General features: G+C 37.0%; 1 pseudogene; it reads right to left on the bottom strand.

The window, feature by feature from the left end:
* Nucleotides 1–52,086: 52,086 nt before the first annotated feature.
* LOC138820371 (golgin subfamily A member 7 pseudogene) lies at nucleotides 52,087–52,506 on the bottom strand (annotated as a pseudogene).
* Between the last annotated feature and the right edge of the window lie 19,583 nt (nucleotides 52,507–72,089).

The raw sequence follows: 72,089 nt of genomic DNA, 5'->3' as shown, positions 1-72,089 counted from the left end.
ATGTATATAAATAGTATGTTTTCAAGTGCTGGGGCTGGAATTAGGGCCAAGTGAACAGGCCTGACTTTCTTATCTTCAAGTACGGCAAGATTCCCCTTCATCCACAGTGCTGCAGATTTACCCAGACCCTGAGTTCAAATCCAAAACTGGGCAGAATAAACAGCACAAATTGCAAGCCAGGGAGCTAATTTATTTTTTAATTTTTATTTTGTTTTATGCTCAGCATGGCACTTGAACTCAGGTCGTCCCAACTCTGCCTCTGCTTTGATCACCCAAGGTTGGGGTGAAGCCACTGGACCCACAGCTGCTCCTGGGATCCTAAACCACCAGGCCATGCAGTATAAAAAATGCACAGAAAAAATGAAGTGAGATGACTTTTTATGTTTTGCTGGTTCTGAATGACACTGTTGCAAAGTGTACTTCACCTTGTATTGCTGAAGTCTGGCAGACTATTGGGGAAGCCATAGGCCCACGTGGCAATGTAGACCCTGATTTCAAATCCCTGTCCTGACACAACCAATGGCAGGAGGTACTGAGAGTCTCGTTCCCATCCATAGGAATAACAATGGAATGTTATCAATGTCACGGTCGAATGAGTTGATTGTGAATCATGCTTCTATAAAATTAGAATGATTTCAGGAGGCTGATTGATTTTATTTAATATTTATGAGGCATTAAAGAATACTATTACTTACAGGAATGCAATAATTTCAAGACAGAGATTGATTTCATTAATAGTTTAAGGATGAAAACAATAATATTAATTACATGGAGGCATAAAAAATAGCCAAGAATTGGTACGAATGTAGTCTATAAAACTGAATAATGGATACACATCTCTGGCATGCTATAAATATATATATTTATTAGCATGCTGTCATCTGCGTGTCAATTTGTTCTTATTTTTTCAACCCCTGGGGCTCAATCTCAGGTCCTGGGAACTGCCTGTCAGCTCAATTTGCCCCACAATGGCGTGTTGACACTCACCCATTCGTGAATTTTGCATCGTAGGCCATGAGTTCAGATGCCAGCACTCCCAAGAAATGAATTGTTGAAAAAGAAGCTGATGGTGACACATGTTTTCCTGTTCTGTGGATTTCCTGGGTGTCAGGTATGAAGTGGAATACATATGCAGAACTATATTCTATGTAATCAATGTAATCAATGTGTCATAATAGTCAGTAAAATAAATACATAAATAAACCAAAAAATAAAATGATTAACTCCACTGAATGCAATATGGAGTCAACATATGTATATAAATATAAATCATATATTTAAATTGTACATGAGTAGGATGTATTCTAGTGGTGGGGATCAATTTCAGGCCTAAGGAACAGACTTGAATTTCTTGACTTCAAGGAGGCAAGCTTCCCCTTCCCACACAGTGCAACAGAGTTACCCAGACCATGAGTTCCAATCCCAGTCTTGGCAGAAAAAATGGCACCTTTATAGTATATGAGGTGCAATTCTTAGGTATTTCATTATGCCTCCATTTAATGAATGTGATTGTTTAAATGCTTAATAAAGTATTAATTAAAATCGATCAGTGTCCTATATATAATTGTATATAATTTTATCATAGAATCATTCAACAACTGCTCATTCAGTCATGACATTGATCACATTTCATTGGTAATCATATGGATAAGAATGAGTTTCTTAGGATCTCCTGTCATTTGAAGCTGACAGGACCAGGATTCGAACTGTGGGCTCCACCTCCCTCCACTTAAATCCGAGGATAGGGAACTCACTGGTCTGTCCAAGAACATCAGCAAGACCAATGATGAGGCAAGCATCAGTGGCTCTCAAGAGTCTTCCTTGATATTTACAAGGCTGTGATGGGAGGATCAAATTCACACTAAGCAGGAAAGTCCTTGAAACCCCAGTCCCACTTCAGTGCCAATAAAGCCAGAAGTAGAGCCATGTGGCTCTAGTGTGGAGGGCTAGCCTTGAGCAAAAAGCAGCTCATGGACTGTGCCCAGATCCTGAGTTCACGGTCTGGGACTGGCAACAAACAGACATACACAAGAATCTGTGCAGCTCTCTGGCTAAAGCAGGTCACCCTCTTGTCTCCAACTGAATTGAATATAGTTCCCTGGGAAATGGGCTGGGGGGAGGTGCTGTCATCTTGACTCTGCCCTCGCTGCCTGCATCACAGGATTCTGGCCACACCCCCATTCTTTCATGTTTCTTTCTCACCAATGGGATACAAGAATGGTGGCCACGCTCACATTCCATGCTGCCCTGTAGCACCAGGATTCCCTAGGTTGGCTGACACAACTACCAGCTGTTGAATAAGCTAGAGGAGGCTGAGTGGTGAGCAAGAGACTTGAAGCTACTTTGGAGTAGGAAATTGATGTGCCTGCCTGCCTCCCAGCCTCCTACCCTGCTTCCTCCAAGGTACTGCATTTCAAACCTCAGGCAGTATCAAACTACTGGCAGGTTGCAGCCTCGACCTTGTCCCAGCCCCTGGTCCTCTGTTCTGGACCTGAGTGTCTGCAATGCCTCCTCCATTACTGCTCACCCCACCTGGAGCAGCCACCAACAACTTCTCCCAGCATCACAAGTGTGTGGCTGCCCAGCGGGCCTGCACCCTGCAACACCTGTACCCCACAACAACCCACCCAGGTCCCGGACGGACCTGCACCTCTTTCACACCCCACAGGCCGGGGACTCTGTCACTAATGTGCCCCAGGAGTGGGCACATCCCTAGTGTCCAATTTCCCAGGAAAAGTGCAGATGCAGGGATAAGTGAAGAGGGGACACCACAGAGCCCCTGGTGGGAGCCAGATCCCATGCATCTGCACCTTTTCTCTCCCTGGTGGGAGCTTGGTGGCTTTAGTCAGAGGTGGGGAGCAGCACCTCCACACATGCCTTGTTGGGTCTTTTCTTTTTCTGGGCATGGGGGTTGTTGGATACAGAAGATAGACCACCCCCCTTGCTGTGTAAGCCCTTGTCTTCTATGCTTGGTCACCCTTACACCTGAAAGAGGGTCCCAGAAAAGCCCTGGAGGGAGGTGAAGGGCGCTGGGGGTCAGAGCAGAAGGTGAATATCTGGGAGGAACACCCCCCCACACACACATACACCAGGCCTGTTCCCACACCCCTCAGCTGTCAAAAGTTCTCACAGGGTCATCACCTTTCCCAGCTCTGCCAGCATCTGCTGGTGCTTTTGGTCCATTTGGTCTTCTTTTCCTCCCCAAGAATCCGCTAATTAGCCCAGAAACATGTAGGCTAGAAGTAAAGAGTATATCAATGTATGTAGCATTTAGGACCCCATCCATTTCCCCAACATTGCTCCACCCCTGGTCAGACACCCCTCTGGGGGCATCATGACCCTCTGCTAGTTTCCCCTCCCAGGCTCTGAGAAGCCACCTGTCTCAGGACTCCTTCATCCAGCATCCTGGACTAGGGTTTTGGTGAATGTGGAGTCAAGGCTGGTTGTTCCCAAGAGGAAGGATCTGGCCTTGGAGAAAGGGAGAGGTGAGGTGTGTCATTTGAGTGGAGCTCCCCTTGGGTGGGAGTCTCTTGTTCTCTGGTTCTCTCAAGGGTACCCCCATGCTCCAGCTTGTACATTGTCCCAGATGAGGAACGAACAGAGGCACTGCTCTCAGTCTCGTGTGTGTGTGTGTGTGTGTGTGTGTGTGTGTGTGTGTGTGTGTGTTTGTTTGTGTGTGTGCATTAGAAAGAGGGGGGCAGAGAGAGAGAGAGAGAGAGAGAGAGAGAGAGAGAGAGAGAGAGAGAGAGAGAGAGAGAGAGAGATTATCTTTCTACTTGTACATCCTAACTGTGCTTAGGTGAGTGATCACTGGGCAAATTGCAGGTGCTGCATGAACAAGTCTTCTGTCACCAGTCTGGATTTGTGTGTGTGTTTGTGTGTCTGTGTGTGTGTGTGTGTTTGTGAGTGTATGTGTGTGTAGAAGTGGGTGGCAACAAGGATAGTTGTATCCTTTGGTAACTTATCCTGTTATCATTGGGTGGCTGGTGCATGTGCTTCACAGCTGATGTCTAGGAGCCTGGAAGGGTGAGGTACTTGAAGGGGACTCATCACCATTAAATTACAAGACCAAGGGATCTGTGGGGCCTGGAGCTGTCTACTCCCTTGGGCCTGGTTGGTGACAGTGGAGCATGGGAGAACTTGGGGGATGCGTCCCGCAGGGGGTGGTTTCCCAGGAGAACAGAGTGTGTGGCCAGCACTTAGTAAGGATGTGCATCCTGCGAGTATGGAGTGCACCAGCATAGGTCAGACTCCGGGTCTCCTCACCATGACGTCTGATGGGCTAGGCCAACCATATTTTAAATCTTGACCTGTGATCTTCAGATCTAAGACTCCTGAGTAGCTAGGATTTGGGGCATGAGCTTTGCGCATCTGGCCTCTGATTCTTTTTGGTATATTAGGGTTTGAACTCAAGGCCTCAAGCTTGTCAGTCAGATCTTCAAACATGTGAGCCAAGCCTTTCTGTGTTGGACATTTCCGAGATAGAGAATCAATATATGCTCAGGCTGGGCTGGATCATTGTCCTCCTATCTGTGACAGGCATGCTCCACCAGGCCTGGTCCTCTGTAGTTGGGGTAGTAGACATGTAGCACCGCACTCAGTCATCAGTTTAGATGGATTATCCCAAACTCTTAGTCAATGGCAGCCAATTCTTGACCACAGGTGAAGCCCTAGGTTAGGCCTCAACCATTGGACCTCAGTTTCCCCATGGGACAATTGCGAGGAAACAAGGGACTTATACAGAGGGTTCTTGGCAATTCTGTGAGCAAATGACAGGAAGATACCTGGAAAGAGCTCATGGGGCCTGTTGGTAATTGTGAACAGTTGTGGGTTTATGGAACAAATCATGGCTCTCTTTAATCCTTCCCCTATTCCCATAAGGAAGGGGATCCTTCACTGTGTTCAGTTTTGCATTCTTTGTCTACCTAGTTTCATTAAGTACACATAAATGCAAATATACTGGTAGCTCACGCCTGTAATCCTAGCTACTCAGAAGGATGAGACCAGAGGATGGTGGTTCAAGCAAGCCTGGTCAGGAAAGTCCATGAGACACTTATCTTCAATTAATCACTGGAAACCCGGAAGTGGTCCTGTAGCTAAAGTGGTAGAGTGCTCAACTTGAGCTGAAGAGCTCAAGAACAGCACCCAAGAACAGAGTGCAAGCCACATGACAAACAAAAAAAATGTGCAAATATGACTTTCAGTTTCCCTAGAAGGAATGACAAGGTCAATAATAATCTTCCCAAGCATAAAAAATAATTCCAAAATGATTCAGAGCACCTACTTTTGTTGAGTAATTTAAGCTATGGTTTCTTTGCTGGGCATATTCTCTTCTTTTTAAAATTGTCAAATATTAGCTTTATAATAAACTTCATCTAAGATTCCTTGGTTTAAAAGAGAACTCCATACAGTTGATGTCACTTGGCTTTCTTACTATCTTAGTTCAAATACAACACAGGCAGGAGAGTCTATCAAACTCTTATCTGTAATTAAACACCAAAAAAGCCAGAAGTGGAGTTTTAGCTCAAGCTGTAGAGTCTAACTTTGAGGACAGGTGGGCAGGAAAGACAGCTGTTCAGGGACAGGGTCCAGCCTCTGGGTTCAAGACCCAGAACCAGGACAAACTAAACAAACAGGAAACAAAAACAACCCCCAGATATTTCGTTGGGACTCTCCTTAAAGGAGTACTGGTCTGAGAAGAGGCTGCTTTTGCTGATCATACTCACTGGATCCTGCTTTTTTGGAATCTTTATTGCTATGGAGAACTCAGGACCAGACTAAAGGAATTGATAACAGACTCTTGCCAAAAGAGAATCATCTCAGGGTTGAAATATTCATCCATAAGACACTTTTAAACCTCCATGTGTTTGTTTCTTTGCAGTAGAACAATTTTAAAACAATGTTATTAGGGGCTGGGAATGTGGTTCAGTGGTAGAGTGCTTGCCTTGAATGCATGAGGCCCAGAGTTTAATTTCTCAGTACCACATAAGCAGAAAAAGTCATAAATGGCGCTGTGGTTCAAGTGGTAGAGCACTATCCTTGAGCTTAAGAGCTGACAGAGATCTCCCAGGCCCACAGTTAAGGCCCCACAATTGGCAAAAAAAAAAAAAAAACAACTTTGATTCTTTTTGTTCTATGCTGGCCTTCACATGCCACATTATTTCCTTTTGTAATACTCTCAACTAGAAGTTTACAAACAACTTTTATATGAGTAATAAACACATTGGAAAGAGTCAGGGACAGAGTTTCCCTCAAGCCTTGGGATTCTTTTCTTGTACAGTGAAAGGAAAGCACAAGTTAATTGGATCTTTGTCATTCCTCTATGTTCAATTCCTTTCCTGGGATCACTTTCCACGACTTCCAGTAACCATCATTAGTTCTTCTTGAAGGATAATGTATGTTTTCTGGCTTCATTGAAATAACACAAGGACAATTTTGGACATGAGGCAGCAGGTGTTTCAGAGACAACTTAGTACAGAGAAAATATGAAATTTATATTATCCATGAGTACATTGAGTTCAAACTAATTGCTCTGCAAATTAAGGCGAATTTTAAATGGGAAGAAGGTTCTCAGATCATTTTTTGTGAGTGTATGTGCTGTGCATTATTTCCCTAATGTACAGGAGTTAACAGTAAGAGAAACATTTGCAATATTACGAGAAAGAGAAGTGCTGTGTTTAAGTATAAGGGTTCAATACAGTATAGAAGACTACAAATAAGACAACATTGAAACAAAAAGCCAATTCCAATATGAAGATTTATGGGAGTGATATAGAGAAACCATTACTCCTAAGTGGAGCATGAAGTATGAGGCCACTCCCTTTCTAAATCACACTTGCTAATCACACAAATTTTTAAAAAGTAGAGTGGAAGAATAATTCTGGTTCCAATGCAAGTTAGATATAAGAGCATGGACTTAACTGGAAAAAAATGTGTCTTGAGAGAGCAGGGATTATACTAGCAATGAACTAGTGGCAAAGATCACAATTATTTTTCTTTTTTTTTCTTATATTCTTTTTTGTTGTTGTTGGTCTTGGCACTTGAACTCAAGACCTGGGCGCTATCCCTCCGTTACTCAGATCAAGGCTCTACCACTTGAGTCACAGTACCACTTTCAGTTTTCTGGTAGTTAATTGGAGAAAAGGGTCTCTGGGACTTTCCTACCTGGGCTGGCTTTGAACCCCAGTCCTCAAATATCTCCACCACCTGGCTTAAGATCACATTTCTAATAGAGTACACTCAGCATATGCAATGTGTATGTTCATCTATCTTTGTATGAATTCTTGAGTTAAAAATCTGGGCTACAGCTTAGACTTTACACTCACAAAAATATTTGTAGTTTAAAAGTTGATACTTCTGGAGAAATAAAACCTAAGAATGTAAATGAGTCTGGGAAGTTTAGTTGGCATGCAGCCTGAACAGAACAGTCTTTGCCACACTAACAGCCAAAAGCTAAATTGGAAGAATGGCTTAGGTGATGGAATAACAGTCATGAGCAAAATTGATGAATAAGAGCTTGAGGCTTTTGCATACATACATACAAACATACACATACACACAGAGGCACTTAAATGTGCACACACAATTACACAAATGAAACAACTTAGAATATGTAGAAAAGTTAAAAAACAATAGAAAATATGTCCTGAGTAAGAATCAAGTTATAAATTTTAATATTAGAAAATCCTCAAGTGAACTTTCTTCAAAAAAGTTTGGGACTATTACATAGGTAGGGAACAGAGACAGTAAGAGAGTCCAGTAATTATTATTAAAGGATCAGCTCCATGGAGAAATGAATAAGAGATCCCAGCATGTGCATTTGAAAATGTTCATATCCTGTGTCAAATGATAGAAGATCTTCGAAAATAGTACATAAACACTCTGAGCAGTCAGTCTAGTGGATAATATCATTGGAGAAGTTAAGAATTGCTAGTCTGTATCTAGATTACATAAACCAAGAAACCATGGCAGGGCAATGTGATACAAGCCTGGAATTCTAGCATGCAGACTAAGACAGGAGATTAGAGAGTGGAAATACAAAGTGATACCTTCCCTGGACCAGGTAGTATAATTTTGTTTAATAAAACAAATCAAACAAGAAAGGAATACACAATTGCAAGTCTGGGCTAATTTTGCCATTATGTTTTGAGAAGTCAAGTTTCCTATTGAAATACAACTCGTATATAATCTTCATTTGTGTTTTAAATGCTCTCTTCATTACAGACCATTCCTAAATGCAAAATGGCTCATGATTCCCACCCAAAATTTGAAAAAGTAAATAAGCATCATTCTGTTGGTTTCGAAAGAAATGATGGATTAAAAAAACTTAAGCCTAGAGAAATAATAAAGTTTACCTAATGCAGGAATTTGTAGATCTTGCTAAATTAGAATTTAGAGTTAACATAAATATTTTGGTTTTGTTTGTAATTTCATATTTTATAGGATACTACAAAATTCTTTTTAAGTAGAGGGTTTAATTGAAAAATTCACAAATGATTCTGGCATTCCATTTTCCTAGAATATTCTTTCAAGAGGATTATAATTAGATCTTAGTTGATAGATAATTCCAACAGTTCATGGTTAAAGTGATAATGTGAATAATCTAGACAGAGTTGCCAACAAATGGATATTAATTTATAAATTTAGCAAAAGAGGAATTTTTGAGTGTTTTGTATAACATTGTATGAAAAAAAATAATTGTGTGACATCTTCTTTCTTCTACCTATATGTAACACAGGAAGCCATTTCCTTAATTACGTGCCTCTGTATGCAATGAGAAAAATGTTATATTGGGGTTTGTTTTTGTTTTATTGGTTTGTCCTAGGGTTTGCACTCTGGGTCTGGAAACTGTCTCTGAGCCTCTTTATGTTCAAGGCTCGTGTGCTACCACTTCAATCTCAGTGCCACTTGTGTCTGGCTTTTTCTGAGAAATTTACTGGAGATTTGAACCATAATCTTCCAACCTTAGCATTCTGAATATCTGTGATAATTAAAAAAAGTTTAAATATAAATAACATTTGCAAGTGTTCTGATCTCAAGAATTTCACTGGGGGAAATTTTTGCAACCCATTTTATTGTGGTGTTCTTTCCAGAACAAGGAGGGCGTCACATTAGCAGATGTGTGGTATTTTTTCACAATTTATATAAACTATTCATGAAGTATATTAAGGGAATTTTAAGGTGCTCTTTACGAGTTGGAAACTATTGGACTAGGATGACTTTATGGCATAAATCTTGGGATTGATGGTCATAGAAATAATAGCTTACTTTGATAAATATTTGCTTACTCTTGAAGAATTAATTACAGATGCTTCATAATTTTATCCTCTACCAGAATGTGGCTATTTTTCTGTTGACTTCTCAATCTGTAACACTCCATTGGAAATTGCATCTATTGCAGAATTGCAAACAGGTACTGTTTTGAATCTCTCAGGTATGGAATGTTCAGAAATTTAAAATGAGTAGTTATTAGTCATAGGAATTTTGAAGAACACATATATTCTGTGTTCTTAACAACTTATTTACTTTGAAAAGTTATTGGTTTCCATAGAGTTAAACTGTATTTGGTTTTAGTGTGAGAAAGTACTAAATTTATTCTTTTTTCAAAATATTGGCAAGTTTATTGTGAAAATATTGTCTAGTTGGATAACATTAAACTTGATGACCCTCTGATAAAAAGGAGTAATTGTTTCAAATTAGATGCCAAATAGTATTGATTTTTAATAAATTACAACATAAAATAAAGGATAATATTTACTGTAAAAATAGAGTGAAATTATATTTTATGCAGCTTATTTTAAAATTTATTATCAAATTGATGTACAATGGGGTTACAGTAATTGTAAGGTAGTGAATACATAACTTTTCAAACTTTTTAGCCCTTCCTTCATTTTTCTCACAGTGTTCCTTCACCTCAGTACTCCTCACAAGTTGTAATGTACATTTCCACATATTGCATGAAAGTATTGCTATTGCATTGGTTTTCCTTTTGTCCTTTGTCTCACCATTTTGTTGTTCATCTTCCCTTCCCTAATTAAGGTAAATGTATACACAATACACAGGGCAGCAAAATCAAATACAGCAGGGGAAAACCATAAGGGAAAAAACCCAAAGATAATGGAAATCATATAGTATATTATAAACAACAACTACAAAAAAATCTCTCTTCCATATCTTGAAGTTCATTTTGTTCAGCACCAGCTTATATGGCCATATATACACATAAACCCACTGGAAAAAATAGTTGTAGGGACAGTATATCATGAAAACAACATGTCAACTGATTTGATGGTAAAGGTTGAATTAGGATTAGTGAACATGTGATTCTGATAAAGGAATTTCAAAGGAGTTTGAAAATTATGACAGGTATATTTTGATTGTTCAAACTTTTTAAAAACTTAGTGTATTAAGAAAATTGCGTGGGAAAATAGGCTTTCATGCAAGGAAATCTATGGAGACTTAATTAAGAGGGAGCAATGTGGGTGAAGATAGCTCATTTTCACACTAAACAAACAAACTTAAGAAACCTTGCTGTAAATCCTGTAGGTTCTTTGAGAATTGTCCTTACCCAGGAAATATACTCTCACTGTGTGAAATTCAAAGTTCTTAAAAAATTCAGATATCTAAATTTGTGAATTGACTTGTAACTACCAAAATAATTCTTTGAAAAAGATAATTTTGGTCAAAATATTTAGGGCGAAAGTGCCCTCTACAATGAAAAAAGGTATTGGGTTCACACTTTTCTGTTTGTAACACTTTCCACAATGTCTTTGTACGTGAAACACTGAAACAGAGAAAAAAAATCTGATTGGATACTCCAATGATTACACATTTCTAAGTAGCTCACAAAAAATAATATCCTTATTAACATGAGATAATAAAGATTTCTCTTATTACATAAGCCAAAAACTTTTGGGATCAGAAAAGAATTGAGCAAATTGAAAGGGTAACAAAACAGTGTTCTTAGAAGTCCTAGCTAAGCATATTGGCTTCAGCAGTGGAGGGAGGCCTAAACTTTCATACATGTTGTCTTAATATTTTTGCTACATAAAGTGATTTTATAGAGCTTATTTGGCTGACTATAATGCAGAACAGATTGAATGAAGACATGAAAATAAATTCTGAGTCCAAATGAGGCAACTTAAAAGAGTTTTAAAAGAGAAACCATGAAGATATAGTGGGGCGGGGTGGGGGGGAGACCTTATAGTCCTTCAGCTTCACTGGACTTGAAGCCAAGAAGCTGTGATTAATTGGAAATCAGACAAGAGATAAGAGGAGGACATAGAATTAGACATAGAAGGACTGTCCTTTGTAACAGACACTGTCATCCAAGGAATGGATGATTTAACTCTTCTTTCCCATACATCTTGCTGAACAAATGCAAGACCAAGAGAAGAATAATCTATTGAAATAATTTTTCAAAGAATAACTTCACTGAAACTGATAAGGTATCTAAGGAGAGTCTTAAGAGAGAAGATAAAAGTAGAGTATTCTTTGATTTCCCCTAAGCATCTTGTTATCAAAATATATCTTTGAGGTTAGAAGTGATTGAACCAAAAAGTGGTGGAGTACTTATTTTTGTGGGCACTTTAGACACAAGAAGACTTTCAAGGTAAAAAAAAAAGTATAGCCAAATATTTGTGATCACAGCTTATGGGACTGATTTTTTGGAGACAAAGTTTTACATTAGAGTTTGTCCTCATTAACATAGATGTAGGGTTGTCGTGGCAACCAAATGCAAGGGTGAAGTTTAATGGACTCGGACAAGTAAACAGCATGATACAAAAAAAAGGCAAATAATATTTAGTGAACTAACTTGACCAATTACTTTGCCAGAACAAAGAACGAAAAATAAAATTCAAAATCAGTTGACTTAAAAGTATGAAAAAAGAGTAGTGAAGAGAGATGAGAGAAAACATAGAGTATTGTTTTCTCTCCAGTGGACAGAACCTGTTAGGTTCTTGATCTTGTTTCTTCCATTCTATCTTCAGAATCTATCAAGTGTGGGTCAGGACTGCAGTACCCATTTCCGACAAAGAGAATTCACAGAAGAAAGATAATATTTGCAGCAGATGTAGGTGATTTATAACCTTAGACAATCTATTTAAATCTATTCAAAATTCTCCCCTACCCCGAACTGCCCTCTTTGAAAAGCATTGTTTGCTTTTCCCAAGACTGTCCTTCATTAACTCCTTAAAATTTTGAGAGGTCATATTCACACTCTCTAGAGATTGCTCTTTGGTTGTGATGTTTGTGTGTTTTTGTTTTTTGTTGTGTTTTTTAACTGAATTTCAAAAGGTTGTGCAAGTGTGTTACAATTAAATAGGTTCATCTAATTGTCCAATGCTCCTGGATCAGAGTCACTTTTTCTATCATTCTCAACCAACCCCTTCTTCAAGATTTATTTCAGATTTACCACTTCCTTTATCACATGTGTACATTAAGTATTCTAACTGTACTTGCCACTTGTTCCATTTTTCATTCATTCTATGTCTTTACTATTATTCTACTTTGGTTTTAATTTCCTGGTAGTCATTCTGTTAAACTGTTAATACTTTGAAAGTTTTATATACATTCCATGGAGTTTCAATCCTGCATATGTTTGAACTGATATCAGCTTATATTTCCATAATTCATTCATCTGCAATAATAATTTGCAAGACTGTAGACGTGAAGGACCTAGACATGGTTTTATTCTCATCCATTTGGAAGATTAATCTTTAGTCAAAAAAAGTTTTAAAATGGCTTAGAATGTATTCCTAATTACCAATTTTTATAAATGGCTTTGTACAATGGTTTGTGATTATTTTGTTTTACATGGGATAATATTATCTACTACATATAAGTTTTGGAAAATGAAGAAAACTAAGATTTACTACTATCGAAGAATGTGATAGAAGTAGAAGACAGATTTTATGTTTGTCACATCTCTGATGAATACCCATATTCAAGACTTAAAGTCATATTTCTTACTATGTTAGACAGATAGGGAAAACATAAAACAACATATGATGAGGCAACTATTTGTGAATTTTTCAAATGTACCTTATTTAAGTGATGAAATTTACTTTATTAGCTAACATTTGGGTTTGAAATATAGGAGGCTGATCTATTTAACACATTTCTGGAAGGCACCTACTAACACACAAATGGTGGGCGGAACTATTTCTATACTTTAATGAATAGTTGAACCGGTTTGGCATTGGTGCTGGGTAAATAAATCAACTCTATTGAAACTTGCTCCCTAAACTTGAAAAACTTGTAATGCCACTAAGTATAATCTATTTGCAAATGTTATTTAGGTGATTGTGATTTTTAAAAGTATATTTGAAAAAGAATATACTTTCAGAAGATTAAATGTAGGTTATTATTGTTTTCAGAATGACTACATTTTTATACTACCGAACCAAGTTTTACTGAAGTACCAGTGTTTTGAAGTACTAAGGATCTTCTCAATTAATGTTTTTCTGAATTATATTTGGCATCTAAGTCAAGTTTTCCTGGTCTTGGTAGACCAATTACGGATCTATCCTTCCAGGACCTACTTTTTTGGCCTACTTATGCTGGACTAAAATCATTCAGTAATCATTAGGAGAGTGGTATAAAAATAATCTTGTGACTTTTTTTATCTCATTCAATCATATGGACTGGTCATCTGTAAATTGAAAGTTTGAACTACAGTACATTCTCTCAGATTTTGTGATATCATCTTTTATTTTAAGTTGCATTGCATTTCACAATTGCTTACTGAAAATTCCTGTTTCTCAAAGAATTCGGGCCCTGAAATATTATAGGAAATGAGAAATTGAGATGGGTCTTCAATTACTTTCTGTTGGTATGTTGCATGGGCCTAGGTGAAAAGTCTTGCCTCTGTTATTTGATGATGCAGGTAACTCGGACCTGGGATCCTAGGAACTGTGGGTCCTGCAGAAAAAATATCTTGTAGATAGCATATCAGCAAAATTTGGGTATAATCAGTAGGAATGCTTCAGAAATATGGAGAAAAACTGTTTAGGACCAGCGAGTTAAAATAATAAACAGAGCATCAGAGTAAAATACTTTATAGATTATAGGAAAACAAAATTGTTTTTTTACTATGTGAATTCAGAAGACCAAGAGCACTTTGAAGGTATCACAAGTTTGTACGAAAGACATTGCATTGATACTTTTTATATTCTAATATATATTCTAAACCTAATTATTTATATTTCAATCTATTTATTGGAATAAAAAATATAATTTTTTGTCAAATTATCAATTATTTGTAGTAAGATTCACTGTGTGAAATATAAAATCAGCACATATAAATATAAAATATATAACTATACATAATATAATAAAAAGGGCACATGTTTTGCATTGTTCTGTTGTGGTTAGGGTATAAATGGCAACTCTGTTTTAAAGTATTATTCCATTATCTCTACCTCAGTGTTTGGTAGAGTTAGAACTAAAGCTTTACTATTTGCAGATTTACAACCTGGACACACAAGGAAACACTCTGATTAAAACATTACCAATTTAAGGCCTAATAACGAGAAGAAACATATGGACTTCTCCTGGAGCTATGGGAATATTTGTTGATAGAAAGGCAGTAGTGTAAGTTCCTGCCTGGTTGGATGGTTGACAGGCCAGGATATTAGGTAATCATGCATATGAACAATTTTTTCACCTTCTTGGCTTTAGCTAATTTTGAAATGGTAGGTATATTAAATAATTGTATTTTGATAAAATACCTTCTATTCTGAACAGTTCTGTCTGAATTGTTCTTCTCTCTATGATCCAATTTAACTAATAATAGTTTTGTTTCAGTAAGACAATCTATGCTGTCAGGGTAAGATATTCTAGTTGATCTGTTGCTACATGGAAGAAGAGTAAATGGTCAGGTAGACATTTGTGCCAGTAAGACCTCATTTGGTAAATTTTATGCTGCAGAATTTTATAAGTCGCTCTTAAGCAAGGCTTACTTTGAATCCATTAGCTCCACAAAGCTAACTCAGTTGGATAAATAAGTATTTGTAAAAGCCATCATCTTTGGACCTGGCTATAAATGCTTCAAAGTATGATCAAATTTAAAATGAAAAAAAATTTTCATTGACAAAAAAATGCAAATGTGAGCAATAGACCAAACAATATAATTTTTTTTACTATATATAGAATTTTAGGAAAAGAAGATCAATAGCATTGTTAGGAACAATAAGTTTCCCTTGTTACAAATAGGCAACCAAAGATATATACCTATATAAAGATTGTATCATTAACTGTTTAAATTTAGAAGATACTACATGCTTCAGCAGCACGTATACCAAAATTACAACACAGATATGATATGAAATACAGGATGATATGAAAATTTGTGAAGTAGTCCAATTTTTTTCATTCTTTAGATGCAAGAAATGAAAAAAGTTATTAAAATGTTGATTACAAAAATATGAGTGTAACAATATATGTAATTCATAGAATTGAAAGTAAGTTTGACATCAGTATATTAAGTTTTCACCTTAGAAAGGCCTTTAAATAGCATAAACTTTACAAAACTTTTTAAATTAGATAGCATTGTTATTTTATCCCAAAGAAATAAAATAGTATAAGGACCTAGGAAAAAAAGGAATCTTAAACTGTTTCTATATGGAATGCAATCTTAAAGGACACATTTATTAATGAACCTATATATTATTAAACGATGTAGAATTCAATGTATTATATCTAGGAGAGAATGAAATAGATTATGGAAATTGTACAAACAAGAGAATATAAAATATTTTAAAATATACTTTTTTCAGAAAAGCACTAGAAATATCTTTAGTTTCTGTACTACTCATTTCAACAGATAAGTTAAAATTATTTCTGATTTAAAAAATCACAAACTGCAGAAATTATTATAGATGTATACAAAAACTCTTGAATACATTTTGGCATCAAAGTCAGGCAATTGACTTGGAAGAATACCATGGAATTCATGAATTTTTAACAGTAAGATATTGCTGTTACTTTGTACTGTGAAAATATTTTGTACGGACCAACGAATGGACTGGCACTTTTAAACTTGAGAAGCTTAATAGAAACATTATGACTTAGGAAAAATTTGTACAGCCTTCCACAACTTCAAAGAGGTAGTGATACATACTTATCCTCTTGGCATTATCAAATACAGTTTCTTCCTAGATGTTCTTTAGACCTGGTTTAAATAACGGTTCAACAGAAGGAGATCCAGCGTATCTTTGCTATCTCTATTCCCAGCAGCAAGATGCAAGAGGTCAAAAGGCCTTAAGTTTGGGCATTGGTATCTGCATCATGATGCAGTAAGAAAGAAGAAACTCTGGTATTATTCCACGTATAATCACTGTGCAGGAGTGTCAAGCCATCCACAGTTATTGCATGAGTATCTCCCTCTTGAGCCACCAACTCATGGATAATGTCTAAGTGTCCACAGTAGGCTTCCCGATGAAGAGGGGTATACTCATCTTCATCCCTAGTATTCACATGAGTGGCCTTTTTGAAAAGTAGTCTTGGAACTGTAGTAAGCCGATTATTTTCGGCAGCCCAAAGAAGAAATTGTTTGGATCCTATTCCATTTTCTTTTTTTGCAACTGATATCATTCCTCACTTATTTATCTTGTTCCTCATCTTCATCAGAATTGCCTACCAGTGGGAATGAGATGTCCATATATTTCCCCAATAGTTCACGTTGGTTGAACTGAAGTCAATATTGAATGGTTAAACTGAAATAAAGTGTGGGTCCAAGCTTGAGATGAAATGTACTTTGCTAATTAGAAGGCAGAGATTTAGAAGACTGATATCAAGGCCAGTTCTAAAAAATATAAATTCGTGAGAAACTACGAAAACAAACAAAGCTAGATATAGTGTAATTTCCCTGTTATGTCATGTTTGTGGAAGCCATTGGTAAGCTATCATTCCTCAAGGGAGGCTTAGCCTGAAAAATAATCTAAAGTGATTAGAGCATTAGCAACTTCAAGCACCAGTAGTGTCAAAGGAAAAAAGAAAAGAATAAACCAGAAAAGGAAAGGAAGGGCTAGAAAAGGAAAATATTTGCTCTTCATTCTTGTAGTTTCTTGTCATTGGATACAAGTGTTGAGAATAATTTATTTACTGTTTTAGGATTCAGGCCTCTCTAATATGAAAGCATTTATTTAAGATAATTATTGTATTACTACTCTTTATTAACTTATTATTAGGCCTTCATGGAAATTGAACCTATGGCTTTATATATATTAGTCTAGTCCTACAACTGAGATGTACCCCAGCTCTCTTGTATACTTTTTGAAATAGTTTATGAATTCTTCAATAGTTACCTATTCTACTTTTCATCTTATCTTTTCTCTCCCACCTTTTTCCCTATGTGTTTAAGTTTATGTGCTGAAAGCATTCTTCGTTTTTATCTTCTAAACTTAGAATTTTTGCTTTTGAATTTACAGAGAAGTTGGTTATTTTCATGACATCTATTAAAATTATATACAGATAGATGTATTTCACATGTATGATTGATTCTTAGAGTTCATTGCAATAAGCAACATTTATATGGTCATATGCACATAGGCATTGAGACATTGTGATTCTCTCCTAAGAATAGTTTACCTTGTTCCTGACGTGTGAATGCTTAGATTGCTCTTAGTTAATCATATCCAAGTGTAATTGTATGTCTTTTACTAACTATTGGATTAACTTGTAGATTTATAGACATATCTAGTTATTACAAATGAGGACAACCATGCAGCATATATTTAATTAGATCTGGCTTATTTCACTTAATATCATTGTTTTCCAGTCTTTCCTTTTGTTCAGGAATGGGGTAGTGGCATTCTTTCCAATGGAAGCACAGAATTCCAACAATACAACAGAATTGAAGGTCCAGGAATGAATCCACTCCTATAGGTAAATAATCTTTGACAAGGAAGCCAGACACACAGGATGGAAGAAAAACAAATTGTGCTGGTAGAATTGGCAGTATACAGAAAACCGAATTTAGATCCTCATATATATCCGTGTATCAGAATCGATTCCAAATGGATCGAAGACCACCATGTAATTCCAGCTACCTTGAGAATGTTACAGGTAGAGTTAGGAGAAACATGAGGGCTCCTTGGTAGAGGTCAAAACTTCCAAAGTAAGTCTGGATAAGTGGGATTACATCAAACCAAATCAATCATTTGTCAGACTCAAAAGCCATGAAGAAAAATGAGATCGTGTAGCACAGATTTATTAGGGAGCAAAACCACAGATGAGAGCCTCAGCCAATACTAAACACTCATTTCACTAGGTTATTTATGGTGGGATTTACATGAATATGAGTTTTCTGGTGGGGATTAGTAAGAAAACAACTAATGTAAAGACAGAGATAGCATGTGAAATAAGTTGTAGCTGGAGAAATGGAGGGATTATGGCAGGAGGGGAGTCAAATTCAAAGCCTTGGCCTGGTGCCAGCTCAGTAAGGCATAGGTGCCCAAAGAAAGGGGTGTAAAACAGGAGCGGTTATAAACAAAAGCACTGGTCTGAAGCCTCAAAATAAGGACCCCAGTCTGTGTGGTCCAAACAGTCTCTAACATGAGCTTTCATTTAAATTAACACGCACGAGTTTAGATTTTGAAGACTGGGATGGTGCATAGTTACAGGCAATGTCTCCTATGTCAGGTAATCCAATCTACTCTTTCACATGTTACCCAATAGCCAAGTTTCAACACAAATGCCTACAATGAGATTGTACAAATGAGCCTGCGACCTTTCCTTCTCATGAATCAAATTTCTGTCAAATGATTTCTGTCTTCCAGATGTTTAGACATTTCTCATGATCTTTTCTACTATTTTGTCTTCATTATTGTTGTTCATAATACCTTTGTGTTGTTGTTTTGTGTGTATATGCCATTTTTATGGATTGAACTTGAAGTTAATGGTCTAACTTGTATTTTTTGCTCATGGCTGATGACACTGTATTCCTTGAGCTACATTCTCACCTTCTGCTTCTTGTTGGATAATTGGAGATAAGTTTTCACATTTTGTTGTTTGGACTGACATAGAACTAAAATATTCAAGTCCAAGCCTCCTGCGTTTCTAGGATTCTACACTTGAATCGCTAACACCAATCTTTGCTTTATTGTTATTTTAATTATGTAATAAAGTGGAAGTACATTTGTGTTGTGTGCAATTTTCAAATACAAGTTTCAATCAACTTGTTATAATGTAATTGCTATCAATTTTTACAGTTGAATCAATGTATAGTACACATTCCCAAAGAAATATAACTGAAAACAAAAGGTATAATTGTCTTCTTAAAAAAAGTAATGGAACCATTAATTTCTTTCACTTTACAATTTATGTTTTATATAACTTAATTAGCAGACTTCTATGACTAAAAGTAAATATATTAATTGTATACCACAAGAAGCAAGGTGATTACAGTTAAGAATATATATATTTCATCATAGCCAGAAGATAAGTTTTTGAGCATTCTAACTAAAAAGAAATATTACATGCAGAAAATAATGGATATGATGTAGCTTGATCATTACACAACATATAAATGAATAGGATTACCACTTAATATTTCATAAATATGTAAAAAATAATTATGTAGCTAGGTGCTAGTGGCTCATGCTTGCAACACCAGCAACTAAGGATTCTGAGAGCTCAGAATCATGGTTCAAAGCAAGCTTAGGCAGGAAAGTCCATGAGACTCTTATCCCCAATGAGCCAAAAGAAAACTGGCTGTGGCTCAAGTGGTAGAGGACTAATCTTGAGCTGAAGAGCTGAGGGACAGTGTACAGGTCCAGATTTCAAGCCCCATGGATAAAAATTAAAAATAAACATATGTATGCAGATATATATATATGTTTGTAAAATTATATATATATGTATATAATATATAATGCATACCACGATGAGTGTGTAGCGTTATTTCTACTATAAACTTGTCCTTTCATTAAATTTGAATAACATATTTCAATAAAATATAAGTAAAACAATTACTCCATGAAATCAAGAAATCCTGGTTAAAACATTGTCATATACTATAAACCCTAAATCCCAGAGACCACCTCCTGAAGCAGTTCTGGCACTATCATTTTTTTTTATTCATTCTGCTTAAAATCTTCTCTTTTCAAGAGCATTTAACTGCTACTACTTTGAAATTATGGTTAATACTTATTTGACTGCTATTTATAAAGAATGCACCACCCAATACTGCTTTTCTTTTTCTAACTTTTTTGTCTAAACTATTTCTGAAACAGCTATTTGAATTACATGAATTGGTTATTGAAATTGAATCAGTGTGGAGAGGAAAAGAAGAAAAAAGTATCTCTGTGGGTATGACATGTTAAAAAAGTACCTACAAGGTATTTATTTTTAAATCATCTACTTTTATTATATTTAGATTCTGATAAAATTTTGCCTCTCAACTCACCCAATGATAATGCAGTCCTATTTCATTCCTGGCAAAAGCAAACAACAAATTATGATGTAAATATTTTTATAAAAATATTTAACAATTACTCTTTATTAAAAAAACTATTTTTTTAAAAAAATAGCGAAAGCAAATATTTTATTACATATTTAAAGTCATGTTCGACACTATGGTAGAAGCGAGACAGGAGAAAAAATCATGTTTGTATTCTTCCTCGAGGCACTCGGATTTACTTCACCTATTTCTGAAAAAAATGAAAATCTTTTTTTTGTATTTTTTTTTATTTTTTTGTCTTTTTTTATTTTTTGTGAACATATTGTACAGAGGGGTTACAATTACATGGGCAAGATAATGAGTACATTTTTTATCAAGCATTGCAGGCTCCTCCTTTGTTTACCCTTCACATCCCTTCCCAGCCTCCCACCGCCCCCCCACCCAATCCCCCCTACCCTCCCCCCGCACCAAAGTTGTAAAGTTCCTTTTGATGTGACAACTTGTACTTCTCATAGTTGCATCGGGTCCACCTGTATCATTAACCGACTTGTTTTTCCCATCCCCTCCACAAATTATATTGACATCAAATATAATGAAAGCAGGGGTTGTAGAGTTGGGGAGGGACATACAAAGCAACAAAGAAATAATCTTTTAAATGAGTTAGAAACAAATGCATGAAAGAAAAAAAACATTTAAATACTTATCTAAGGGTTCATTTTCCTAACATTATGTTATCTGACCATTCCTGCTTGACTCATACATATACTAGATATTGCAAAAAAAGGGAAACCATAGGACCTTTGTTTCTTTGGGCGTGGCTTACTTCACTTAATATAATTTTTTCCAAGCGTTTCCATTTCCTAACAAATAGGAAAATGTCATTCTTTCTGAAGGAGGCATAGGATTCCATTGTGTATATAAACCACATTTTCTTGATTCATTCATCTATGGAGGGGCATCTGGGTTGGTTCCAGATCTTAGCTATGGTAAATAATGCTGCAATAAACGTAGTTGTTTTAGTAGCTTTAGTGTGGTCTTGTTGGTAAACATTTGGGTAAATGCCCAAACGTGGGATTGCTGGGTATCATAGGGGAGCTCTATGTGAAGACTTTTGAGGAATCTCCATACTGCTTTCCAAAGTGGTTAACAAGTTTACACTCCCACCAACATTGAAGTAAGGTTCCCTTCTGTCCACATCCCCTCCAGCATCTGTTGTTGTTAGAGTTCTTGATTATAGCCATTCTAGCTGGTGGGAGGTGGTATCTCAATGTTGTTTTGATTTACATTTCTTTTATGGCTAGGGAGGCTGAGCATTTCTTCATGTGTCTGTTGGACATCCTTCTTTCTTCTTCAGAGAAGTTTCTCTTCAAGCCTTTAGCCCACTTATTTATTTTTTTTTAATTGTATTTTATTTTATTTGAGAACATACTGCACAGAGGGGCTACAATTACATGGGCAGGATAATGCATACATTTCTTACCAAGTATTGCAGCCTCCTCCTTTGTTTACCCTTCACTTCCCTTCCCCGCCTCCCACCTCCCCCCACCCAATTTTACCCCCCTCCCTCCACCCAATTATACCCCCCTCCCCCCCCACACTGACATTGTAAAGCTGGTTTTGACATGACATTTTGTACTTCTCATTGTTGCAACAGGTCCACCTGAATCCTTAAACGACTTGTTTGTCCCCATCTCCTCCACATGTTATACTGACATCAAATATAGTGAAAGAGGGGTTACACTCTGGGGGAGGGACATACAAAGCAACAAAGAAATAATCTTATAAATGCGTTAGAAACACATGCATGAAAGAAACGAAAACATTAAAATACATATTTAAGGGTTCATTTTCCTAACATCACATTATCTGACTTTTTCCGCTTGACTCATACCTATACTAGATATTGCAAATAAGGGAAACCATGGGACCTATGCTTCTTTGGGCCTGGCTTACTTCACTTAATATAATTTTTTCCAAACCTTTCCATTTCCTAACAAATGGGGAAATGTCATTCTTTCTGATGGAGGCATAGAATTCCATTGTGTATATATACCACATTTTCTTGATCCATTCATCTACTGAGGGGCATCTGGGTTGGTTCCATGTCTTAGCTATGGTAAATAATGCTGCAATAAACATAGTTGTGCTGGTAGCTTTAGTGTGGTCTTGTTTGTAAACATTTGGGTAAATGCCCAAAAGTGGGATTGCTGGATCATACGGGAGATCTATGTGAAGTCTTTTGAGGAACCTCCATACTGCTTTCCAAACTGGTTGAACAAGTTTACATTCCCACCAACAATGAAGTACGGTTCCTTTCTGTCCACATCCCCTCCAGCATCTGTTGTTGTTAGAGTTCTTGATTTTTGCTGTTCTAACTGGAGTGAGGTGATATCTCAATGTTGTTTTGATTTGCATTTCTTTTATGGCTAGGGATGTTGAACATTTCTTCATGTGTCTATTGGTCATCCTTCTTTCTTCTTCAGAGAAGCTTCTCTTTAAGTCTTTCGCCCACTTATTTATTGGGTAGTTGTTTCTTTGAGGATTTGTTGTTGGGTGGTTTAATTTTTTGAGTTCCAAGTATATTTTAGATATGAGACCCTTGTCCGTTGTATGGCTAGTAAAGATCTTCTCCCAATCGGTGGGCTTTCTATTGATCTTGCCAGCTATGTCATTTGCCCTGCAGAAGCTCTGCAATCTTATGCAATCCCATTTGTCCAACCTTTCTTTGATTTGTTGTGCTTCCGGGTCTCTATTCAGAAAATTTCGACCTGAGCCAAGGAGACCTAGGGTTTCTCCTATTCCATCCTGTAATGTTTTCAGAGTGTCTGCTTTGAGTTCAAGGTCTTTGATCCATTTGGAGTTGATTCTGGTGCAGGGTGATATATAAGGATCTAGCTTTAGTTTTCTACATGTAGTTAACCAATTTTGCCAGCACCATTTACTGAAGAGGCTGTCTTTCTTCCATTCTATTGTTTTAGCTTCCTTATCGAAGATTAGATGGCTATAGGTCTGTAGGTTCATTTCTGGGTTTTCAATTCTATTCCATTGGTCCTGAGGTCTGTTCTTATGCCAATACCAAGCTGTATTGATTACTATGGCTTTATAGTATAGTTTGAAATTTGGTGTTGATATTCCTCCAGCAGTGTTCTTTCCGTTGAGGAGCGTTTTTGCTATTCGGGGTCTTTTATTGTTCCATATGAATTTTTGGATTGCCTCCTCTATTTCCTTGAAGAATGAGGGTGGAATTTTGATAGGTATCGCGTTGAATTTGTAGATAGCCTTGGGAAGTATTGCCATTTTCACGATGTTAATCTTGCCAATCCAGGAGCATGGGAGGTTTTGCCATTTTTTAAGTTCTGTGTTGATTTCCTTTTTCAAGATTTTAAAGTTTTCATCATAGAGGTCCTTCACTTCTTTGGTTAAGTTAATTCCTAGGTATTTTATTTTTTGTGGGGCTATTACAAATGGAGTTGCTTTCCAAATTTCAGCCACACTTTTCTCATTGTTGGCATATAGAAAAGCCATTGAATTTTGGGGGTTAATTTTATAACCTGCTACTTTGCCAAAGTTTTGAATCAGCTTGAGAAATTTGGGAGTGGAGTCTATGGGATTCTTTAAATACAAGATCATGTCATCTGCAAAGAGGGAGAGTTTTATTTCTTCTTTCCCTATTTGGATCCCCTTTATGTCTGCATCTTGTCTTATTGCTGTAGCTAGGCATTCTAATACTAGATTGAAGAGAAGTGGAGAGAGTGGGCATCCTTGTCTTGTTCCTGAGTCAAGAGGAAATGGCTTTAGTTTTTCACCATTGAGTATAATGCTGGCTGTAGGTTTGTCATATACAGCCTTTATTGTATTGAGGAATGTTCCATGGATTCCTAATTTTTCCAGAACCTTCATCATAAAGGGGTGTTGGATCTTGTCAAATGCTTTTTCTGCATCTATTGAGATAACCATGTGGTTCTTATTCTTGTCCTGTTGATGTGATGAATAATATTAATTGATTTGCGTATATTGAACCAGCTTTGCATCCCTGAAATGAATCCTGTTTGATCATGGTGTATGATTTTTTGGATGAATTGTTGAAGTCGTTTGGCCAAAATTTTGTTGAGAAGTTTTGTATCAATGTTCATCAAAGAAATGGGTCTATAGTTCTCTTTCTTTGATGAGTCCCTGCCTGGTTTTGGGATGAGGGTTATGATGGCTTCATAGAATATGTTCGGTAGTGAGCTTTCTCTTTCAATTTCATTGAAGAGTTGGAGGAGTATTGGTGTGAGCTCTGCTCTGAAGGCCTTGTAAATTTCCGCTGTAAAACCATCTGGTCCTGGACTTTTCTTAGCTTAGAGGTCCCTTATTGCTGTTTCTATTTAATACTTGATATGGGCCTGTTAAGCTGGTTTAACTCATCTTGGTTTAGTTTTGGCATGTCAATATTTGCTAGGAAAAGGTCCATTTCTGTCAAGTTCTCAAACTTATTAGCATAAAGTTTTGAGAAGTATTCCCTTATAATGTTCTGAATCTTGGTTGTTTCCGTGGTGATGTTTCCATTCTCATCTCTGAGTTTATTAATTTGGGTGTGTTCTCTCCTTTTTCTGATAAGGTTTGCTAAGGGTCTGTCAATTTTGTTAATTTTTTCGAAGAACCAACTCTTTTTTTTGTTGATTCTTTCCATAGTTTTTTTGGATTCTAATTCATTTAATTCTGATTTAATTTTGATTATTTCTTTCCGTCTACTGGATTGGGGTTTATCTTGCTGCTCGTTTTCAAAGAGGTTTAGATGTGTCATTAAATTGCTAGTTTCCGATCTCTCCAATTTGTTGATGTAGGAGCTCAGAGCTATAAACTTGCCTCTGAGTACTGCCTTTGCTGTGTCCCAGAGGAGCTGGTAATTTGTGTGTTCATTTTTGTTGAATAGCATGAACATTTGAATTTCCTTTCTAATCTCTTCCATGACCCACTCATGGTTCAGCAGTGTGTTGTTCAGCCTCCATGTGATACCGGACTTTCTTTGGTGGCTTTTGGTGTTGAGTTCTAATTTTATTCCCTTGTGCTCAGAGAGAATGCAAGGTATAACTTCAATGTTTCTGAATTTAGACAAGTTTAGTTTGTGGCCTAAAATGTGATCTATTTTAGAAAACGTTCCATGTGCTCCTGAGAAGAACGTGTATTCTGATGCTGCTGGGTGAAATGTTCGGTATATGTCTGTTAAGTCTAGTTGATCTATGCAGCTGTTTAGATCTGAGGTTTCTCTGTTGAGTTTTTGCCGAGTTGATCTATCTAGTGGGGAGAGTGGTGTGTTAAAATCCCCAACAATTAATGTCTTTGGATGCATATGGGATTTGAGGGAAAGTAGTGTTTCTTGGATAAATTTGGGTGCTCCATGGTTTGGCGAATAGATATTTAGAATTGTAATATCCTCCTGAAGGAGAGATCCTTTAATTAGTATGTAGCGACCTTCTTTATCTCTTCTCACGAATTTTAATTTGAAGTCTATTTTATCTGATATTAGGATTGCAACTCCCGCCTGTTTATGAGGGCCGTTTGCTTGGTAGATATTGTTCCAGCCTTTAACCTTGAAAATATGTTTGTTTTTACGGGCAAGATGTGACTCCTGCAGGCAGCAGATAGAAGGGTCTTGTTTTTTAATCCAATTAGGCAGTCTATGTCGCTTAATTGGAGAGTTCAGTCCGTTAACGTTAAGAGATAGAACTGAGAGGTATTTGGGAGTTACTGCCATGTTATCCACCTTCTTGGGGGCTGTGAAAACTGGGTTCTTCCTAAGGTTCTTGGATTCTCAGTTTGGGTGCAGTTTCTTGGCCTTTGTTGCGTTCTTGTTGGTTTTCTATGTGTAGGACATCTTTAAGAATCTTTTGTAGGGCTGGTTTGGTGGAGATGTATTGTTTCAATTTTTCTTTGCTATGGAAGGTTTTTATTTGGCCTTCAGTTATGAAGGAGAGTTTAGCTGGGTACAGTATTCTTGGTTGATAGTTGTTTGTTTTTAGGGCATGGCATATGTCATTCCAGGCTCTTCTTGCTTTGATTGTCTCTACTGAGAAATCTGAGGTAATTCTAATTGGTTTCCCTTTATAGGTGATTAACCTTTTCTCCTTGACAGCTTTAAGGATATTTTCCTTGGTCTGGGTTGATCCTGTGTGGATTATAATGTGACAGTGGGATGTCCTATTCTGGTCTGATCTGTTTGGGGTTCTAAAAGCTTCTTGTATCTGAAAAGGCCTATCTTTTTGTATGTTTGGGGAGTTCTCTGCTAGGAGCCTGTTAAACAAATTTCCTAGACCATTAACTTCTGTTTCTAGGTGCTCCTCTACACCCATTATCCTTAGATTGGTCCTTCTGATGGTGTCTTCCAGGTGTTGGATAGACCTATCATATTTCTTGGACTTGTCTTGGATGGTTGAATGTTCTTTCTCTATAATATCTAGGCTGTCTTCAATCCCTGAGATTCGATCTTCTGCATGGTCTAACCTGCTGTCAAGACTCTCTACTTTGTTTTTTATCCCTTTTCCTTCTAATTGGTCAGCTTTGATGGATTCAAGTTCTTTGTTGAAGCTCTGTTTTAGGTCTTGTATGAATTTCTTTACTTCCTTAATTTGGTGTTCAGTGTTTGTTCTCAAATCACTTAGTTGATTGGTTATGGTTTCTTTGGACTCCCATTCCTTCTGTTGGGTTCCATTCAGCATTCCCTTTGTGGTCTCCCTGACTTCCTTCAGCTCTTTGTTAATGGATTCCATCAATGCCTTTAGTGATCTTTGTGTATTCTCTACCTGGTCTCTTAATTCGTGAATTACTCTTTGATTAGTTTCCTCCCTTCTGTGGGATTCCTGCAGTTCTCTTTGAGTGTTCTCTGCCTGCTCACTCCATTCCTCCCTTTCTCTTTGAGTATTCTCAAGTTGTTCACGCAAATCCTGTATCAGTTTTTGAGAAGCTTCCTCACTCTTATGATATTCCTGTATAAACTTCTGGGATGCCTCCTCTCTCTCCCTATCACGCTCATACAGAGTCCTTTGTACATTGTCAAACTTCTCATTTATCATGTTTGCTATTAGTGTTGGTAGAGCTATTTGGGAACTCTCCTCTGGATTATTCTTTATCTGTTCTAATCCCTGATTATCAAGGTTGGGAATTGAGATACCCGAATTTGCCATTTTTCTTGTGTTTTTCCGGCTTACTAGGCCCATTTGAGATAAAGATTGCACCAGTTTTGTGCTAGAACACTATCTTAAGGCAACCATCAACCAAAGTTTGCATTTGTACCGTCAATAGTCTACATATACAATCTAGTTCAACAGATACATCTATTCAACATCAAACGACTATATTAAAGGACTTCGAACCGCAGAAAAGAATTTGGAAAACCAGAAATTATTAGGATTAGGGAGAGATGTGGGTAAAAAATGGGAATAGATTGGTGTGGGGAGGCACAGTGAGAGTTAACTATGTCCTAATCACAGTGCAGGAAATGGGTTGGGTAGGATGCAAGTAGAGAGAGAGAGAAAAAGAAGAGACGGAAAGGGGAATAAAGAGAGACCAGAAAAAGAATAGAAATGTAAAAATTAATGTTATTATAGAGGTTAAAAGACCGTCTATTTAGAGAGGAATGTGAATATGTTCAGAGAAGGGGAGGGACATAGAGGAGATGTGAAAATCTTTAAGGATGGGAAAGGGAGAAGAAAAGATCAGAAGTTCAGTAGAGCTGGATAAAAAACAAAAAGATAATTAAGAAAGAAAGAAAAAGAGAAAGAAGACAAGAAAAGAAAGGAAAACTCTCATTCACGTATTCCTAAAATAAAAATTATAAGATGAGAAAAAAAAAGTTACTGGAAAACAATTATTTTTTCAGAAGAGGCAAAAATGAAAGATTAATAAAAGTTTTAGAAGGGAAAAATTATATATATATATATATATATATATATATATATATATATATATATATGGTAACAAAAAACAAAAAACAAGCAAAAAAAAGAAAAGAAGAAGAAGAAGAAGAAGAAAGAAAAAAAAGAAAAAAAAAAGAAAAAAAAGTCTTTTGATTTTTTTTTTTTGGGGGGAGGAGTGGGAAGAATCCTGTATCTCCCTTTTGTCTGCAACCAGTCTCTTGTTGGAGTCTCTGGTCAGCTTGAGGTCCTGTGGCTTGATTGGTTTCTTAAGTCGGTTGGTTGGAAGAGGCAGAAAAATGCTCTACTTTACCCAAGATTTTGAGATCCCCCTCCCAGGTTAGTTTTCTGGGAGGGTGGTCTGCTTTGAGAGTCACAAAAGAGGAGGATGTGGTGATGAGGCTAGGTTCTGGGTACAGTTGAGGCCTTTCAACAAACAGTAGCTTTTCCCTGGGGCTATTTTGTGATAAAGCTCACAGCGCCCAGCCTGGAGCCATTCTCAGGGTTTCTGTTTTTCAATTGATTGTGGTGGCTGCTAGAGGGAGGGGCTGCCTCTGGGTCTGGTTACCCAGTGAGGCAAGGCACTCCGATGGCTGGCGCCTGAGCTGGGTGACTTTTCCCTGGATGGAGCTGAGTCTGGCAGGTCACTTCGCCGTTAAGTTCTTGTGACCTGCTAAATGACTCATTTTATTCCAAGGCCTGAGCTGGAGCTAGCAGCTCCTCCGAGCTTTGTCGGTATCCAAGATGGAGATCACCGGTGCTGGGGGGGGGAGGGGTGGCCTTCCCTCCTCTGCTCCCTGAGGAGTGAGGATGTCGGGCTTGTACTCACGCCGACTCTTGGATCCTGAGTCGTCTCTGGTCTGCAAACAGCAGGATGAAGATGTTCGCTCCTTGTCGGTTCTTGTTGGTGTTGAGTAGAATCCGCTCGTCCGCTGCGTCTGGCTCCTTCGTCCCCGACTCTCTGTGTCTCAGGTATGACTCCGCGGCGGTGGTCGCTGCCGCGACCCCGCCGCCGGAGCGGCAGCTGATGGCTTCCCCTCTCTTGTCTAACTCTCCTTGGCTTCCCCTCTCTTGTCTAACTCTCTGTCCTGTGATGGCACACTTGGTGTGATTCTCTGGCTTAGGACTCTTCACTGGAATTCTAAAACTACTTTCTATGCGAGTGCTTGTTCAGATTCCAGCTTCTCCTCCGCCATCTTCCCGGAACTCAAAAAAAAAAATTTTTAATGAAAGAGCCCACCTGTAATCCTAGCTACTCAGAAAGCTGAGATCTGAGGATCACAGTTCAAAACCAGGCAGGGCAATAAAGTCCTAGCCCACTTATTTATTGGGCAGTTGTTTCTTTGAGGATTTGTTGTTGAGGGGTTTAATTTTTTGAGCTCCAAGTATATTTTAGACATGAGACCCTTGTCCGTTGTATGACTAGTGAGGATCTTTTCCCAATCTGTGGGCTTTCTATCGATCTTGCTAGCTATGTCCTTTGCCATGTAGAAGCTCTGCAACTTCATGCAATCCCATTTGTCCAACCTTTCTTTGCTTTGTTGGGTTTCTGGGTCTCTATTAAGAAAATTTCGGCCTGAGCCGACGAAGCCTAGGGTTTCTCCTATTCCTTCCTGTAATGTTTTCAGAGTGTCTGCTTTGACTCTGAGGTCTTTGATCCATTTGGAGTTGATTCTGGTGCAGGGTGAAATATAAGGATCTAGCTTTAGTTTTCTACAAGTAGTTAACCAAATTTGAAAGCACCATTTACTGAAAAGGCTGTCTTTCTTCCATTCTATTATTTTAGATCCCATATCGAAGATTATTTGGCTATATGCCTGTAGGTTCATTTCTGGGTTTTCAATTCAATTCCATTGGTCCTGAGGTTTGTTCTTATGCCAGTACCAAGCGGATTTGATTACAATGGCTTTATACTAGAGTTTGAAATTTGGTATTAATATTCCTCCAGCAGTGTTCTCTCCGTTGAGGAGCATTTTTGCTATTCGGGGTCTTTTATTGTTCCATATGAATTTTTGGATTGCATCTTCTATTTCAGTGAAGAATGAGGTTGGTATTTTGATAGGTATTGCATTGAATTTGTAGATGGACTTAGGAAGTATTGCCATTTTCACGATGTTAATGTTTCCAATCCAGGAGCATTGGCAGGTTTTGCCATTTTCTAAGTTCTGTGCTGATTTCCTGTTTCAAGATTTTAAAGTTTTCATTATAGAGGTCTTTCAATTCTTTGGTTAATTCCTAGGTATTTAATTTTTTGTGCGGCTATTACAAATGGAGTTGCTTTCCTAATTTCAGCGACACTTTTCTCATTGTTGGCATAGAGAAAAGCCATTGATTTTTGAGGGGTAGTATTATACCCTGCTACTTTGCCAAATTTTTGAATCAGCTTGAGTAATTTGGGAGTGGAGTCTATGGGATTCTTTAAATACAGGATCATGTCATCTGCAAAGAGGGAGAGTTTTATTTCTTCTTTCCCTATTAGGATCCCTTTTATGTTTGCATCTTGTCTTATTGCTGTAGCAAGGCATTCTAATACTAGACTGAAGAGAAGTGGAGTGAGTGGACATCCTTGTCTTGTACCTGAGGTAAGGTGAAATGGCTTTAGTTTTTCAACATTAAGTATAATGCTGGCTGTAGGTTTGTCATATACAGCCTTTATTGAATTGAGGAATGTTCCATGGATTCCTAATTTTTCCAAAACCTTAATCATAAAGGGATGTTGGATTTTGTCAAATGCTTTTTCTGCATCTATTGAGATCATCATCATGTGTTTCTTATTCTTGCTCCTGTTGATGTGATGAACAATATTAATTGATTTGCGTATATTGAACCAGATTCGCATCACTGAAATGAATCTTGTTTGATCATGGTGTATGATTTTTTGGATGAATTGTTGAAGTCGTTTGGCCAAAATTTTGTTGAGAAGTTTTGCATCAATGTTCATTAAAGAGATGGGTCTATAGTTCTCTTTCTTTGATGAATCCCTGGCTGGTTTTGGGATGAAGATTATGATGGCTTCATAGAATATGTTCGGTAGTGAACTTTCTCTTTCAATTTCATTGAAAAGTTAGAGGAATATTGGTGTGATTTCTGTTTAGAAGGCCTTGTAGAATTCTGCTGTAAAAGCATCTGGTCCTGGACTTTTCTTAGCTTAGAGGTCTCTTACTGCTGTTTCTATTTCAATGCATGATATAGGCCTGTTATGCTGGTTTAACTCATCTTGGTTTAGTTTTGGCATGTCAATATTTGCTAGGAAAAGGTCCATTTCTGTCAAGTTCTCAAACTTTTAAGCATAAAGTTTTGAGAAGTATTCCCTTGTAATGTTCTGAATCTTGGTTGTTTGCGTGGTGATGATTCCATTCTCATCTCTGAGTTTATTAATTTGTGTGTATTCTCTTCTTTTTCTGATAAGGTTTGCTAAGGGTCTGTCAATTTTGTTAATTTTTTCGAAGAACCAACACTTTGTTTTGTTGATTCTTTCTATAGTTTTTTTGGAATCTAATTCATTTAATTCTGATTTAATTTTAATTATTTCTTTCCATCTACTGGATTGGGGTTTATCTTGCTGCTCTTTTTCAAAGAGGTTCAGATGTCACATTAATTTGTTGGTTTCAGATCTCTCCAATTTGTTGATGTAGGATCTCAGAGGTATAAACTTGCCTCTGAGTACTGCCTTTGCTCTGTCCCAGAGGAGCTGGTAATTTGTGTGCTCATTTTTGTTGAATAGCATGAACATTTGAATTTTCTTTCTAATCTCTTCCATGACCCACTGGTGATTCAGCAGTGTGTTGTTCAGCCTCCATGTGTTACTTTACTTTCTTTGGAGGCTTTTGGTGTTGAGTTCTAATTTTATTCCCTCGTGGTCAGAGAGAATGCAAGGTATAACTTCAATGTTGCTGAATTTGGACAAGTTTGCTTTGTGGCCTAAAATGTGGTCTATTTTAGAAAATGTTCCATGTGCTGCTGTGAAGAACGTGTACTTTGATGCTGCTGGGTGAAATATTCGGTAGATGTCTGTTAAAGCTAGTTGATCTATGCAGCTGTTTTGATCTGCAGTTTCTCTGTTGAGTTTTTGCTGAGTTGATCTATCTATTGGGGAGAGTGGTGTGTTAAAATCCCCAACAATTAATGTCTTGGGATCTATGTGGGATGTGAGGGAAATATTGTTTCTTGGATAAATTTGGGTGTTCCATTGTTTGGCGAATAGATATTTAGAATTTTAATATCCTCCTGAAGGAGAGATCCCTTAATTAGTATGTAGCGACCTTCTTTATCTCTTCTCACGAATTTTAACTTGAAGTATATTTTATCTGATATTAGTATTGCAACTCCTGCCTGTTTATGGAGGCCGTTTGCTTGGTAGATTTTGTTCCATCCTTTAACATTGAAAATGTGCATGTTTTTACAGGCAAGATGTGACTCCTGAACCAGCAGATAGAAGGATCTTGTTTTTTAATCCAACTAGATAGTCTATGTCGCTTAATTGGAGAGTTAAGTTTGTTTATGTTAAGAGATAGGTCTGAGAGGTATTTGGGAGTTCCTACCATGTTATCTGCCTTCTTGAGGGTTGTGAACACTGGGTCCTTCCTATGGTTCTTGGATTCTCAGTTAGGTGCAGTTTCTTGGCCTTTATTGTGATCTTGTTGGTTTTCTATGTGTAGGACATCTTGGGCTATTTTGGTGGAGATGTATTGTTTCAATTTCTCTTTGCTATGGAAGGTTTTTATTTGGCCTTCAGTTATGAAGGAGAGTTTAGATGGGTACAGTATTCTTTGTTGATAGTAGTTTTTTTGTTTTTTTTTGTTTTGTTTTTTCTTTTTTTTTTTTTTAGGGCTTAGCATACATCATTCCAGGCTCTTCTTGCTTTGATTGTCTCTGCTGAGAAATCTGAGGTGATTATAATTGGTTTCCCTTTATAGGTGATTAATCTTTCCTCCTTGACAGCTTTAAGGATCTTTTCCTTGGTCTGAGTTGATCCTGTGTGGATTATAATGTGATGGTGGGATGTCCTATTCGGATCTGGTCTATTTGGAGTTCTAAAAACTTCTTGTATCTGAATAGGTCTATCTTTTTTCATGTTTGGGAAGTTCTCTGCTAGGATCCTGTTAAACAAATTTCCTAGACCATTAACTTCTGTTTCTAGGTGCTCCTGTACACCCATTATCCTTAGATTAGGCCTTCTAATGGTGTCTTCCAAGTGTTGGATAGATCTATCATATTTCTTGGACTTGTCTTGGATGGTTGTATATTATTTCTCTGTAATCTTGTATGGATCTTGTATGGACTTCTTTACTTCCTTAATTTGGTGTTCAATGTTTATTCTCAAATCACTTAGTTTATTGGTTATGATTTCATTGGACTCCCGTTCCTTCTTTTGGGTTCCATTCAGGATTCCTTTGTGGTTTCCCTGACTTCCTTCAGCTCTTTTTTAATGGATGCCATGAATGCCTTTAGTGATCTTTGTGTATTCTCATCATGCTCTCTCAGTTCCTGTATTGCTCTTTGCTTAGCTTCCCTAGTTCTCTTTGAGTGTTCTCAGCCTGTTCATGCCATTCCTGCCTTTCTCTTTCAGTATTCTCAAGGTGCTCAAGCAAATCCTGTATCAGTTATTGAGTAGCTTCCTCACGCTCATGATATTCCTGTATAAACCTTTTGATTGCCTCCTCTCTCTCCCTATCACGCTCATACAGAGTTCTTTGTATATTTTCAATATTTTCATTTATCATGTTTGTCAGCAGTGTTTGTAGACCTATTTTAGAACTCTCCTCTGGATTATTCATTATGTGTTCTGTCCCCTGATAATCATGAGTCGGATTGGAGTTACCCTGACTTGCCATTTTTCTTGTGATTTTCCGGCTTACTCTCCCCATTTGGGATGAAAGTAACACCAGTTTTGTGCTAGAACACTAACTTAAGGCAAGCATCAACCCAAGTCTGAATTTGCACAGTCAATAGTCTGCAGATACAAACTAGTTCAATAGATACCTCTATTCAACATCAAACAACTATATATTAGTGGGCTACGAACCACAAAGAAGAATTTGGTAAACCAGAAATTATTAGAGTTAGGGAGAAATGTTGGTAAAAAATAGGAATAAAGTGATGTGGGCAGGTACCGGGAGAGATAACTTAACTTAGTCCTAGTCTCAAAGCAGGAAATAGGTTAGATAGGATGAAAGTAGAGAGAGAGAAAACAAGAAGAAAGAGAAAGCGAAAAAAAGACACCAGAAAAAATAGAAAAATAAAAATAAATCATATGCAGATTCAAGAAAAATCTATTCAAAGAACGTGAATATAATGAGAGAAGGAGAGGGATATAAAGGAGATGTGAAAAACTTAAAAATAAAAATACTTAAAATAATATATAGGTATAAAGAGGTAATACTGCTATTAAGGAATTTAAGTCTCAGAAGTTTTGAATTGAGTAATAATTTGTGGATTAAGTGTGTACACAATGGGGGATAGGGTCTAATAATCAACTATGGGTTTATCTGAGAATGTGCAGAACAACAATTAAGTCCCATAAAGAAGCAGAAAAGAGAGGAAAAGGTGAGAACGATAACAAAGAAAGAAAAAAAAGATCAGAATTCAGTCGAGCTAAGCAAAAAACAAAAAGAAAAATTTTTTTAAAAGAGAAAAAAAAAAGAAAAATGCACACAAGCATGTATCCCTAAAATAAATATTATAAGGGGTAAAAAAGTTACTAGAAAACAATTTTTTTCAAAAAAAAGGTAAAAATTAAAAATTTAAAAAATTTTTAGAAAAGAAAGTTTTTTTTTTTGTAAAAGGAATAAAAAAATAAGAAGAGGAAATAAAGAGTGTTTTGATTTTTTGGGGACGGTTGGGAAAAATCCTGCATCTCCCTTGTGTCTGTAATCAGCCTCTGGTTGAAGTCTCTGGTCTGCTTGTGGTCCTGTGGCTTGGTTGGTATCTTAAGTCAGTTTGTTTGGACAGGCAGAAAAATGCTCTGCTTTACCCAGGATTTTTCGATCCTCCTCCCAAGATAGTTCAATGGGAAGCGGGTGTGCTTTGAGTATCACAAAAGAGGGAGATGGCTTTTTCCTCAAGTTTGGAGATGCTGTGATGAGGCTAGGTTCTGGGTAGATTTGAGGCCTTTCAGCAAACAGTAGCTTTTCCCGGGGGCTAGTTTGTAAGAAACTCACAGTGCCCAGCCTGGAGCCACTCTCAGGGTTTCTGTTTACTGAATTTCAGTTGATTGTTGAGGCTGCTAAAGGGAGGGGCAGCCTCTGCCTCTGATTACCTGATGAAGAAAGTCACTCCTAGTGCTGACACCCGAACTGGGTGACTTTTCCCTGGGTGGAGCTGAGTCTCGCAGGTCAAGCCATTAAGTTCTTGTAACTTGCTAAATGACCCTAGTTTTATTCCAAGGCCTGAGTTTGAGCTAGCAGCTCCACCGAGCTTTGTTCGTATCCAAGCTGGAGATCTCTGGTACTGGGGGAGGGAGGGGTGGCCGTCCCTTCTCTGCTCCCTGAGAAGGAGTGAGGACGTCAGGCTTCTACTCAAGCCGAGTCTTGGTTCTTGGGTCATCTCTGGTCTGCGAACTGTAGTATGAAGATGTCCGCTCCTTGTTGGTTCTTGCTGGTGTTGAGTAGAATCTGCTTGACCGCCGCATCTGGCTCTTTCGTCCCGGACTCTCTCTGTTTGAGGTATATCAGTACAGCCGCTGCCGCTCAGGTCTGTCTCCTTGCCTGGATTTTCCCTCTCTGGCCTATCTCTCTGTTCTGTGATTGCACACTTGGTGTGATTCTCTGGCTTAGGACTGTTCACTGGAACTCTAAAACTGCTTTCTATGCAAGAGCTTGTTTTGCCTCCAGCTTCTCCTCCGCCATTTTCCCGGAATTCTCCCAAGAATGAAATTCTTGATTTGAAGCCTTTTGCTTGGTATCCACAATGTGGCATTCTTCCTTTATTAATAGGAGAATTTGGAGAAAGTATGAGAATTCACACTAGAAAAAGAAAAGAGGAAAAGAGAAGGAAAAATCCAGGAAGTATTTGATGTCAGTATAACTTGTGGAGGAGATGGGGAAAAACAAGTCGTTTAAGGATACAGGTGGACCTGTTGCAACAATGAGAAGTACAAGTTGTCATGTCCAAAACGAGCTTTACAACGTTGATGCGGGGGTGGGGGGGTGGGGTGGGAGAAAGATTGGGACTGGGGGGGAGGAGGGAGGCTGGGAAGGGATGTGAAGGGTAAACAAAGGAGGAGGCTGCAATGCTTGGTAAGAAATGTACGCATTATCCTGCCCATGTAATTGTAACCCCTCTGTACAGTATGTTCACAAATAAAATAAATAAATAAATAAAAGGAAATCTAGATAGTTTGTTCTTCCTCATCTCAATCACAAGGTATGGATAATGATTGTGGATATTAGATACAGTGCTCTAGAGTGATTAAACCCACATATAAAAAAGATAACCCCATAAGTGATCTCATGTAGAATGCTTCTTTATAAAAAATGTAGTATCATCAAACAGGAAAAGTTTCTATTTGTTTAGTTTTCGTTTAGTATTTGTTAAATTCTGGTGTGATACAGTCAACTATCATAAAGGCATACAAGGATGGTAAGAAACTAACATCTTAGTATCACATTCTAATATTAGCTTAATTCTTGTTGTGTTATATGTATGTGGCTATTTTTGAATTTTGCCTCAATTTCACATGCCATGTTCTTCCAGTATATAAGTTGGAAGCAGATTCCCTCTGGAAATATGCTATTTTTATAGCTAAGAGAAAACAAGTCAGCTGTCAGCTGTTAGACAGGGAGAATTGCATAGAAATCTGTCGCCACTTCTCGTTCATTTTTGTAAACTAATGTAAGTCACATGACCAATCGACATTGCAGAGTAGAGTTAAATCTCACTTACAGGGAGCTGATGCAGGATATAGAGTAATATACCAAAATATGCAACACTTGAGATAAAGAGGGAAAAATGAGAACTATAATACAGTCAATCATACTTTCTATCACATGTCTCTGCAAGAAGGAGGCTATTATCTACCTTTGTTTCTAAAACTACTCAGATGTTCAAATCATTCTTTAATGCTTGGATGTTACAGGAATTAGAGAACATTTTGATACTGAGACAGCATAAAATCTCATAGATAGCTGGAGTAAACATTTCAATACTACATTTTGTTCTGCTAAGAAAAGAAACCATTTTATAGTCAATAATTTATACTTTCTTACCTAGTACTTTTTTTTTTTTAGAAATGGATTTTGTTAATATATGTGACTATCCACCAGAATAAATGCATTCATTTATCTGCATCTTGTGCAGTTAGTATAGTCAATTAGATGTAAATGGGCGTTCATCAGTAGCACTTTTTAAAAATCCAAAAAATGTGGGCAGGAAGCCAATATACATATTTTCCCACCATCTCCTTCCACACCCTCATTCTTCCTTCCTAGGAGAAACAATCAATAAAATGGCTTAGATATTTGGCTCTTGACCTTGAAAGTGGAAGCAGAATGTTACGGATGTTGGAGATGACTATTAATGGTGTTTTACATAATAATGTCACATGTAACCGCCCTATGAGTCCTGCAGGTCTTAACACTGTACTTGCTTAGTGATGTGACAGGAATGTCAGCCTTATTGGACTTAGTAATGTTTTCCACTTCCTTTTCTACCACCTGGATTAAATTATAATACATAGTAACGGAATGAAAAATTAATGCTATCTTAAGAAAGTCATTAAGTCTCTGGGAATGTGGCTTCATGGTACAGTTATTGCCTAGCATGCATGAATCTCTGGAATCAATTCCTCAGTACCAAATAAACAGAAAAAGAAACACTGGAAGTAGTGTTGTGCCTCACGTGGTAGAGTGCTAGCCTTGAGCAAAACAAAACAAAACAAAAAACTCCTCAGGAACAGTTTCCTGGCCCTCAGTTCAAGTGCCAGGACTTGCAAAAAAGACAGTTAGTAAATGCAAAATAAAGAAGCCGTACTTGGAAAATATAATTGCTCCTTTCATACTGATACCTGACAATAGTCCTTAATTCATGTAATTTACCCATATTAGAATACAGTGTTGAAAAAAATGTTTTGTCAATAGGTCATGGCAATTAATGCAAGGAATGTGCTTAGATATCAAGTGAAGATTAATACTGGAAATTGAAGGCTTCCAGGCATTTCAGTGGTCAGTGCTAATCACAATGAGACAGGTAGTGTAAGTAAGATTTGAAATCTTTTTGCTCCATCATGGCACCAAAAATTCAGAGGCTAATTAACAGTTGTGACTGAAGAGAAGGAATAACTCCCTGGTCCAGAAAGTTCATGAGACTCTTATCTTCTGTTAATCACCAGAAACCTGGAAGTGGTGCTGTACCTAAAGTGGTAGAGTGCTCAGCTGGAGCTGAAGAGTTGAGGGACAGGGCCCAGGATCAGAGTTCAAGCCCCATGGCGAACAAAAAAAATGTAAATATGACTTTAAGTTTCCCCAAAAAGAACTACGAAGTCAATAGTTATCTTCCCAAGAAGAAAAAATAATTCCAAAATGATTTGGTGTACCTACTTTTGCTGAGTTATTGAAGTTATGGTTTCTTTGCTGGACATATTTTCTTCTTTTAAAAATTGTCAATTATTAGCTTTATAATAAACTTCTTCTAGTATTTTTTGGGTCAAACAGAAATCTTATGTCACTTGGCTTTTTTACTTTCTCATTTCAAAGTAAACCCAGGCAGGAGAGTCTCTCAAATTCTTATCTGTAATTAAACACAAAAAAAGCCAAAAGTGGAGTTTTGGCTCAAGCAATGGAGTACTAGCTTTGGGGAAATTTGGACAAGGAAGACAATTGTTCAGGGACATGGTCCAGCATCTAAGTTCAAACCCCAGAAGAAGCACAAACTAAACAAACAAACAAACAAATAAACAAGCAAAAAAACGCACATATTTCTTTGGGACCATCCTTAAAGCATTGGTTTGAGAAGAGACTTATTTTGCTGATCATACTCACTGGATCCTGCCTTTTTGGAATCCTTATTGGGATGGAGAACTCAGGCCCAGACTAGAGGAATGGTTAACTGACTCCTGCAACAGGAAAATCATCTCAGGAAGGAAATATCCATGCATAAGTCACTTTAAAACGTCCATGTCTTTATTTCTTTACAGCTGAACACTTTTTTTTTTTTGGTCCGGTTGTGGGGCCTGAACTCTGGGCCTGGACACTGTCCCTCAACTCTTCAGCTCAAGGCTAGTGCTCTACCACTTGAGCCACAGCGCCACTTCCGTTTTTTTTTTCTTTTTTTGCTTATGTGGTGCTGAGGAATCCAACCCAGGGCCTCAGGCATGCAAGGCAAGCGTTCTACCACTGAGCCACCTTCCCAGCAGAAAACTTTTTAAACTAAGTTATTTCCTTTTTTCCTATGCTGGCCTTCAAATGGCACATTGTTTTTTGTTAAACTCTCAACTATAATTTTACAGACTTGTTTTATATGAGTAAATAACACAATCGAACAAGTCAGGGACAGTTTCCTTCAAGACATGGATTCTTTCCTTGTTCAGTAAAAAGGAACACATAAATTAACTTGAATTTTGTCATTTCTCCATGTTCAATTCCTCTCTTGGGATCAGTTTCCACTTGCAGTAACAGTTCCTTCCACTTATTTCCAGTAACAATCTATGGCGCTGCTCGAGTTAAAATGAATGTTTTTTGGCTTCATTGAAATAGCACAAAGTCATCTTTGGACATGAGGTGACACGTGTTTCAGCGACAACTTAGCAAAGACAAAATAGGGAATTTAAATGACTTATAAAAACATTATCCATGTACATATGGCCATATAAGATGATGTTAAGTGAAATGAACCCCAAGATATGGACACAAATTACTGTATTTTACTTGTTCTAGTTTTTAATGTATCTAAAATGTACTATGTGATTTTTGGTTTGTCTTCTATGTTCTTCCCCCATGGTATAACCCCTGTTTTCATCTTGCATCTTGTATATACATTTTTCTAATGTGGGGAGGGGAAGGGAAATAACAAAATGATGAAAGAAAGATACAGGATGGCCTATTGTAACAATGAGATGAACAAGACACTTTGTAGAAGATGAACTTTACAACTTGGGGAGGGGAGGGGGGATTTGGGTAGATGGGGATGGAAGGGATGCCACAGGAAAAACAAAAGAGAATGTAACAATGCTCAAAAGGAAATGTACTCATTACCTTACTCTAAGCCCTCTACACTATTTTTACAATAAAAACATGAAAGAAACCATTATCCAAGAGTACATTAAGTTCAAATTTCATAAGTTCTCTGTAACTTAAATTTAACCGGGAAGAAGATTCTCAGAATTTTTTTTTGTGAGTGTGTGTGTTGTGCATTATTTCCCAAGTGTACATAAGTTAACAGTAGAAGAAACAATAGGAATAATAGGAGAAAGAAAAGTTCTGTGTTTAAGTATATTGGTTCAATATACTACAGAAAACTCTGCAAATAAGACAACTTTGAAACAATAAAGCCAATGCCAATATGTAGATCTATGGGAGTGACATACAGAAAGCATTAATACTAAGTGAAACATGAAGGATGAGGCCACTCTCTTCCATCTTCTAACTCTAAATCATGGTTGCTAATCACGCAAATTTGTAAAATTTAGAATGGAAGAATAGTTCTGGTTCAAAGCAAGTTAGATATAAGAGCATGTACTTATCTAGAAAAAAAAGTCCATGTTGAGAGTGAGGGAATTATACTAGCAATGAACTAATGGCTAAGATCTCATTTCTCTTTCCTTCTTTCTTTCTTTCTTTCTTTCTTTCTTTCTTTCTTTCTTTCTTTCTTTCTTTCTTTCCTTCTTTCTTTCTTTCTTTCTTTCTTTCTTTCTTTCTTTCTTTCTTTCTTTCTTTCTTTCTTTCTTTCTTTTTGATGGTCGTGGCAGGGCTTGAACTGTGGGCATGGGCAATGTCTCTCTGCTCTTCAGCTCAAGGCTAGTGCTCTACCACTTGACCCACAGCGCCACTTCCAGTTTTCTGGTGGTTAATTGGCGATAAGTGCCTCTGAACCTTTCTTTCCTACTCATTCTAGATTTGAATTGCAATCCTCAGATCTCAACCTCCTGAGTAGCTAGAATTATAGGCGTGAGCTCAAGTGATAGAATACTAGTCATGAGCAAGATTGCTGAATAAGGTTGTTGAGGCTTTTGCATATATACTTACAAACATACACATACACACAGAGGCACTTATATATGCAAACAAACCTACACAAATAAAACAACTCTCGGAATGTGTAGAAAAGTTAAAAAATATAAAATATATCCTGAGTAAAACTAGATCAATGATAATTGTTAATATTAAAAAGTCCTCAAATGAAATTTCTTCAAAAAGCTTGAGAATATTACATAGGTAGGAACCAGAGATAGTAAGAAGGTCAAGTAATCATTATTAAAGGGATTGGATCCATGAAAGAATGAATCAGAGATCCCTGCATGTGCATCTGAACATGTTCATATCCTGTGTTAAATGTTAGCACATCTTTGAAAATAGTACATAAACAGTTTGAGCAGTCAGAGAAGTTCAGAATTGCTAGTCTGTAAATTAAATAAACCAACAAACTATGACAAAGCAATGTGATACAATCCTGGAATTCTAGCACTCAGACTAAGACACGAGATTAGAGATTATAATTACATAGCGATACCTTCCCTGAGCCAGATAGTATAATTTTATCTCCATGAAACACCAAACAAAAAGAAAGGGATACACAGTTGGAAGTTTGGGCTAATTTTTGTCAGTATGTTTTGAGAAGTCATTTCCTATTGAAACGCAAGTCCTTTATAATCCTCAGTTGTGTTCTTAATGCTCTCTTCATTACAGAACATTCCTAGATGCAAAATGGCTCATGATTCACAATGAAAACTTTGAAAAAGTAAACATGCTTCTGTTGGATTCCAAACAAATGATGAAGGATTACAAAATTTAAGCCTAGAGAAATAGCAAAGTTCATCTAATGTAGTACTTTGTAGACCTTGCTAAATTAGAATTTAGATTTAAAATAAATATTTTGTCTTTGTTTGTAATTTTGTATTCTATAGGATACTACAAAATTATTTTTAAGTAGAGGGTTTAATTGACAAATTCCCAAATGATTCTGGCATTCTATTTGCTTAAAATATTCTTTCAAGCGAGGTATAATTAGAACTTAGTTAATAGATAATGCATGTATAAAATGATACTGTGAATAATCTAGACAGAGTTGGCAACAAATGCATGAAATTAATTTATAAATTTAGAAAAAGCAATTTTTTGAGGCTTTGGTGTAACAAGGTATGAGGAGAGTAATTTTGTGAAGTCTTGGTTCATCTCTGTGTTTGTAATACAGGAAGAAATTTCCTTAATTACGTGCCTCTGTATACAATGAGAAAAATGCCAGTGTTGCGGTTTGTTTTTATTTTGTTTTTGTTTTTTGGTTTGTCCACAGTCTCGAACACTGGAGCTGGCCTCTCTCTCTGAGCCAGTTTTTGCTGAAGGTTTGCGCCCTACCACTCAACCTCAGTGCCACTTTTGTCTGGATTTTTCTGAGCAGTTTATTGGAGATAAGAATCTAATGAGCCTTCCTCCCTGGGTGGGCTTTGAACCATAATCTTCTGGTCTTAGCCTCCTGAATATCTATGATAGATAAAAATATAAATATTATTTGCAAGTGTTCGGATTTCACAAATACCACTGGGGGGAAAATGTTGCAGCAAAGTTTAGTGTAGTGTTCTTTCCACATTAAGAAGGGCATCACATTAGCAGAAGTGTAGTATTTTTTTGCAATAGTGATAAGCTGTTCATGATGAGAATTACGGGAATTTTAAGGTGCACCTTACAAGTTGGAAATTGTTGGGCTAGGATGACTTTATGGCATAAAAGCTTGGGATTGATTTTCATAGAAATAATAGCTTATTCTTGAGGAATTAATTATTACACATCGTAGTTTTATCCTCTACCAGAATGTGGCTATATTTTCTGTTGATTTCTCAAACCTCCATTGAAACTGCAGCTACTGCAGAATTAAATAACATGCAAATAAGTACTGTTTTGAATGTCTCTGTATGTCTGTGAACCAGAGACATTCAAAATTTGAATGTCAAAATTCTGGTTCAGAATTTGAAAATGAGTAGTTAGTGTTTGTAATAATTTTGAAGAACACATATATTCTGTCCTCTTAACAATTATTCAGTTTTAAAAGTTAGGAGTTTCCAGAGAATTAAACTGTTTTCGGTTTTACTATGTGACAATACTAAAATTTTGGGGTTTTTTCCCCAAAATAATGGCAAATATATTGTGAAAATATTGTGTAGTTGATAACTTTTAAGTTAATGACCCTCTGATGAAGAAGGGGGTATTTAATTCAAATTAGATGGCAAATAGTGTTCATTTTTTTAAAAAAGGTAATACACATAGAATAATATTTACTATAGCAATACAGTGAAATTATATATTTTTATTTAAACTTGGTTGCTTTACTTTGTATTTTTTTTAATTCACAAAAATCTTTACAATATCTACTTTCCCTGTTGGTCATGAAGGCTTTATGGTAAGACAATAAAAGTTTTGTCACATCATTTGGGCCTTAATCAAAAACAACAATTTAAAACTAAGAGCATTTTGCAAAATATACTGTAGAACACACCTGAATATATCTATCCTAAAATTAGACTTTAAAACGCATCAAAAAGCAAAAACCAAATAAGCTGTTAAACACTGACAAGCTTATCAGAATGCTGCCAATGGCAAGCTATAACAGCTTTAAATGCTTGTGCCTGTACTGAAATATATGTTAGTAAACATCAAATAATTTCAATAAAGTGAATAACTCCTCTGCCTATGGTATTGTCTCAAATGTTACTTGTAAAAAATTCTTGATTAAAGGAACTGAATTCTGGGAACAGAATATTTAAGGGAAAGAAAACACTGAGAGGATAAAATAAAATCAACATCAATGACGTCTTGATCATTCTAAAGTGAGCAACACATCAATATTCACACTGAAGAATAGCAGATAATATATGGAACTTTTATTGGGCTTATAGTTTATAAATGTTGGAAAAGTTAAGAACTTAGATTTCAAAGAGAGGAAAATTAAGGTGGTCACAGAAAAGTGGCTTTCATCAAAACTTGTAAAATGATATAACACATATTTTGAAACATGCATCATAAGCTTCATTAAATTATTTATATTGCTATTTCCAGTTTCAATGTAAATTTTAGGTACTTTTAGATGAAGGAAACAATAAAGGGCATAGAAATAGGCCAGAATTGAAGTGAGAACATGGTAGAAATGGAAAACGAATGGGAGTATAATGCAATTGGGCAGTAATAACAAACATGATTGTTAAAATTTCCATATTAACTAATGCTACAAAGCCAGGCCAAAAGAAACATAGGTCCCATGGTTTCCCTTATTTGCAATATCTAGTATATGTATGAGTCAAGCGGAAAAGGTCAGATAATGTGATGTCAGGAAAATGAACCCTTAGATATGCATTTTAATGTTTTTTTCTTTCATGCATGTGTTTCTAACGCATTTATAAGATTATCTCTTTGTTCCTTTGTATGTCCCTCCCCCACAGTATAACCCCTGCTTTCACTATATTTGATGTCAGTATAACTTGTGGAGGAGATGGGGGAAAACCACTTGTTTAAGGATACAGGTGGACCTGTTGCAACAATGAGAAGTACCAGTTGTCATGTCCAAAACGAGCTTTACAACGTCGGTGCGGGCGCGGGCAGGGGGAAGGGGGGGAAGGAGAAGGATTGGGATTGGGGGGGAGGGGGGAGGCTGGGAAGGGTGTGAAGGGTAAACAAAGGAGGAGGCTGCAATGCTTGGTAAGAAATGTATGCATTATCCTGCCCATGTAATTGTAACTCCTCTGTACAGTATGTTCCCAAATAAAATTAAAAAAAAATTATTTTGGTTCAATGCACAGGACTGCTGAAAATGGCCAGTAAATAAATGGAATATTCTAATGGTGCCTGTTAAATTCTTAACTAACTCATGATTTGGTTGGCTCACTCATGAAGGACTGTACACACAGAGATTGCTTGCTAACTTACTAATTCTCCTTTGTTTCTTTCAAGAACATTTTTGAAGACTAAGACATTTAAAAGTCAGCAGAACAGGGGCTGGGAAGGTGGCTCAGTGGTAGAGCGGTTGCCTTGCATGTTAGAGGCCCTATGTTTGATTCCTCAGCACCACATAAGCAAAAAGAAAAAAGCCAGAATTGGCGTTTTCGCTCAAGTGGTAGAGCATTAGCCTTGAGCTGAAGAGCTGAGGGACAGCGTCCACTCCCAGAGTTCAGGCCCCACAACCGGACCCCACCCTCCCAAAAAAAGTCAGCGGAACAAAACACTCACATTATAGAGACTAATATAAGAAAAGTTGAAAAAATGGTTTAAACCAGTATGGGTCTATGAAAATGTTAAACTCCAATCTCCTATATTTGCTGAGTTTTTTCCGCAGAAAGTTATTGCAGCAATTACATTTTTAAAATACTCATCTTCCACCTCAAATTGCTTTCTTTTATTCTTACTATATGATATTTAAGATTTGATCAGCTACAGTACTCCAAACATTCATGAATATTTTAAGAGAAAACACTGTTATTTATTTTGAGAAAAAATTTGAAGTTATGATTTAGAAATTTGAAAGTTGTTTTGTTGCTGAATGAAAACTGTTCTGAAAGCAAATATGCACTAAGATACCAGGGTTCTGTTTATTAGGATGATATCCTCAACTTGCTAAAGGACTAACAAAAGAGTCAGCACAAACAAAAATTCACAACTCAAAATGGTAGCAGTTTTCACATGGCAATCTCTGCTCCAAGAATGCAAAAACTATCATTTTAAGTGGAAAGATCTCTGCCTATAAGTTACACTCAAATGACCAAACAAATCAGCATATGTTATAGGAGACAGTAGAATAGAGCAAGTTCAAAGAGCTAGTCTCCAGGATTGCTTTACCAAGGCTTAGCAAATTAACCATCATTTGAGGGGGAGAGACGGGGAGTTGCTGGGGGAATATGGATTAAGTGACTTTATGTTTAGAAAAAATTATAGCTAAAGTATCTTTCAAAGACTATTTTAGACCTTTGACTGAATTGGAAATATGGCCAAATAAAATATTGCTCTTCATCTCAAAAGTCCCGTACATTAAAGATTTACACAGTTCCACAGGTGGAGGAGGGAGGGTGGTTATATCTAGAAACATTTCTTTTAATGTTTATTATACCTAAACACTAATTCTTCTAAAAATGCTCTCCAAAATCTTGAGCAGAATTATCATACTCTGCAATTTAATGCTTCAATTCTTCAACAAAACGCTCACCTATTCCATGTAAATTCTGTCTCAGTGCCAACTGTATTGACTGTTATAATGAAGGATCTTTTTCAATCAACATTTTCACAACCATCCCGAAAGTTTCCCAGTGTTGCTGATAAGCCTTTGATGAAGGAACTGCTGAATAGCTTGAAGGTGAAGTTTCTCGTGATGTTTTCAGAGACTGAGTAGAGGGCTGGGGAGGTAGCTCAGTGGCAGAGCGCTTGCCTTGCATGCATGAGGCCCTGTGTTCGATTCCTTAGCACCATACAAACAAAAAGTAAAAAATCTGGAAGTGGTGCTGTGGCTCAAGTGGTTGAACGCTAGCCTTTAGCTGAAGAGCTGAAGGACAGCTCCCAGGCCCAGAGTTCAGGCACCACAACTATGCTGAGACTTGTGGAATGAATATGCTCTGCTCCATCCTGGAGAGTAGCCCCTGCTGCTGAAACTGGAGCCAGATCTGTTGTATGGAGAGTCCTTTCGACCTCCAGGTGGAGGTCCCTTTTATCGGGAGAATGTTTCCTTGAAAAATGGGAAGAGTAGAACCTTTTCCTTCTAAAACCATCTCTTCTGTCCATCATGGTGGCTAGAGAGTAGACAAGAAAGAGTGAAATTATATTTTATGTAGCTTATTTCCCCTTCTTTTTCATTCTTTTCATTTTTTCTCTTTCTGTTTTGCATGCCTTAATTGCTGTTTTGCGCAGCCGCAGATATATCACCTTCATTGATTATTATATGTTATCCCCAATTGGGTACACACATAATCCAGAAATGTATTACTCTATTCACAAACTCTTAAGCTTAAATTCTTTAATAGCAGATTATCTCTTTATACCTATATAATTTTCAAGTAACTAATTTTAAGGATTTTTATTTTTTATTTTTTCATATTTCCTTTCTGTTCCTCCCCTCCTCTCATCTTACCCTTTTCTTCTCTCAATATTTCTTTACATTTACATGATTTTGAGTTTCACTTTTTAAATTTCAATTGTTCTTTTTCCATTTTTTCTTGTTTTTTTTTTAATCTCTCTCCTAACATTCTGTCCAATCCTTTTCCCTCCCTGAAATTAGGAGTTTATTAAATTCACTCTCCTTTTACCTTTCCACATACATCTCAGCCTATTTCTCCCACATATTTCCCTAAACCTAATAATTTCTGGATTGCCAAATTCTTCTCTGCTGTTCAAAGCCTATTAATCCATACTTTTTTGAATTGATTGTATCTGTTGAACTACAATTTATCTGCAGCTATTTTGACTGTGCAAATACAGGACTGCGGTTGATGTTTGCCTTAAAATACTATTCTAGCACACAATGTTACTTTCATACCAAACGGACAGAACAAGACAGAAAAACACAAGAAAAATGGCAAATCAGGGTATCTCAACTCCCATTCGTGATAATCAATTGACAGAAGAGTTAAAGAATAATCCAGAGGAGAGTTCCCAAAAAGCTCTACAAATACTACTGCTAAACATGGTGAACGAAATGATTGAAAACTTGTAAAAGTCTCAGGATGAGCATGATAGGAAGAGAGAGGAGACAAACCAAAGATCAATACAGGAATCTCATGAGCATGAGGAACTACTCAAAGAGTGATACAAGAATTGCGTGAGCAGGTTGAGAACAGTCAATGAGAAATAAAGGAATTGTGTGAGCAAGCTGAGAACAGTCAAAAAAATACAGGAATTGTGTGAACGTGAGGAAGCTAATCAAAGAGTTATACAGGAATTGTGAGAGGGGATGAGAATACACAAATATTTTCATGGAATCTATAAACAGACAGCTGAAAGAATTCAGGTAAATCACAAAGGGAATGCAGAATGGAGCCCAACAGAAGGAATGGGAGTTCAAGGAAACAATAACCAATCAACTAAGTGATTTTAGAATAAACACTGAGCACAAAATGAAGGAAGTAAAGAAATTCATACAAGATTGAAAACAAAGCTCCAACGAAGAATTTGAAGCCATTAACGCCAACCAATTAGAAGGAAAAGAAAGAAAAAAAAAAAACGAAGTAGAAAATCTTGACAGTAGGTTAGACCATGCAGAACATTGAATCTGAGGGAGTGAGGACAGCCAGGTTATTATAAAGAACATACAACTATCCAAGACAAATCCAAATAATATGATACATCTATTACCATTTGGAAGACACCATCTGAAGGCCTAATCTGAGAATAATGGGTGTGGAGGATCACATAGAGACAGAACTTAATGGTCTAGGAAAATTGGTTAATAGGATCCTAGAAGAGAATTTCCCAAACATGCAAAAAGATAGGCCTATTCAGATACAAGAAGCTTTTAGAACCCCAAATAGACCAGACAAGGTTAGGATATCCCACCATGACATTATAATCTGCACGGGATCAGTTCAGACAAAGGAAAAGTTCCTCAACGCTGTCAAGGAGTAAAAGTCAACCACTTATAAAGGAAAACCAATTAGAATCACCTCATATATTGCAGCAAGGCAATTAAAGCAAGAAGAGCCTGCAATGATTGAGGCCATACTCTAAAGACAACTATCAATCAAGAACAGTGTAACCAACTAAACTCTCCTTCATAACCGAAGGTGAAATAAAAACCTTCCATAGCAAAGAAAAACTGAAACAATATATCTCCACCAAGCCAACTCTATAAAAGATACTTAAAGATGCTTACACATAGAAAATCAACAAGACCACAATAAAGTCCAAGAAACTGCACCCAAACTGAGAATCCAACAACCATAGGAAGAATCCAGTCACTGAAGCTCCCAAGAATGTGGATAACTTTGCAGGAACTCTCAAACACCTCTCATTCCTAACTCTGGACTTAACTCTCCAATTAAGTGACATAGACTGTCTAGTTGGGTTAAAAAGGAAGATCCTTCTATCTGCTGCATTCAGAAGTCAGAACTGTCCATAAAAAAACACATTTTGAAAGCGAAACGCTGGAACAAAATCTACCAGGCAAATGGCTCCCATAAACTGGTGGGAATTGCAATCCTAATATCACATGAAATAGACTTCAAATTAAAATTAGTGAGAATAGATAAAAAATGTCGCTACATACTAATTAAGGGATAGCTCCTTCAGGAGAATATTACAATTCTACATCTCTATTCACCAAACCACGGAGCACCCAAATTTAACCAAGAAACACTACATTCCCTCAATTTTCACATAGATCCAAAGACATTAATTGTTGGGAACTTTATCCCACCCCTATCCTCACTTCATAGATCAAACTGACAAAAACTCAACAAAGAAACCACAAATCTAAACAACTAGATTTAACAGACATCTACCTAATATTTCTCCCAGAAGTATCAGAATACAGGTTTTTCTCAGCACCACACAGAACATTTTCCAAATAGACCACATTTTAGGTCCAAAGCAAACCTGTCCAATTTGAGAAATATTGAAGTTATACCTTGCATTACTAAGAACACAAGGGAATAAATTTAGAACTCAACACCAAAAGCCACCAAAGAAAGTCCTGTAACATTTGGATGGTGAACAACACACTATTGAATCACCAATTGGTCACGGAATAGATTAGAAAGAAATTCAAATGTTCATGATATTCAACAAAAATGAACACAAAAATTACCAGCTCCTCTGGGACAAAGCAAAGGCAGTACTCAGAGGCAATTTTATAGCTCTGAGTTCCTACATCAACAAATTGGAGAGGGCTGAAATCAAAAATTTAGACAGATCTGAACCTCCTTGAAAAAGAGCAGCAAGATAAACCCCAATCCAGTAGTCGGAAAGAAATCATTAAATTAAATCAGAATTAAACGAATTAGAATCTAAAAAACAATACAAAGAATCAACACAACAAAGAGTTGATTCTTCAATTAAATTAACAAAATAGACAGACCTTTAGCAAAACTTAGAAAAAGAATAGAGCACAGCTAAATAAATAAATTCAAAGATGAGAATGGAAACTTCACCACAGAAAGTACCAAGATTCAGAACACTATAAGGGAATACTTCTCAAAACTTTATGCTTATAAGGTTGAGAACTTGGCAGAAATGGACCATTTCCTAGCAAATATTGACATGCTGAAACTAAACCAAGATCAGTTGAACCATCTTAAAAGGTCAATATAAAGCATTGAAATAGAAACAGCAATAAGAGACCTCCCATCCAAGAAAAGCCCAGAATCAGATGGATTTACAGTGGAATTCTACAAGGCCTTCAAAGCAGAGCTCACACCAATACTCCTTCAAATCTTCAATGAAATTGAAAGAGAAATTTCACTACCAAACTCATTCTATGAAGCCATCATAACCCTCATCCCAAAACTGGGCAGGGACTCATCAATTAAAGAGAAGTATAGACCCATTTCTTTGATGAACATTGAAGCAAAAGATCTCAACAAAATTTTGCATTGATCATGGTCTATGGTGGTCTATTAGGGGGCATCCAAAATATGGGCACTTCTTCTGGGGGCTCATCCGTGATGCCCCCCATAAACTCACCCAGACCCCAAAGCATGGAGTCGTGAAAAACCCGACAAGTAAGTTGAGTCATTACCGTTCTCTGTTTTTGGTCGCCTGCAGATTCTGTATCTGTAATTCTGGTTTCCCGCGGGATCTGTATTCTGGTTGGCAAAGAGTCTTGTAGGACACGCTATAGGGCTGCCACGGGGTCTGTGGGAGAATTCCCGAGTCCCCATCTGAGTGAATTGCTGTTTAGTTCAACCTTTATGTGGTTAACAAATTAGCATCCACTTCATTGTGCTTATTTGTGTAAATGAACAAGCAACACAAACCACATCTTCCCACATCCAAAGGTAATGCAAATAAACCTAAGTCTCCCAAGAAAAGAATGACCATTGCATTAAATATTGATTTTATGAGCGATAATTGCTGTAATAAAACAAACAACATTATACTTCTTTTTTCATTGAGCTTCGGCTTGAGAAACTGAACAGCAGAAATAAATCTTAAGATATGAAACATGGCAGAAATGATAGTTCTCTGAAATCTGGGAGATGCATTGGCAAAACCACTGACATAATACACCCCTCACCTAGAGAAAAGCTTTTTATTAATCTGAATTTTGGCTAATATTTGACTTCTTGCAGTATAAAGCTACCAGGGAAACTGGCTCAAGGAATGAAGAGAACCAATGGCAATTTTTTACCTGGTGGCAGGTAAGAAACAAACTTTGTATTAGGCCCTCTAACTGCATACGTTATTAAATGACTGAATTTAAAAAAGTGAAATGCTTCATTGTATTTTCTCAGAAGCTAATCAAAGATGACAAGTCCTATACAATTTGGAGACACAAAGTGGATGCTGAGTGACTAGAAATCAAATCAGGTGTGGAATTTTAGAAAGTTAGTAAATGGCACCATGGCTCTGGAAGCCGATACAAAGGAATGATGCTCTGGAGAGGAGGTAGGGACACTCTGTGATCGGCCCATGGACAGATGAGGGTTCCAGCTGGAGGTGGGATCTTTAATTCTATGGCTTATCTTCCAGTGCTCAAAACTCTGTCTTCATAAATGGTAATTTCAATAACTCGAAGTCCTCTCTCAATGGGGTCAGTCAGGAGGAGGCCTTGGGGAGCATATATCTTCTCATTCTGTTCTTGAATATATTTGGAGACTTTCTTCATTATGAGAACATTCTCATAATGGGTTTCCATACACAAGAAGATGGTATATGCTGTCAAACAAGCCAAAAAGCCTTCAAGATATGACTGGCCCCCAAGCTTCTCTGCTTCTGCATAAAGATTATTTAGAGTTTGAACTGTTTCTTCAACTTGCTGCCTATCAATCCTGTTCTCCCACTCTGCAGGAAACTTGGTCCGGAACTGACAGCGTGTGCCACTGCTGTAGTCGCACTGAATGAATACCTTCCTGGACACGGGCGCCTGCTGCAGCCTCATGGTGAGGACAGGACCCACCTCCCCACCTCCTAGGCCCTCCAACTGGGCCCCATCAATCCCTTTTTAAGATCAAGAGTCCAGAGTAAGTTTTGGAAAAACGAGGCAAAATAGATAAAATAATTATTTTAAAAAAATAAGCATAAAGAATAGTGTTAACAGGTGTGCAAGTGTTCAGACTGCATCTGTTGGAGATGGTTACAAGATTAAGCCTTTTGTGTTTGTTTACAAAAATATATGGTTAGTAAAAAAAATGTCATTTTGGTAAATTATCCTGGGCTATTGGCTAAACAGTCTTAATATCCAACAGGGCCAAAGCCTCCCAAGTCTATGCAATGTATCCTTAACCAGTCTGTGTAGGAATTTGCAGTCCAGCATGAGCTGTGACAGTACCTTGGAGCCACTGAGAGACCTGCTGCTGCAGCTGCACACCCTAATGGGTAAAGTTTGAAGACCAGCTGACAGTCACCTGGAAGAAATCTATATCATCACTCAGACCACCTCCACCATGGAAAAGTAGTCTGAACTCCTTCCGGGTTCAATCACTTGAGACTCAACCCGGTTAAAAGCTGCTAAGACTAAGATCTTGTGGGACATTATTTTGGGTGATATCCAAAAACCCTCTCTATTCCCACAGTAGATATTGGGAGAAAGGATATCACTGGCTTGCTTGCCATAGGCACTTCAGTGCATAGTCACTGGAAATCTACTCTATACTCACAGCCTAGTTTGGCTCGGGTATGGTAATAATCTGAGTGTGTTATCAATGCAGGTAGTAAAAGGATAAGACACAGCTCTGCTCTTAGCTTTAAAATCTAGCAAAATTCTCCATTGCAGTGGTGTTTTGAGGCTGTTCTGAGATAACTTGGTTCCACAAGCAAGAGGAAAAAATGGGCAGTTTTACACTCTAGCCACAAAGAAGCTCGAGGAATTGTAAAGAAGAGCAGGGTAGTAAAGGAAACCTTGGGGGAAAAATTGGGAAAAAAATTGGTATCCTTTGGATAAAAAATAAATAAAAAAGGACGTCTTAAAATGTTTAAAAAATATAAGGACCTTTGGTACTGTTATTTTTTTACTCACAATTGGACCTTGTAAAAAAAGAGATCAGTGCAGTCCATCTCTTAGTTCTGAGATCCCAATACCAAACTGTAAATATAAAAGACTGTGCCAATTAGGGGACCATGATTGGTTCCCGATGCTCTAGAAGAGGATGGACTGAAGATCTACAGAAACTGCATTTTAAGATTAAGTCAACAACCTGTAGCTGTGCTGCCCTGAGAATACCCTCAAAAGAGGAACAGTTCTCAAAAAACCGCAGGCTGCCACCAACCCTGCCCACCCTTAAGGAACAGACCAGTTGCCTAATTGTTCCATCAGAAAAATGGTAGTGCCATCAGGGTGGACTTAAAACCCCTGAAAATGTGAACTTGCTTGTTTGGAAACCCCCTGAACTTGTGAACTCGCTTGTGTGAAACTCCCTAAACTTGATTGTTTGATACTATAAAAGCTGTGCTAAGTTTTAATTTTGTACTCAGGAACTCTTAGCGTCACTGGTTACCGAGTGTGCAGAGAACCAAGCTCTAGCTTGCAATAAACGACTCTTTGCTGTTTGCATTGATCGTGGTCTCTGGTAGTCTGTGAGGGGGCATCTGAGATCTGGGCACTTCACCTAGGAATTAACTTAACCACAGAAGTGAAGGATCACCATGATAAAAAATTTAAAAACCTGAAAAAGGAAATCAAAACAGAACTTAGGAAGTGGAAAAACCTCCCATGATCCTGGATTAGAAGGATCAACATTGTGAAAATGGCAATACTTTCCAAAGCTATCTACAAATTCAATATGATACCTATGAATATTCCAGCCTTATTATTCAAGGAAATAGAAGAGTCAATCCAAAAATTCATATGGAACAATTAAAGACCCCGAATAGCAAAACTGATGCTTAACAAAAAGAACTGTGTTGGAGGAATATCAATACCAAATTGCAAACTCTACTACAAAGCCATATTAAACAAAAGAGCTTAGTAGTGGCACAAGAACAGACTTCAGAACAAATGGAAGAGAATTGAAAACCCAGAAATGGACCCACAGCTCTATAGCCATCTAATCTTCCATAATGGAGGTAAAAATTAGGATGGAAGAAAGACAGCCTCTTCAGTAAATGGTGCTGGCAAAATTGGTTAACAACTTGTAGAAAATAAAACCTATATCCTTCGATATCACCCTTCACCAGAATCAACTCCCAATGGATAAAAATCCTCAGAGTCAAAGGAGACACTCTGCATTAATGTTCATCAACGAGATGGGTCTATAGTTCTCCTTCTTTGATGAGTCCCTGCTTGGTTTTGGGATGAGGGTTATGATGGATTCATAGAATGTGTTTGGTAGTGAACATTCTCTTTCAATTTCATTGAAGAGTTGGAGGAGTATTGGTGTGAGCTCTGCTTTGAAGGCCTTGTAGAATTCCGCTGTAAACCCATCTGGTCATGGACTTTTCTTAGCTTAGAGGTCTCTTATTCCTGTTACTATTTCAATGCTTGATATGGGCCTGTTAAGCTGGTTTAACTCAACTTGGTTTAGTTTTGTCTTGTCAATATTTACTAGGAAAAGATCCATTTCGGTCAAGTTCTCAAACTTATGAGCATAAAGTTTTGAGAAGTATTCCCTTATAATGTTCTGAATTTTGATTGTTTCCGTAGTGATGTTTCCATTCTCATCTCTGAGTTTATTAATTTGGATGTGTTCTCTTCTTTTTCTGATAAGATTTGCTAAGGGTCTGTCAATTTTGTTAATTTTTTCGAAGAACCAACTCTTTTTTTTGTTGATTCTTTCTATAGTTTTTTGGATTCTATTTCATTTAATTCTGATTTAATTTTAATTATTTCTTTCTGTCTACTGCATTGGGGTTTATCTTGCTGCTCTTTTTCAAGGAGGTTCAGATGTCTCATTAAATTGTTGGTTTCAGATCTCTCCAATTTGTTGATGTAGGAGCTCAGAGCTATAAACTTGCCTCTGAGTACTGCCTTTGCTCTGTCCGAGAGGAGCTGGTAATTTGTGTGCTATTTTTTGTTGAATAGGATGAATATTTGAATTTCCTTTCTAATCTCTTCCATGACCCACTTGTGATTCAGCAGTGTGTTGTTCAGCCTCCATGTGTTACTGGACTTTCTTTGGAGGCTTTTGGTGTTGAGTTCTAATTTTATTCCCTTGTGGTCAGAGAGAATGCAAGGTATAACTTCAATGTTTCTGAATTTCGACATGTTTGCTTTGTGGCCTAAAATGTGGTCTGATTTAGAAAATGTTCCATGTGCTGCTCAGAAGAACGTGTATTCTGATGCTGCTGGGTGAAATATTTGGTAGATATCTGTTAACTCTAGTTGATCTATGCAGTTGTTTAGATATGCAGTTTCTCTGTTGAGTTTTTGCCGAGTTGATCTATCTAGTGGGGAGAGTGGTGTGTTAAAATCCCCAACAATTAATGTCTTTGGATCTATATGGGATTTGAGGGAAAGTAGTGTTTCTTGGATAAATTTGGGTGCTCCATTGTTTGGCGAATAGATATTTAGAATTCTAATATCCTCCTGAAGGAAAGATTCCTTAATTAGTATGTAGCAACCTTCTTTGTCTTTTCTCACGAATTTTAGTTTGAAGTCTATTTTATCTGATATTAGGATTGCAACACCCCCCTGTGTATGGGGGCCATTTGCTTGATAGATTTTGCTGCAGCCTTTAACATTGAAAATGTGTTTGTTTTTACGGGCAAGATGTGACTCCTGAAGCATCTGCATGGCAAAGGACATAGCTAGCAAGATCAATAGAAAACCCACGGATTGGGAGAAGATCTTCACTAGCCATACAATGGTCAACCGTCTCATATCTAAAATATACCTGGACCTCAAAAAATTAAATCCCACAACAACAAATCCGCAAAGGAACAACTTCCCAATTAATACGTGGGCTAAAGGATTAAAGAGACACTTCTCTGAAGAAGCAAGAAGGATGCCCTATAGACACATGAAGAAATGCTCACTTTCCCAAGCCATAAAGGAAGTGCAAATCAAAACAACATGGAGATACCACCTCACTCCAGTTAGAATGGCTAAAATCAAGAACTGTAATAACAACAGATGCTGGAGGGGATGTGGGCTGAAGGGATCTTTACTGCATTGTTTGTGGGAGTGTAAATTTGTTCAACCACTTTGGAAAGTAGTATGGAGTTTCTTCAAAAGACTCCACACAGAGCTCCCCTATGACCCAGCAATCCCATATTTGGGCATTTACCCAAATGATCACAAACAAGACCACACTAAATCTAGGAGCAAAACTGTGTTTATTGCAACATTATTTACCATATCTAAGATACGGAACCAACCCAGAAGCCCCTCAGTAGATGAATGGTCAAGAAAATGTGGTATATATACACAATGAAATTCTATGCCTCCATCAGAAAGAATGGCATGGCCTCATTTTTTTGGAAATGGAAAGACTTGGAAAAAATTATATTGAGTGAAGTAATCTAGGCCCAAAGAAACATAGTTCTCATGGTTCCCCTTATTTGCAATATCTAGTATATGTCTGAGAGAAGCAGAAAAGTTCAGATAAATAAATTTTAGGCTAAATAAACCCCAAGATAAGGATTCAAATGGTTTTTCTTCCTTGCGATTATTTTTAACATATATATAAGATGATTTTTTTTGTTGCTTTGTTCAGCCCTACTGCACGGTATAACCCCTGTTCTCCCTGTATTTGATGTTGGTATACTTTGTGGATGGGAAGTGAAAAGGAAAATTGTTTAAATAGGGATACAGGGGGACCAATTGAAACAATGAGATGTACAAGACATTAAGTCAAAAAATGAACCTAACAACTTTGACTGAGGGGCAGGGGGTGGGCGAGGGTGGTGGGGATGGGCGTGGAGGTGTGTCGTGGGGGAGGGGGTGATGGCAAGGGATGGGAAGGGGAAACAATGGAGGAGGCAACAATGCTTGATAAGAAAAGTACTCCTGGGCTGGAAAGTTTGCTCAGTGGTAGAGTGCTTGCCTTGCATGCATGAGACCCTCGGTTAGATTCCTCAGCACCATATAAGCAAAAAGAAAAAAAAGCGGGAAGTGGCACTGTGGCTCAATTCGTAGAGCATTAGCCTTGAGATGAAGGGTTGAGGGACAGCACCCAGGCCCATAGTTCAGGCCCCATTCCTGGACACCCCCCCCAAAAAAAAATGAATGCATTTATTACCTTGTCCATGTAATTGTATACCCTCTCTGCACTATTTCCACAATTTAAAAAAGCCATAATCTTTAACTTCCAAGTTAAAAAGAGACCAATAGCATACCCCCACTTAATTTAGGTTCTTGAAAAAATATTTACTTGGCTTTTTCCCACTTTAATGCTCCAAAATCAATGAAAATTTTAAGAAAATTAATATGATTGTCATTACTTCAATCAGAACACTAACTGTGATGTGCCCTCTTTTTCTCACTTTGCTCTTGGAAAATACTCCTTAAATTGATGATATGTGGTTGATTTGAGAGTCAGAGTTAGAGGCTTCTACTTGTATGATTATCCCAGAATGGTTTAAAGTAGTTTTTTTTTCCCCTATGTTATCGAACTACATTGCCTGGCTGTACTTTGAACACACCCTCACACCTGAGCACATTATTTGAAATTGCACTTCAGCATTTCCTTGGCACATTCTTCTTTATTCCTTTTTCTTCTTTTCCACTTTCGTTCTGAGTTCACAGTTGCTCTATTTCCATTTCATCTGTACAAACTGCTAAGAACATTTTTCACGTACCACTTCTTGTTTGCACATGTCCAGTCTATGTAAGAAGGTACTTTCTCCATGTTAAGCAATAGGGTCATACTCACTATCTGAAGGGGAAAGTTCAACAGTGTAACCTTATGCCCACATTAGCGGGTGTACAATTTAAAGCATTTGGAGGCAAACAGACATATTATAATTGAAAGGCTCCTTAGGGACATTTTCTTGGAGCACATTAGATTACCCACGAGAACTATAAATATCCACAAACTTTGGAGCTAATTAGTAAGTATCCAAATTAAAACTAGATCCTGAATGCTGTGTTAATACAAGTCACCATTGTATTATTGTTGCATTAGAATCCTTCCCTACTTGCCAATGTATATGAAAAAAAGAAAGAAAGGCATTAGAGCAAAATGCCTTATCTTTTTAGGCATTTAATCCTAGTAGTGAGGGTACTGTCTGAACTCTTCCATTCAATAAAAGTTTGAAATTTATAAGTGCACTTCCTACATATAAGATTTTGTGGGAAGTAGTGCTGTGGCTCAAGTGGTAGAGCGCTCGCCTTGTGCTGCAGAACACAGGGACAGCGCCCAGGCCCAGAGTTCAAGACCTACGATCGACAAAAAAAAAAAAAAAAGAATTTGTGGAAAGTTGATTGGCAGGGTTATTTCAGAATGGAAATATCCCTGAAAAGAACTAGATTGAAATACAGTATTTGGCAATTATGATGACTCAGTGGCTAAAGAAGAATCAATTTGAGGTGTCTTGAGTAACATTAGTATATTTTCAACCTAATATTTGGTGTTACTTGTCCTACATTTTTAATGGATAGTCTGATAAGATATCTAAACATATATACAGATATTTCAATGAAATCCCAAATTGATGTGGATACATGGGTAACTCATTGGAACTGTAGGACAAATGAGTCCTGTCTGTGTTTTAGTTCAATCTATAATCTCCTGGCTAAAAAAGGCTTCAAAACTATTAACAGAATACATCTAATTAAAGTTCATGTCAGTTACATCAGTATAATTCTTCTAAGGATAGGATAAAAGCATTTGTTCCCAACATTTAAAATCAACAGGATCTCTTGAATTCCTGGATCCAGAATTTTATGGCTTCAAATTCATATCTCAAAATTTCATCAATATGACATATCTCTACCATTTTACCAAAACTCTGTTCTCATTGAACTTGTCTCTGCCCTTTTAATTTTCAAATCCAAATAGCATATTTCCTTCAATACCTCTGTAAGAGTTTTGACCTTTTCTTCTGGCAAATTCTTTCCTTTCTTTACTTGTATAAATCTGTGTTTATTACTTTCTTGTTTCCTTCTTTATCTCTTTGTTCCAATCTTGTCCACACTGGTGCTCATATTGCTCGCACTTGTGTCAGAACTTTCCTTTTCCTCTTCCCTTTAATAATGCCCCCGATTTTATTATTCTTTTTCATATTCATGGTCATGAATATTTTGATGGTGTCTAAACAGACCTATCTTTGCAACAGTTTAATATAAACTCAGAACTCTCAGTGAGTTTTTTCCCCTAAATCCATCACTTCCTTCTGTAATCTTTATCACCAAGAATATCACTAACACAGTTGCCAGGCCATGGCTGTAGAACACTTTAGATTTATTCTTACCCATCTACTCCCTCCCATTAGATTAGATGAATGATCAAGATTTTCTCAGTTTCTGTCACTAATATGATTTCTATGTACTCTTTTTTATACCCCTGACACCAGCCTGTTTCATGTAATCATCACTGGTCACCTAATATTAAACAACCTTTAACAAGTATGTTTTTGCCCCATAGTTTTTTTCATACTGGTCCTCTCCACCACCAAATTACTACTCCTTATAAGCACACAGAGTGAAGAGCTCAGACACAAATTCTAGTATCATTATTTATTCATTACATTGACTGTTGGCCTTACATTTCTTATCTGTAAATGGATGTAATCTACCAGAAATATTGAAGAATGTATTTATTGACTTCTAGAGCAAGAAAAAAGAAAGTGAAGAGTCCTTACATTTTCCACCTTAGCTTACAAATAAGAAAAGAGTCAAATCCAGTTTTTTGGTATAAAATCTCAAATTTTTTCATGCAGAAATAAAAATAAATTTTACCTCCTGGCTCTAAGGCCTGTGTTCTTTTAAGGCAACTACAGATATGTAAGTGTTATTATGTAAATTGTGTCATGTGTTTACAGATGTATTGAAGAACATACTGTTAATATGTCTAAGGCGTTGGGGTCCCGGGTAAGGGTCACAAAATCACCAGGACACAGGGGATGCAGAGTGCAAACGGCAATTGCCACTGAATGCTGTGCTTTATTGTTAGTGGGTATTTAAAGACAAGCAAGCATTATCTTTGCCAAGATTTAGTCAGGAGACATTCACAAAAAATTCCAACAGGTACATTTTACTTAACCTATGAGACAATGACTTGGTATATTATTATCTAAACTATTTTAGAGAAAGCTGAAACCACTTCCCCAATCTCAGGAAAATGCTTGACCAGCTGATCATCTATGTTTAAGCAAGCAGAAGAGCTACTTCCTTAGCTCCCAGGAGTCTGTGACATGTGTTTTGAGATAGGGAGATAGAACATGTTCCCTCTCAAGCCCGGCATGCCAAGAGCTTTCCATATACACAAACATAGTCCTCAGATAATCCTGAGGCTGGAGCCTGCATCATTCTGCCCTTTTAACATAGACCCTAAGTCTTCATAGAAAACATTGATATTGAATAGTATCTATATGGGAATGTTATTTGAACTAATCACACTTAGTCCATCTAAATTTCTCTTTTGTTTTATTTGTTGTCAAGTGTACTTCATAAATTTATGCACAGATTTTCTTCAGTGGACTGGAGAGAAACTAAAACTGACCACGGATTTCTGTCTAATGAGTGAACATGCTTGAGGCATTTGTTGTTACCTTCTAGGGATATACAACTAAGCCAATGGCTGTTTGGGTAATGAAAGGCTTTCTCCTAAGTTCTCAAGGTTAGAACAAACAAGATCAGTTGATAACAGAAAGCACTCAACATATTATGTTTTATCTACGTGGAATAATCAACATTTGTAAATAAATGATTTTATTTATAAAAAATCAATACCACGATGAAAAGTGAATATACATTAGACAGACTGCAAGAATGACATTAGGGTTTTTACTCTCTCACCAGTTTATGTGATTGTGTTTCTTGATATTGAAACTCTCCTCTTGTTATTGTATGTAATCCAATGCTGTTTATAACTATGTATTCAATGTGGGAAAGCTAGCTGCAAAGATGGCTAATAATTTTTCCTTTTCAATCACAACATTGTCATTATCAGGCTACATTGTGGTCATTATTTTTATTATTATTACCATCATAAGTGCTAATTATTGAAAGTCTGATATGTGTCTTTGATTTTGCAATTATTTGTATTTTGATTAATAATTTTAATGTTACCACTGTGCATGCAATCACGTTAAATATTTGAATAAAGAAACCCTCAAAGAAACAACTGCCCAATAAATAAGTGGGAGAAAGACTTAAAGAGAAACTTCTCAGAAGAAGAAAGAAGGATGGCCAATAGACACATGAAGAAATGTTCAACATCCCTAGCCATAAAAGAAATGCAAATCAAAACAACATTAAGATATCACCTCACTCCAGTTAGAATGGCAAAAATCAAGAACTCTAACAACAACAGATGCTGGAGGGGATGTGGACAGAAAGGAACCTTACTTCATTGTTGGTGGGAATGTAAACTTGTTCAACCACTTTGGAAAGCAGTATGGAGGTTCCTCAAAAGACTTAACATAGAACTCCCCTATGACCCAGCAATCCCATTTTTGGGCATTTACCCAAATGTTTACAAACAAGACCACACTAAAGCTACCAGCACAACTATGTTTATTGCAGCATTATTTACCATAGCTAAGATATGGAACCAACCCAGATGCCCCTCAGTAGATGAATGGATCAAGAAAATGTGATATATATACACAATGGAATTCTATGCCTCCATCAGAAAGAACTATATCGCCCCATTTCTTAGGAAATGGAAAAACTTGGAAAAAATTATATTAAGTGAAGTAAGCCAGGCCCAAAGAATCATAGGTCCCATGGTTTCGGTTATTTGTAATATCTAGTTAGTATATATATGAGTCAAGCGGAAAAGGTCAGATAATGTGATGTCAGGAAAATGAACCCTTAGATGTGTATTTTAATGTTTTTTTTCTTTCATGCATGTGTTTCTAACGCATTTATAAGATTATCTCTTTGTTCCTTTGTATGTCCCTCCCCCACAGTATAACCCCTGCTTTCACTATATTTGATGTCAGTATAACTTGTGGAGATGGGGAAAAACCACTTGTTTAAGGATACAGGTGGACCTGTTGCAACAATGAGAAGTACAAGTTGTAATGTCCAAAACGAGCTTTACAACGTTGGTGGGGGGTGGGGAAGGGGGGGGAAGGAGAAGGATTGGGATTGGGGTGGAGGGGGGAGGCTGGGAAGGGATGTGAAGGGTAAACAAAGGAGGAGGCTGCAATGCTTTGTAAGAAATGTACGCATTATCCTGCCCATGTATTTGTAACTCCTCTGTACAGTATGTTCACAAATAAAATTAAATTAAATTAAAAGAAAGAAAAATAAAAAAAAGGAAACAAAAAACTAAGCCATACCAGGTAGCTTGACAATGTGCTTATAACAAATTATTGAATAGATTTTTTGAAGCATTGCAAATTCCTAACCAGTATGAATTAACTTCCTCTCTCCCTGTGATTACACACAAATATTTAAGAGTTTAAACAGAATTTTTCAAAGAATATACTTATAAACATTACTAAAATATCTTGTGTATATCTAAAATTTCATTGAAAGAAAAAACTCTAATTTCTATTGAATTATTAGTTATTTTACTACAGGAAACTTGGGAAAATAGCCTGTATATCTTTGAAATGAAAAAGGTAAAAAATAGTAGAATAAAATTTTCAGAGGATGTCTGTCTTCAGAAATATATATATATATATATATATATATATATATGTGTGTACATATATGTATATATATATATATTTCTGTGTAGAAAGACATACATTTTTAGAGAGAATTTGTCATCAGAAATATATACATATATATAAATTTATGTGTAGAACAATGTACATTATCGTGAAGCAAAAATCTTAAAACATTATTAAAATTAAAAAAAAATCAAACCAAGTGCCAGTAACTCATGCCTATATCTACTCTGGAGGCTGAGATCTTAGAACTGTTTTCAAAACTAGCCCAAACAGAAAAATACTTGTTAGATTCTTATCTCCAATTAACCACTCAAAAACCGGAATTAGCTCTGTTCTCCAAGATGTAGATTGCTGGCCTTGAACATAAAAATGCCTAGGGACAATGCCCAGGCCTTGTAAACAATAACAACAAAAACAACAACAAAATGTATCACATTAATTTCACCAAAGCATCTTTTAAATGCTGTGAATATTTCTTAGAAAAATGAATGCATGCTCCTGGAAAATGTTAAGTAAAAAGTATCGAATATTTACGTCTATGTTAAAATATGACTATTTAAATTGTTTAAGGTATTTAGGTAATGATTAAGAATTAAGCATAATGATTCGTAGGTAATATATTGGGGCCGGCCTTTTATTCTATTTTACGATAATAGTAAGATGACATTTGTAATGATTATATAAAATTATTCTTGCTTGTTATTTGAATTATAATAAGTGATAAACATTTTTAAATGATTTCCTAAGGAAAGGTTCATTTGCTTAATGCTATCAATTCTTTTGTAATTTCAAAACAATTAAGAAAATTATTTCAAGGCTGGTTTGCTCTAAGACTATATTTGTTTTCTTCTTCTAGTTTTCATATGTTGGTAGAAATTAAAATTCCAAAAAAATCAATGGAGGTTGGCATTCAGGAACATCTTCATAAACACTAATACTGAAGTCCCTTAAGTGAAATTGTTTTATTTCATTTTTTATTTTCATAAATAAATCATGATGATTGTGATTTTTTTCTTTTCACTGCTATTGGCTCTTATCTTGAGAATACGTTTTTCCTAGAAAAGTAGAGAAAAGCAATTGGATTGAGCAAGTAAGACATGGTTTTCATAAAAAGCAGATGCATAGATTTGTGTCTTCTCTCATTTGCTAAATGTTTCTTCCAGAAAAGATTATAAATTACTTATAAAAGATACATAATTCGTATGTATTCCAGTTATCACATGCACTTTTTGAGTGAGTTATCTCTGTATACACTCAAAATAAACAGAAATCACATCTTTGTTTTAAAAACTAGTTTACAAAGTGTTTTTAACCAACACCAAAACATCTTTCTAGGTAATCTGCGTTTTGTGTGAAGTATTTTTTACAATAGGTTTTTTGCTGACATGTAATTCACATGCAATATATTATCCCCTTTCATTGTATACATTTTATTACTTTGGAAGTGAATTGTACAATCAGAGGTTTTCCAAGTGTAATTTTCACAAACTTGCATTTCTTCAAATAGAAATTCTGTAAACTTTAGAACAGACATTAAAATAGATATAAAATTCACTTACAGGAACTTGTCCATCATACATTCTCTATAGTGTGTCTTTTCAAAATTTGTTTTGGGGGATTATTTCCAAGGTCTCCCATATACTGTTCCAGTGCACTGTCAATGAACTACATTCCCTGTCCAAACAAGTTTTTTACTTCTCTTTAATACATACATAGAAGTGTAATGGCTGGATCGTATACAATTCACTTTGACCTTTTGAAGACTTGAAATCTTGCTTGCTAAAATGATTGCAGTATTACACAAATTGATCTGATGTGTGGAGTAAATCAATTTCTCCACAAATGCATTAGTAAATTTTTTTCGTCTTTTAATATAATTGTCACATTAGTGACTTTTCTTTTTATTTTTTCTTAGATACTAAAGAGGAGCTTACTTCATATACACCTCCTATTGACTATTAATTTACATATGTTCTTTAAAGAAATATCCTATTCAGAAATAATTTGTATACAATTAGAAGATATAAAAATACTTAAGACTCAGGATCATTGTAGCCTTACATTGTAGCATTAGCAAGTATGTGTCCTTTATCTATTGCATATGTTTTCACTTCTTGTGATACTGTCCTTTGAATTATGAAAGGTTTTCAGTTGATATTATCTAGTTTATTCTTGCTTTTTTTTAGCCACTAATGAGCCCCATGAGCATCTAGGACTACAAGCATGACCTATTGGTGCATGTTTCTCTTTCAATATTTTCAGTGTTTTCTCTTTCTTTTGAATTTATATATTCTACTTTCTGTAATTCTGCACATTCTCAGATGGTTGTTCTCTAGCAGTCAAGATGATAAGCATCTGTTTGATCGGTAATTTTCCTTTTTATCATGTTTGACATATTTTTCATTGTTTCTATTGATTTTTGAGTTATCCTTCCTAATTATTGCATATGATGAGTAGAATATTTAATATATAGACTTCAGCTTTGCCTCTAAGGAGATGGTAGGAATCATGTCCAAAGAACGTTTTATAAGATTCTTATAGAGACAGAATTTTTAACTTTATACATATAAACGACAAAAATTATTTAGTTGGTCTTTGTTCACATGAATAAATTTTAAATATAGTATTTAAATTATATGCTAATATATTTTTAAATGCCAGCTGAACAAAAAAATAAAATATGACAATCAGCAAAGTGTTCCCTAGATGACTGTCCTATTTATCTCCCGCTGACACACACACATTTCCCTGTTTTGGAGCCTAGAAAGGAAAGGGAAAATTAGTGTTGCTTATTAAACATTGTGAAATTCTCAAACTGTCTTTTTAGAAGGTCTAAAGGATTGGGATGTAGAATTGTGTTTGACACCAAGGCTAGCATGTGCAAGGCCTTGCGCTGGATCTTCAGCAATGAGAAAAGAGGATGAAGAATAAGAATAAGAGGGGCAGGGAAGGTGGCTCAGTGGTAAAGTGCTTGCCTTGCTTGCCTGAGGCCCTGGGTTCGATTCCTCAGCACCACATAAGCAAAAAGAAAAAAGCCAGAAGTGGTGATGTGGCTTAAGTGGTAGAACGCTAGCCTTGAGCCGAAGAGCTGAGGGACTTCTCCCAGGCCCAATGTTCAGGCCCCATGACTGGACCCAAGTAGAAGAAGAAAAAGAAGAAAAAGAAGGAGGAGGAGAAGGAGGAGGAGGAGGAGGAGAAGGAGGAGGAGGAGGAGGAGGAGGAGGAGGAGAGGAGGAGGGGGGAGAAAAGGAGAAGGGGGAGGAGAAGGAGGAAGAGCTAGAGAATCACATTTATCCACATTTTATTTAGTGAATAATTATGGCAAAATAAGAGGTTCAAGTTTCTTTTTGTTCTTATTGTAGTTCCTGCTTAGCCTCTGGACATACATTCCAAGTAGATACCTGAAATCAATGAAGTACTTTATAGACTTAACCTTCAGTATCCAGAATTTCCACATTAGGTGTTCAACCAACCAGAAATTTAAAATATTCAGGAAAAAAATTGTTCCCCAAATATTCAATATAGCAACTATTTACATACTGTTACATATATGTTTGTAATATATATAACATTGACATAATTTAAAGTGTAACTTACATTGTATGACATATTATGCTATTTTATATATGGGAATGGAGCCTGTGCAGATTTTAGTATACCCAATCAGTTCTGGAAGCAACCCTATAAATACCAACATGACCATTTTATGCTTTTACCCAGACAAATATAGTTACAATAAATCTTAAGTTATAAATTAGGAACAGTAAGACAATTATAACAGTAACTAATAAAATAGAAGAATTGTAACAATACACTATAAAAAAGTAATGTGAAATGGGTGTGGAAGTGCATACCTGTAATCCCAGGAAACAATATTGATGCAGGAAAATAATGAGAGAGATCTACAGTGAGACCTTACATCCACAAAACTCAAAAAAAGTATTGTGTGAATGTGGTCTCTTTCAAAATATGAGATTGTTTTCCATTTAATCTTTTCAGACCACAATTGAGCACAGGTAACTAACTACAGAAGGGGAAATTACAGTGAAGGGGACTACTGTATATTTAAGTGTTTTGTGAAGAGAAAAATGTATCCTATTTAAAGGTTCTCTTCTGAGAAGAAAAGCCATCACCATTCTTTTGCCTTTTTCTGAAAACTAAGACATTTCTCCCCTCCAACTTAAGCACATTCCCACCTGGGTTGTGGAAAGGACAAGCCCTTCCAAACTAGCTTACCTGTGCTATCAAGGCTGTGCTATGAAGTAAAAACATGTTTTATTTCTGAATAATCAAGTTTCCTGTAGCCTGTTTCAATCCTCCTATTTTGCTCCCAGATGTCCAGAAGACCCTCGTATGTAGACATATTTTGTATTTTCAGGTGAGTGAGATAAATGACTTCCTTAGAAGAAAATGTGAATGTGAAGATTGAAATTGAGAAGGGAAATCAAACTCTTCCATCTTTTTTACTAAGTCCAGAAAAAATGATATGTGTTTACAATGCTGAGAGTAAGCAAATTTGCAGCCTGTGCTAATGAATTTAATCTTGATTCTGAAGTGAAATGTGTCTGACATGTGTCCTGAACCCTAATTCCTTATTTTCTGAGAGCACCACCCCTTCAGGAATAAAATGTAGTTGCTTGGATATTTTGAATTTATGAAGGCTGGGTGAATTTGATTTTATTCTCAGTTAAATTTTAAGCATGTAAATATGAATTGAACCTGATTAAATGAAGTTCTTTTTTTGGGGGGGGGGTCCGGTCGTGTGGTCTGAACTCTGGGCCTGGGCGCTGTCCCTCAGCTCTTCAGCTCAAGGCTAGCGCTCTACCACTTGAGCCACAGCGCTACTTCCGGCTTTTTTCTTTTTGCTTATGTGGTGCTGAGGAATCGAACCCAGGGCCTCAGGCAATGCAAGGCAAGTGCTATACCACTGAGCCACCTTCCCAGCCCTAAATGAAGTTCTTTCTGCCCATTTTATCCGGTACAGATTTCTGTGATATAGGAAATCTATATTTTAAGTCATTCTGCATGGCTAACTAGGTCTGTGTATGTGGATGAGTCAATACGAATTGCAGAATTCGCCACATTGATTTTGGAGGAAAGACTCACCGCTGGTAACAGAAGACAGTTGAGGCAGAAGCCATGATCCCTCCTGCCTCTGTTCAGCTCCCAATCTCTTCCCATGTGGTGCTTTCTTTTTCTATCTAAAAGGTTTCTGGAGCTTTATCTTATTCTGGACTCCTAGTAAACCAACATGAGTAGAGTGAAAGTAAGCAAGGGAGATGTGCCAGCGGGATTTTTTTGGGCGGATTAGTTGTGGGGCCTCTGGGCTTGGGCACTGTCCCTCAGCTCTTCAGCTCAAGGCTAGTGCTCTACCACTTGGGCCACAGTGTCACTTCTGACTTTTCCTGCTTATGTGGTGCTGAGGAATCGAGCCTAGGACCTCATGCATGCAAAGCAAGCAGTTTACCACTGAGCCACCTTCCCAGCCTGGGCAGAGGGATTTTGTCTGAGGATCCATCACACTTGGAAGCTTCTGGCTGAAAACCTCAGAAAAACAAAGTGAAGAAACACCTAGGAGAAAAAGTAATATAGGAACACAAAAGCAGTTTCTTGGATAAGGAGACTCATGAATTGGTGTCACCTGAAGAGAAGCTGGTAGAAGAGAAAATATTCAGGAAGACATGAGAAGGGGGCGGGAGAGGAGTGAAGAAAAAGAGGCCTAGATTACCTAGAAATGGGATTTCAATGTGAGCTTAATTTTACTGTGGGAAACCAACCCCAATGACTCAATAGCTTACAACTTTGATTATTCTCTCTCATGCTACCAAGCCTCTTCCAGGCACACTGACAATCAACATGGTGTCGATTCTGGGATTCACTGACCGCCAGAGGTTCCCAGGGGAAGAAAAGAGTGAAAACCACAGGACTAAAGCTCAGAAAAGACACGTGTCATCATTTCTTACATGTCATTTGTCAAAGTAAGTTATACAAACTAGCCTGGTAGCAATGGGGATGGGAATACATATTGTGAGTTATAATAATATCTATTATTATTGTCATATAATAATCTAACTTCTATTATTTTCACCAAAGGGAAAGAGATGGCATTTCTCCCTTTTTAGGAGACATAACATTCTGTAGAGTGGTCTTCAATTGGGGGCTCTCTGAATCTTTTCGCCTAAGATTGTGGCTATGAGGTTTCAGGGAGGAAAATTACAGTGCAAAAGTATGCACTGGTATGGTGCATACTGGTATGGTGGCTCACAACTATATTCCACGCCTGAGATCTGAGGATTGTGATTCGAAGCCAGCCTGGGCAGGAAAATCTATGAGACTCACCTCCAATTAACCAAAAATAGCCAGAATTGGAGCTGTGGCTCAAATGTTAGAGCAATAGCTTTGAGGGGTGGAGTGAGGGGAAGCTCTGGGACAGAAGCTTGGCACTGAGTTCAAACCCAGGATTGGGGGATGGGGGTAAATGTGCTCTGAGTGCATGAAATCAAGGGTGTATGTCAACATCACTATTGATGGTAACTTTGGGGTAGAGTTGATCAGTTTTATTCTGGAAATGATTTGTTCCACTCTTCTCTGTCCTGTATTCTTTAAAAGAAACAGTTATGCACTATCTGGCCCTAAGAGGTGTGGATTGCACTGATGCACTGGTTACTTTTTTTCTACTTAAAAAATTATACCTAAATAGTGAACAAAAGAGTATTAATTTTTTAATTTTTATTTTTTATTATGAGGAGCTTTCATTTAATATGTCAGTTTGTGAGTACATCTTAAAGATGTCACCAATTTGATCATTCTTCTTTATCTTTCCCAACCTCACCCCCTGAATTTACCTGGTTACATTTTCACACACATGCATTATGACTGGATTCGCCCACTGCACCAGTTTTGCAAAATTTCTTCATTGTACAGGCAAGGAAGATGAAGTTGAGGATTACAAGCCCAAGACAGCATAGCTATTAATTGGCATCAAGATTATTTGACTTACAAAATCTTCATATTATGAAAAAGAACATGGTCAGGAAATCTAGAAGCATATATCTTTGTGTGTGTGCTGTTTCTTTGGCCCGCATGCTGTCCCTGAGCTGTTTTGCTCAAGGTTAGAACTCTACCCCTTGAGCCACCGTACCACTTTCAGCATTTTGGTAGTTAATTGGAGGTAAGAATCTCATGAACTTTCTATCCTGGGCTCTCTTTGAACCACAATCTTCAGACCTCAGTCTCCTGAGTAGCTAGCATTGCTGGTGTGAGCCACTGGCAGCTAGAAAAAACATATATTAGTTGTCCCATTTAAACATGGAAGCAGTAGGTCGATTGATACTGGTGACACGCAGATAATGATTCTTCTACTTGTTCCTCTCTGGTGTTATGACTAGTGTGATAATGCTCTTTCAACAATCATTGTTCCATTTTGTTCAGTAAACAGTTTTTCAGGGCAGGAGATCTATGAGGGGAGAATATGGGATGAAAATTTTATCTTACTTTTTGTGGCCTGGCAATAGCTTCTCAGAATGTTTGAAAGAGGAAATAAGACTCCATATCGGCCAAATTAAGGAAAAGACACACACCTGCTCTAGAAGAATGCCATAGAAGGACAAATGGGAAAACTCATCCAGGCTCAGAGCAAAGCAACAGGATGGGTTGTTCAGGAGCATGAAAATTTGTGAAGATTTTTTTACCATGGAGAGATCATTCAATGCTGGCATTTACAATATATTCCAGGACTCATATCTGTTTAAGTCTGTTTCCTCTGAAGCATGTTTGATAATGACAGAAAGGAGAAGGTAACAATGGCACATGGTTATGTTTTCTGAACGAGATTTCAACTCTCTCCCCAAATAAGTTAGGGTTGTAATGAATGACTTGGATTTCCTGAGAGAAATTCATGTTTAATTCCTTGTTTCTATTAAGGTTATCAAATGAATAACTTTAAATTTCTAAGATGTTATTATAACAAATATGAAATTTTTTATGTTATTAAGAGGCACCCAGTTTCCTTTTAGATAGAAAATATTTGGCTGGATTCCAACTAAAGTCTTTACATCTCAGCTCCTCAGGATTGCAGGCATCAGTCACCTCTCCTGGCTGAGACAAACATTTTTGGTAAGGAAAATCACTATGATATAGATCATGAGGCATGAAGAATGTAGACTAAAAAGGAATATTTTGAAAGCATTAACAATACTGAAGTTATCACAAACTTGCCGGCTTCAGTGAGGAGAACAATGAGAAAAAAGTTCCAGAGGCAGAGAATTGCAGACTAAAGATAAGTGAGTGAATATCTCTTTGTTAGCAGAGCTACTGGAGATTTCTTTTTAGAAAAATTGAGCTTCATATAGTGGTGCATGCCTATAATTCTAACTACTTATGACTTAGACTCTGGAAGGTATCGGAGGCTTGCTTTTGGTATGGTGAAAATATCAACACCTAAAACAAACGTGACACATGTTGATAAGAGAGGCAGAAGTAATAGGATCACAGTTTGAGACAGAAGTGGGCCTTTGTGTGTATGTGGATGGTAATTATGTCATGGAGGCAAGCCTTCATGACTGGGATTTAAGTAAACAAAACCAAATAGATTTCACTCCTGATCTTTAGTACAGTGCATCACTCAGAAAAAAAAATCCTGACTCTCCTGGCATTGCAATCTTGGACCTCCAGGCTCCAGAGTGCAGAAATAAATTTGTTGTTTATAACCGATTCAGTGTCTGGTAATTTGCCATCATAGGTCAAAAGGACTAACAGTAAGCTAGTTGACAAGGACTGTTGTGGTTTCTCTTTTTT

The sequence above is a fragment of the Dipodomys merriami genome, unplaced genomic scaffold (genome assembly GCF_024711535.1).
Source record: "Dipodomys merriami isolate MVZ:Mamm:240054 unplaced genomic scaffold, mDipMer1.0.p SCAF_87, whole genome shotgun sequence".
Lineage (NCBI taxonomy): Eukaryota > Metazoa > Chordata > Mammalia > Rodentia > Heteromyidae > Dipodomys > Dipodomys merriami.
The sequence above is the reverse complement of the archived record's forward strand: the minus strand, read 5'-3'. Positions and strand labels throughout refer to the sequence as shown.